Here is a 72,089-nt window from a genome sequence, read left to right as displayed (position 1 = left end):
TACCTATCTTCTCTGTCATTCAAGTGATGAGGTTCCAGCCTGCAGGGTTACTAATCCAACAGAAAGCAGCTAAAGTTCTTGTGCCTTTACTTCCAGTCCTGTCAAACACTCACACTCCAAACAGCAAAATAGTAGAAACTAGGAGCCAGAATACCTAGTCAGGCAATCATTGCTTAGGCAATATTCTCAGGCAATATTCTTAGGCAATGACTTCTGTGGCAGTGTTGCCTGATTCAGATCGATAGGATTTGGTTTCAGCTGTATTTCAAGCTAGGGGCTTGAGGTGGCTCTGCTAGCATGGAGCTTTGCTCTGCAGAAAACGGGTATGTACAGGCATTATGGGAGAAGGGTCTGGCACAAGCTGAGCTGTGTTGAATACATGTATTCAGTATTAGAACAATAACAAGGTCTGGATGCAGATGTGAGGTGTGATCAATGTGAGGGGCTGAGGAAGAACTGCAGCAGCTTGGGTGCTGCAGGTCAGAAGCAGGCACTCCAAAAATCAGTGTGTGAAAACCCTGTGCAACACTTGCCTGGATTAATCTTCTGCCCACAGGCAGTCACTCGCTTTCTGAAGAACTGCAGTAATTAATGCATTTCAAACAGGAAAGAGGTCATTGCTTGTGGTACAGTAACTTCTTTAGTGGAAACACATTCTTTCAGTACTGAAGCATGTTTAAACTCCCTTTGGTAATTACATTGAAAAGGGACTTTGCAACAGTATAGTGAACAGATGGAAGGAATATTCTGGAATTTCATTTATTCCTCTGTGATTGGTGGTGTTTGTCTCGTCCATTAGGCAGTGCTGGTGGGTGCTTCCTTGCTCTCCCCTGCTGTCAGCGTGCCACCTGATATTTAAAAATGACATACAGCATTCAGAGAAAGAAAAAACTTCAACTGAAAATGCTCATTCCTAACACAAAGAGAAAGGCACAATACTTTCTGCCCGACAGTGCTGCTTACAGGATTTTCCTCTGGGGGTGTGTGACAATGGTGGTACTTTCTGTACAGGCTTCTGCATGCACATCTAAGACAGAGAGAGATGTCACTACTTGTAGCTCCACAGTGACTTACCACAAGAAAGGAAGGGCTGGATTTGCATTCATGGGTAACAGATTTTATTATTTTCTTCCTTCTTTACCTTTACATTCCTAAAGATGATTTTAACATGCTAAAATGTTGCAGTAATTCTGATGTAGTAAGATGCTGCAGAACACCAGAACTGGATTTTTTTGATGAATAAAATACATTTATTTTTTTTATTCAAGTGATTAAACTTCTTCTATCAAGTGATTAAACTTGGGTTAAGGAGCTATCTTTAGAATGGATTTTTTCCAATAAATCTATTTATTCAGTTAGATACTTTCTGCTGAGGGGATAGCTAGTGCCTCATTAAAGTCTGGGTTAGATCAACCCACATGTTAGAGCAGATTCCCAACTGTCAATATCTTTGTCACTGTTGCCATCGTGGCTAAAATTCATGATGTCTAGCTGAAATTAGATGTTGTTTATTACCTTCATTTAGCAATATTTATGACTTCAGCGTCTTCCTTATATTTCCATATGTAACCCTGCGAGGATATATGGAGCAGGATGTGATTATCAATTTACATAAGATGATTGAGAAACAAAGGAGGGAGTTATAAGGCACGGAAAAAGTACGGACAAGCACTTGCAATAAAACCATGAGGAGGCTTACCAACTGAAAGTCCAAGAGCTGGCTGGGGTTTATCCATATCCATGCAGTACTTGCAAGCCTGAGACACCATTTTTCACAGGGAGTTCTGGAGTGTAATCCATCATCATTCAAAACAGACCAGCCATTCTCTGGAAGCTATTTAGGTCATGAGGTGTCACCACACCTGACCATAAAATCCATCATGCTGGGGAAACCAATGGCCAATGCCTGGCATTACAAAACACTGTGAGGCAGCAGCTGTATTTATCTTTGTTAGAATTGACAGATTGCCCCTGTAGCTTCAGATTAGCCCACACTGACATACCAGCTCCATATATTACAATCCATCAGGGTGATCTCCTTTGGAACAGACCAGCTGCTACTCTAGCTTGAGGATTTCTGGGTATGTTGACAGATTTGGAACGCTGTCAACATATATAAGAAGAAAGGCCCCTTTTGAAATGCTAAACAGCTCTATTCTTTATCTCTAGCAATTATCTTCGATATTGGATTGTTCCCTCCTCCCATTCTTCATATTTATTTCTTTTCTTGAGTCTGTGAGTGTGTTTTGCGCTGGTGAATGTTTTCAGCCTGACAGCCTTGCTTCTGTTTATGCAGCAATGCAGCAGAGCCTGCAGCAGTGCAATTTACAACATGTCTTCAGAGTGCCCAGAAGACTGAATAGCAAGTTCAGTCTCTGTACCTCATTGATTCGTTAGAGGGTCTTTTGAGCTCACCAAACTTCAAACTAAAACGGTTGCTTCTACACAGAGAACACTTGTCCACCAGCAGCACAGTAACTTTACATCTGCTGCAATGCATGTCAGACCAGAGCTGATTTAATGGAGCAGGCTGATAAAGAGATATTTCTTTGCCACACAATGGAAATAAAGAAATAAATGTTTCTTTTATACTCTGAGATTTGGCTGTCACTGTTGGGTATTTCTGAGTGTCTGACATTTTATCAGGCAAAAGATGGAACTTTCCTTCTCTTTGACCCGGCTTTGTTCTTCTCATTCTATTACATAATTACAAAAGAATGGCCAGTAGTGGTCAATGGTGAATGCCAAAGCATTGTGTGAGCAGCTAAAACCTGTAACGATAATTCCCTAGAGGATACTGCCAAGTATCCCCAGGCCTGAAGGGAAGTCTTTATATTTAATGGCCTTTGATGGATTTTTCTTCCATTAATCTGTCCAATTGCTTTTTGAATCTAGGAAAACTTTTATTAGCTACAGCACCTATGGCATGAGTTGCATTGATAAACTACTTTCCACTAAATAAAATGGAATTCCACTGCTGGAATGACATCTGAGCATATTTAAGCAGAGATCATCTATACTCTAAGTTACATAGCTATTAATAAATATACAGAATATTGTAAAGATATTTATAAATTTTATAAAACATACAAGTAAAAATGTCCAGGCTAGGATGATATTCAGCCAAGACTTCTGAAGGCGTTCAGGGATAAATAGATGAATATTAGTATTAGTAGGAAATGTCTTGCTTAAAACCATCTTATGATCTGGAACATTGTGAAAAGACTGCTGAGGCTTGTCCAGCCCTTGGCCTGTTCCCCTGCTGCTCTTCTAAGTGGGCACCAGGATACTGCCAGAGAAGATCTGGAGCATATCAAGAATGACTGCACGGCTCTGGGGGTCTAGGGCATGATGGCCCAGCGGATTTTCTCTTAAACTCATTCTTAGAAATAGCTAAATTATTATAGGTGAAATTATAAAGAGTCAGCTTGAGGCAGGCACCTGTTATGGAAAACTTTATTTGTAACAGTTTGAAGTTTGACAGATTTATACTGAAAAAAAAAAAAAAAAGCTGTGGAAGACCTTCTGAAAACTGTGTTCAGGAGATTTGGTACGTGTGCTTGAGGAAAAGCCCTCGGAAAATTGAATGAGTTATACTTTTCATCCTGGTGCTGTTTATCATGTCTCCTTATCTAAGACATGAGAGGCATGAAATAAGTACAGCAATAAAAGTAATGCAACTCCAGTGCCTTCCCCAGTGTTGTGCTTGAGAGTGGTCTCATGGTTCAACAGCAGACCAGGCTTCTGCATCTGAAGGTCTGCCACCAGCTTCCTGTGTAAGCGTGGGACAAATTGTTTCAGGTCTTTTGGCTTTAGTTTAGTTTTTCTCACTTGTAAACAATGTCTGACCTAATGGAGAGATGCTCTGAAATACTGCTTATGGATATTTATGATCTTGGAATTTTAAATTAAAGACCTGGCAAAATCAACTCCCCGTTTTTTGGTAAATGGCTTCAGGTATGATTGAACTGAAGTTTTAGTAGGATATGTGAAAGTTTTCATCAGGGCTGAGGTTTTTTAAATTTTGATTAATTTGACCTCTTCGTAAATAACTACAAAGGAATATGATTCTCTTTCTGTTGCACTGAACTGAACACATAGTGAAAGTTTAATGGGAACGGAATCATCAAAAGGATGATGGAGAGAGAACAGAAATGCTCATCAGAAGTTTTGAAAAGATTTCTGAATCAGTGGTAGGCGATGGTAGTTTCTTAACATCTGGCAAGCGGTCTCAATCGCAATCAATTAGGTAATAGCTGCAAATGAAAGGATCCAACATATTTTCAATGGTTTATGTAAAAGGAGTCATTGGATTTTTCTTTTTACAATATTTTGTGACATTAGAAATACTATCTGTATTACTGTAAATGAGCAGTGTAGTTTGTCTGTTACATTTCAATAAGATTGAAAGCTCTAGTACAGTTAGTCATACAAAAAAGGCTTTTGCTCGAGGAGCAAGAATAAGTGATATGAGCAAATACATGACTGTCCCAGTAGCCTTTGATAATTTCCCCATGGTGATTGTACATCTAGTGTTGGTGTAGCCTTAGTGGGACGTGCACCCCTGCAGTAGGAGACGTTGTTCTAATTTGCAGACCAGCTAATGTTCTTAGCAGGGGAAGGGGGACCAAATAGCCTGTGGGAACTAAACTTTTCTTTTCCCACAGAGCTGGATTTTCTGTCAACTGGGAAGAAGAACAGAGAGAATTCTGGCTTCTCATTCTTGGAGATAGCTCTCATTTTGCTGAACTCTGCATACTAAACTATACCCGTACCTAATATTAGCTCGTTTTCATATATTTCATATGTTTGCTGCATAAACACTTTCATTCTTTGTACAGCTTTTACTTGAATTCCTTTATTGGAGAGTCTGTGCATTCCATTCAGGCCTAAGGCAGTCTATAGAAAGTCTCCCACTCAATTTAATGTGATCAAAATGGAAAAAGACATATAATAATTTATGAAGAATATTAGATGTACTAGTAAATCCCTGAAACTAAACACTGCTTTATGATTAATAATGAATGTTGCTGGTATATTTCATTAATGTTGTGACCTACGCATTCTTTTTGGAGCCTCAAGCTTGAAAAGAACAAAGGAAAGAAATTAAAAGGGTGTTGTACCAGTTTGCGATTGGTTTCTATTGCTACTTTCCATGTCATAGTTTTCATAGTACTTATATTAATCTAGATGCTGTTCAAAGACTGGATAAGCTGGTGGATGTAATTACAGGGGTTTTAGCTGCACTTCAGCCAACCGTGGTGAAAATATTGATTTGTTTATGATTCCTTATTCTTTGCAGTAAAGTTATTCTTAAGAATGACTACTGAAATAATTTACCGCAGCCATAACTTGTGTATGCAGTGAGTATGGTGTAGCTAACTGGAAATGTGTTAACTAATTTACTACAGCTAATAGTAATAAATACTGCGGAATCACTAATATCATCTTCAGTTGCATAAAAACCCCTTGTCATTGTGGGACATAAGCAGTTGCAGCTATTCTTCGTTACTTTCACATATACATTCTTACCTGCATCAGATCTCTCTCATGTAGATATTTAAGCATTTTCCAAGTAATTTATTATTTTCTTCCTTCTTTTTCAGTTACAGTTCAGTCAGTACATATTTGTTGCTTGATTACGTGCATATATTTGTTTCTGTAAGATACTTTCCTAATGAGGGTTACTTAAAAAACGTTCCAGTATAAGGTAAGGTATGTCTTAAGATACCTTAAGAATGTGATCCAATAGTTAATGATGGTAAAACTCTGCAATGAGGTGAAGGTCTGTCTCCCTGTGACTGATTAATGCTGTCTGATCATTTTGTCTCAGTTCATTACCATGAGCAATTTAGCCCTTTCAGCTACTACTCCTCATTATGACATTTTAAAAGCTTATTTATTTCAACTCAACTTTGCTTATTTTGCAAGTTGCAGTGAGCAGGTTAATAAATTGGATCACTGTTGTAGAAACCTGATACCTTGAATCTTTATTATTGGTGGTGGTTGTTGATTTATGTACTTAAAACATCACTTAGGAGGGTGGCTTAGAGTCATCTCTGGAATCTTTACCGCTTGCTATAAGCTAGCAGTTTTTATGGCAAGACCTGGAAAAGGTTGACTGCCAGAGCAATCACAGCAGTGCCTTAAAGTATGGTAGTGCCACCTGAACATAATAGTGCATCTGAATCAACTGCTGTGTATAAGACTCCTCAGCTGTTATTTAACAATCTGAAAATAGAGAGGAATGTACTACTGGCAAAGAGATACATTTCAGAAAGAATATTAATAACGAGGCATAAGATAGTTATTCAAAGTGCCAGAAAAGTGACCAACTAAGTATTGGTGTTCACTTTTTTTCCTAAGAAGGGAAATAGAAATCAGTGAAATTTGAAAGGAAATAAGAGTGGAATGCAACACTTTTGCAAATAATCTGTAATGGGGATTCTTGCATCTTCCTTCAAAACACCTGGAAATATTCATGGACATGCTCAGCGTTAAGAGATTCTTGTACCAGGTATGTTTTCAAGTAGCATGTGTAACTTGAAATTCTTCAAAGGAGACAAGAAATGTGCTGAAACCTCTAAGAATCTCACAGAGGATTTTAGATGAGGACTAGTTTGGACAGAGAACTGAAAACTGAGAATGCCTTTCTAGAGTTTTAAACTGCAGCCTATAAAAGAAAAATTAAACTGTATCTGTGAAAATAATTACTTAAAGGAATCTTAATAAATTTCCTTATTGTTTTTTTATTCTACTGTGTGCTTAGTCAATGCCATCATCATTCTTTTCTGTCTGCAGTTAATATCCTGAAGGAGGTGAGAAATTTTTTATCTAAACATTATTATTGTACACTTTAAGTGCTTCAGAATAATACTTCTAGTATTAATGTAATCTATTATACTTGTAACTAATATCCAATACGACCTAATGGGGTGATGTTGAAGGCTTATGAAATATTACTTAGTTTATAGGGTATGTCAGATGTCAACAAAATTGTTCTGCAAGAAGCTTAGTCTTCACTTCTGTAAAGAAACATAAAAGAGCTAACAGAGAATGGAGGTATTGTATAGACAGCACATAAGAACAAACCTACTGGCTCAGATCAAAGGATTACCTGTCTCAACAGTCTATTTTAACAGAATCCATCAGCAGTTGCTCAGAAAAAAACATAAAGACAAAATAATCTTCTCCAAAATATTCTCCCAGGTCTGAACCTTTCAGTGGATTCGTCTTCCATAAATCTGTCATAAATTTGCTTTTCTGAAGCTGCATACATTTATTTTCATATTTTAGTTTTGTTTTTTTTTTTTTGTGGGCTTACAGAGGAGAACTGAAGACTCTGTTAACATTTAGGTATCAGGCAAACAAAATGATGAACAGAAAAGAGGGTGAAGTGGAGATCTTGATCAAGTAAGAAACAGGAAATTGTTCACACTGAATTTTGGAGTTTGAAGTAAGAGGCGACTTAGGAGAAGAGAGCACAGCCGGGATTCAGAGGCAGTGTCCCAGCAGGACTGCTGAGGGGCTGAGGCAGGCTACCCAGTAAGAAGTGAGCAGGGTGGTTTCAAAGCTTGAAATGACAGGGAAAAACCTGAACTATCTCTTTGTACCGTATCTTCAAAGGACTGGCAACAGTAAAAACAAATAACACCCTCCTATATTTTTCTTTTGGATATGCATCTTTTTTATGATCTTTCTTAAATGACCCAAAAGTGTGCTTGTAAAATCTGGTACTTTTGTCTCAGCTGAGCCAGTGCTTTAAAGTTGGCCAGCTCTGGAACCTGTCTTTCCAAACTCATCATTATTTGTTGTTGGCAATCAGTAAATCCTGGATGCCATCCCTTTGGGTCAGAGACTTTGCTTTCTGGATCATGGTGATTTTTGTTGGATTCTTGTTGCCATCGCTTTTGCAGTATATAACAAACTCCATCAGAAAAAGCCACTGTCAAAAATGGGGTACATTGACTTTGGTGGAGTAAAGCACCTTCTAGAAATAAAGATCCTGCTTTTGTACAAATATCCTTAATTTAGAAAAGGGAAGGAAAAAAAAAGAAAATGAAATGTAGAAATGATAGGCTACGGAAAACTCCTTTTTTTTTTTTTTTTTTTTTTTTTTTTTCAGGGAGAAATGTGTGTTATGAGACCCTGAGGCACTTACAGCTCTTCAAATTGTTATTAACCAGCAAGGCCTTTTTATTTTCATGTTTGGAGGAAAAGAGCTGTGCATTATATTTTTATTTTTAAAAAAAGCAACCTAGAGAGGTGAAAATTTGTTGCCTTCGTTTTAGAGACCAATGGTTGTTTTCTGCTCTGACCACACTAGAGATTGACGGTAAAAAGAAAAGCAATTTTTAATAGTGCTGAGTTGACTATTTTAGTTCATTTTACAGTATCTTGCTTTCCTGACATGTTTACTTTACAAATTCTTCAGCTCATGGCCGTGACTTATTTTGAATGGTAAAGTATATAATTAATGTCAAGGTGAAAGGCGATTATGCTTGTGAATGCCGCTCTATGCCCTCCAGAAACCACTTATGAAGCCAATTTGGGTCACACATGGCTCAGTCTCTCAGAAATCTTTCTTAATAAAGCCCTGAGGCACTCTCTTTTACTGAGCAATTAACAGAAAGCTAGTTCCTTGTGTTATTGTGGGGAAATGATAATTTGTGGGGAAATGATAATTTGTGGAGAAGGGGGAGGGACCATATGAGACACACAAACGTTTCTTCACACAGCTCTGCTGAAAGCTGAAAATGCACTTTAAATTGGTAGTTAAGGTGGGGAACAACAAAGGTCCAAAATGCTACAGTGAAAGTGCTTCTATGTTAAGTGCAGTGTTTTAAGTTTGAGACTTTCCATTGCCTTCTAAAAATTTTTTCCCGATTATTTGAATAGATGTTTCCCAAGGACCCTCTTATGAAGCTGTGCAGAAGAGGAATAGTTCTCAGCTTTTGGCATATCTGTTGCACCATGAAACCCCTTAGAGGTCCTTGCTTATGCAGGCATGGCTGGCAATTTGAGCAAGCATTAAACTCTGATTTGCAGTCATCAGTTTCAGAAACCCAGCCCTAAACCCCATGGTTTTATTCACCGTAGTAATTTTGCCCACATAGAAACAAGCACATATGATAACATTGTGCCATAATGATATGTAAAAACCACGTGTTATCATGTACTGGAGCAGTTGTTATCAACTTGATATATTTGGATTTCAGCTTGGATTTCTCAAGCTGGCTAGACTATGGAATTTTATGTAAAACATCTGTAAGGTGCTTCTGCCAAAATATGGCTTTGCGTCATTAGTTGCTGAATTCTCTGAACCAAGAAAACTCCCACTAGTATGATTATTAGTCAGAGAATCAATTATATTAGTCTCATAATCAGACACAATTGAATAAGTACTCCATGTTTTAAACTCTCACAATACAGAGAAGTGCTATTACTGAACCAAGACCTGATGCAGTGATGGTTGTTATTTAATAGTTGCTGTTGTAGTCAGAGCTTATGAGGAGACAAAAAAAGATTTGCTATAGTTATATGATCAATTGTATTTCCACTGTTTATTTTGACATCTGTTCTTATGACAATTTGATTTGTATATATAGATGTAAATTTTGTAGACATTCACACAAGATGACCAAAATTTGCAGCTGAATGGTGGTTTGAAGGTCTACAGTTACTCTTGTGCTATATACAGAGTTTAACCCAATGAACCTGATGGCACTTCCCCTAGTGTTGGGTGTAAGGCAAAGCCATTGCAATCCTGCTGAATGCCAGAAGGGATTGCAATTCACTGTACAGTAGTGATATGGTCATAAGGACTGCAAAATAATTGTAAAGCCATTTTTTCATTATCAAAATGAATTATCATTATCTTTATCATATCAAAAATATATGAACCCATTGCCCAAGTAGAACAAAGGACAGAATTTAACACCTTTCTATGAGAAGGTAGAGGATGAGCTGGTTAGCATGAGTAGTTCCCATTTGGTTTATCATTCACCTGTTCTGTTGTGCCCCAGCTATCCTATGAACACACAACAGCAGTGGATGTCAGACTGGGGTTCACCAGGAGCTGAGCGTTAAACTCTGATGTCCTCTCATCCTGACACCTCTGCTTGACTCTCTGATGCTGTTTTCACCTCTGAAAAGAGAAGGGGGACAACACTGTCTTCCCTCCCATCAGGGGGGGACTGTAAGGGATTACTGCAACTACTAGGTACAGGCAGGCAGGTGTTACAGCTTTAGGCTGTCTTTACTTTCTCCACGTAGAAGCTACTCTGAAATTCAGATAATCAGTCAGTCTCACAGCCTGTAGCATAAGAAAGGCAGGAAAATAAGAACCTATTCATTAGTTGCCAAGTGGGTAGTTTTCAGTGCAGTTTTCAATGAAAAATACTGCCTGTGAGGCTTTCTTCTGCGAGTGGCACAGAGGAGATTTCCAGATGTGATAATTCTGGGTTGGAGGGTGTGTATTAGTATAGTGTCCTTCCACTGTTGAGAATTGGCTTGTTAGGGGCCTTTTTTACACTCAGAGGACACAGGGGACATGAAATTTGTCTTTCCTTGGTTCATAATGTCCCTTTTAACTTAAGCTACTTAAATAGCTACCTAAACTCTTAACACCTTCCAAGCCTTATTGCCCCAGGTATAGTTTACTTTTCTGGTGTTTGATTCCATAGCTCAATACTGACTGGCCCACTGATCTGCTTCCCCTACAATCAGCTCTATGCTGTTTACTATGCTCTCCCTTTTACATATAACATGCTCCCCTTTCCCTCGTGAGCTCTCTCGTTATGCAAAAATTCTCCTAACTATTTTTGTGCTGACAGGAAACGCATGAACAGTAATGAGGCAGTTAGATGGAGCTGACAGTTCAATTACTTATTTTTGAAGAATGCATATATTAAAGAATTAAAATTAGATGGGCCAGATCCTTATCTGCTACTGCACTTTTATGTTGAGAGTAGTTCTGAATTGTGTCAGAGGAATCGTTCTCTTAATGCGTGCCTTTTTTTTTTTTTTATGCTAGTTGATTTTTCTCAGAATCCTTGCTTCCTAAGGTAAAATATGTTATAGGTGCTGTTTCAACACGTATGGATGATAATAAAGAAATCCTCTTGGCATTGAATCCAACTACTGCTACACAGGTGGTTACCGTTGGAGTACCTTGAGCAGTGAGAATGCCTGGCAGCACAGTGCGTGCTGTCTCAGTTGATGCCTCAGGGTTTGTCAGCAGTACGATGCTGCCTGCTATGCTGAGGCACTTTACAGCACAGCAAGTAGATTAAGCACTTCTCTCTGCAGTGGAGATCACATCGCTAATCCATCACTCAAAAGTTTTAAAAGTAAGAGTGCTATTATTGAAGAGACACGATTGTCACTGTTCAAAATAACACACTAACCTATTATTTAGCCAGACCTAGAACAAATTGTCCATAAGAGCACATATTTTATTAAGTATTCTCTTTTGTTTCAGTGGCATCCCAAGCAACCATGAGATAAAATTGCAAAAGCGTCTTTGGCATCTTGTACTGAAATGCTGTGTTCTTTGGATAAAGCTTAGGTTATGCCTCTTCTGACCTTGGATGAACTTTCAAAATCGGAGCTGTTCCTCAGCTCTCCCTTTGACTTTCTTTGTCATTTTGTTTTCAGTCACTTCCTGTGAACTATAGGATGGTAAATGAAGAAATGGTGAAACGTTTTATGAGAACAGTGAGACTGGTCAGCACCTTTCTGAATCGAAATCCCCTCACACATCTGATTTGAAGGCAGCTGAGGAGCCAAAGCAATCTCTCATATAAAGCTGCTTGACAAGAGGAGTTCTAGGTGATTAAATCTGTCTGTGATATGCCTGTGCTTGTTTATTTTCCTTCTTTTTCTTTATAAGGGACAGAGCGTTTGTTAGTGGGAGGACACTGCTATAGGTGGTTAATGCTGTAATTCTGTACTTCTGCCCATGTGGTGTGCTTTAACCTGTGTTTTTGCTTCTATTAAAGTTTCCATTCCTCTGTTTTGTGAGGAAAAATCAGCACAATGTACAACTCAGGTAAACTTTCAAGTTTGTGTATAGGAAAGATTTTTTTTTTTAGCTGTATGTAGGTCAAGGAACTGCTTGGATCTGTGGAGACTCTTTGTACCACATAGGATTCTAGTTCAAATGCAGCCCAGGTCACTAGTGCTCATTGTTCAGTTCTTTTTGGGCTAGTAGAAGGCAGGAGAAGATATCACTGCTGGTCCCCTGGCTGACACTGTCACTTGAGAGACAAGACAGAATAAACCAAAGGGTGTAAACTCCTCTGTCATCTACAGAGTTGGTCCCATCTCACTGGAAAGACAGCATTGCAACTGGCTACATTTTACTTAACCGGTTGGTGAAAGTGTTTAGTCCCCAGCTAGAACTGTCAACCAAGCATGAAAGTGACTTTTAAAATTTAAGCCAGTTTATACCTGGATGAGGTTTTAATTTTATCTGAAGACAATTATCAGTAGAAGGGTCATCTGCCTGCTTGGCTGACACCAGTTCCAGGCTGCATATACAGTATAGCTAAGTATCAGCACCTCTAGGAAATTGGATGTACTCCGTGTCAAGGATTTATTCTTGGGGCACAAAACCCTTCTCAGAGCCAGTTCAAGGCACTAGGCAAAGCAGGTGTAGATCAAAGGACATGAGGCTGTTGGGCACAGCTGATGATCTGTTTTGCCTCTGTTGGATATGGCATCAACTGTACTAGCCTGAGCAATGAACTCTTCCACTTGCTGAGCCCACTTCCTCTACTGCTGCTGCTTCCCATGGCTAGAGTGTGCCCTGGAGAGAGGTGTTATGAGAGGGCATGATAGCCAAAACTAGTAGTTTTTCCAGTCTAGAAAGTTTATGCTTAGTCTGCTCTTGACTGGGTTGCTGCCAGGCTGCATTTACAGCTTGAATCTCTGGGCCATTGGTAAGGACTTATGTGTTGTCAGAGCAGAGAACCAAGACTACAGCTGTGCTGGTGGGACACTATACAGCTGATGATACAACCTTATCCTTACTTGTAAATGTTCCCAGGTGAGGCCATGTGAGAAGCAGGAGAACACTTTTCAGTTAGGCTGAATGCTACTGCCGGAGGTCAGTGAAGTAAAATCTCCATGTGCTGTCATTTGGACAGGCTGTTAGTCACTTCTCTCTGAAGGTATTGCACTGCAGCAGCTGGCTAAAGACAACCTTTTGTTTGGCTCATTGATCAGTTTGTATAGCTTTTAAGACCATTAGCATCTGTAAGTGAAGTAAATAATACAAGGATCATTGAATCTGGTATCCACAGAAGGATTTACAGGCTGCCAACTTGGCTAGTTTTCTGTTCTACCCACACTTTAAGTACAACCATTGACAAACAGCATTGAAAGAGGTTATAAAAAGGCTGACGTGGAAAGAGAAGGCACAAAAGTAGTTTATCTGTGAAAATTACCTAGATATAAAATTTAAAAAGTTGACCTAATAGTAAACCTTAATTTCCCACACTCCTCAGTCTGCATGGGAGATATTACACAGCTCTGCCATGGGAAATTCTGACAGAATTTAAGTCTGCCATCACTCTGCTAATGCAGTCATGCATGATGAGATTCTCAGAGGGCATCAGCATATGAACCTCTTGTGTGAGGTAGCACAGCCTGAAAGATCTGGAGTGTCATATTGTTCCTGCTGACATAGCTGTGTTAGAGCAAGTAGAGAGATATGAGAAGCGTCTTCTTCAGGCCAATAGGGGATGCTGGGATTACTTGGGCTCCCTACATTCAGCTTTCCTCTATTTCCTTGCTATGCATCTTTACAGTAGAAATTCGTAAGAGCACTATGATTCTTCATATATTCACATATGATTTTTCATATATTCAACATAAGCCATGTATTAAAGAGCATGTAGAAGAAAATAATGCTTGCTGTTCTCTGGAACTGAAGGCAAACTGAGATTATCAGAAAATCCTGTTTTAAGGTAGTGCCTTGAATGAGAAAATATCAAAAGGTTTTAAGCAAGTTCATATCAGGATAAACATCTAAAGTCCGAATTGTTTGCTTTTTTGGTTCAACTGTGTTTCCTGTGAAGTCTCTACATGAGAGATTTCTTTTCTTGCAATTGCAGTTGAAATCTGTGAGATGGGATGTAGGTATGATGTTTCAGGGGAAAACCCGCCACATGATGGAAAAAACAGTGCTACAACTCAATAGAAAAGACTTCAAAAATATACTGTTGTATATTTTTCATCCTTTTGTGTAGTTTTTCTCAATTTAAAATAAGGTTGGTTAAGCCTCTGAGGAGTGTCTTGCTCTTTGTGTAGACACCATTAATTTTGTAGACACCAATTTATATGACATTATTATGCATGCAATACTTTACAGACAAGTAGTTGGTATCTCAGGGAGTGTATAGTTCAGACAAAGAAGAGAAGAAATTAGGTTGGAAACTAAGACCTTATAGAAGATGGAGACATCTAAAAGTTATTGTCAGAGCAGGTGGTATGTCAGAAGTATGTAGGCAGCGGCTTTTACAAGTTTGTCTTTTTTTCTTCATTATTTATTTTGTACCAATGGGAAGCTGATATTTCTGTTTTTGCTAGGTTTTTTCAGGACTTCTCATATGCTCTTATGATTTTATTTTTCATATTATCATAAGCTGTGAACTTATGAAAAGAACATGTGCTAATGCTATTTCTGAGAGTCACAAGCGAGAACTATTTAGATACATTTCCAGAAACTATGTCATTTTTCAGGATGTCTTAGAGTAATTTGGTAGGCAAAAGTGACAAAATAAAGTGAAGAAAGATTGGAGCTCAGTTGCCATTGGCTTTACTGTCACCTACCCTTGAGTGCAGAATAGTATTATTATTTGATTTATGATACTAATTTGACTATTATCCTGATTGAAGCAACAGCACTGTGGGATGACAATACAAAATCTATCTGTACATGCAAGCTTACCACCAGGCTGAAATTCTGTGGTTTTGAAACAGTTGGAGAGAAGCAATTAAGACTGTACATAGTTGCTAAATATTTTTTACTTCTATGTATTTCAGGTACAGTCCCATGAAGAATAAAAGGCCTTTAGACAATTCATTATATGTTAAGTAACTACAAATCCCTTGTGTTAGATGAGCTTTAATGGAGCTTTCAGTGGTGGACATGTGGAGTGGTGTTCAGGCTTGATGATAGGTAGCACCTTCCTCTATTTTTTTGCCCTTCTGCAGAAGGATGTGCTGCAGTTCCTGCCCACCTCTGCCTCTACATAGTGTTGGCTTTTTTCTTATGTGAGATCTGAGTCATGGCAGGAAGCAGCAAATTGTCATTTATTACTGAAAGAGGGTAGATTTAGACTAGATTTAGGAAGAAGTTCTTCACTGTGAGGGTGGTGAGACACTGGAACAGGCTGCCCAGAGAAGCTGTGGCTGCCCCCTCCCTGGAAGTGTTCAAGGCCAGGTTGGATGGAGCTTTGAGCAACCTGGTCTAGTGGAAGGTGTCCCTGCCTATGGCAGGGGCACAGGAACTAGATGGTCTTTAAGGTCCCTTCCAACCCAAACCATTCTATGATTCTGTGGTTTTAAAAATGTAAACATTTCATGTTTCATTGCTGTGTTGTAAAGGTTGTTTGAGAGTTCCACTGTCCAAAATAAGCCTCTGAGACTCTTTTTTTGCCATCACAATCAGAGTTGTTCCCCAAACCTAGGCTTTGAGAAGCTGACAGAGCTGGGGATGTATCTGGGTCAAGAAAGGTCTCAAAAGTGACTTTTGTCAGCTCAGTGCTCCTGAGCTCCTGAGCTACATGAATGATACTTGATCGCTCCTCCTTGATCTCCTCACTTCTTGTGAGTCTTTGGTCTCAGTGCCATTTATGGGTATATCAGGAGCACAGAACAGGTCAGAACTGAAGTGGGAAAAAACTCCCCAAAACGAGTTGACTTTCAGGTCACCAGTTTTACTATATCAGAACCAAAAATAGAACAGGAAACACTGTTTTCAATTTTAACGTGGAAAATTCAAAATCCACTTGGCTGAGTCTGTGGCATGGGGCTTTTCTTTGTATGTTGTTTGTCATGAAACATTTACTGCTCAGGATGACCCAAATTCATGTTTTCAACCTGAAAAAAGATTCCACCTGTGTGACAGAGTGTGCTGGCTCCCTACTGGGCATGGAAAATTAACACTGTATCCCCTCAAGAGTTAAGAGGAGGATTGGACAAGGTAATTTTTCAGCTAATCTCCATTACTACTTTTTTTCCCTTCCTTGTCTATTTGAAATATGCTTGGAAAATCTAGAAAAGCAAAGAATAGGAGCCCTCAGTAGGCACAAGCAAGCCTGCAGAGCATCAGCCCTATTCAGTGCTGATCTGTGGCTAGAGTTCCCTTGAGATTTGCTCAGCCTAATGATTTGCTTCAAGCTTTCAGTCTTACATGGCAGTGTGACAGTACAGGTCATTTCCTGGAGTTTTTCCAGCTTTGGGATAAATGGTAATAAATAAATAAATGGGGACCATGTGTGTACATCCGAGGAAAAAATTACGATACCATTATGCTTGCTTTTTGCCAAAAGTTTCCAAAAAATGTTTTACCCTCCCTCCACAATTATCTAGTAATTCAGCTCACTCATAAAGTTTAATGCACTTGGTAAGTCACCTTAGCCTGCCCTAGACAATTTAGCAACACTAAAAAACATCTTTGTGCAAATCAGGGTTCATAAAGAAATAAAATGAGAAAATAGCACATCATCTTGCAGTTAGAAGTGCTTCTACAGCAGCAGGTTATTTTCTGTGCAGTTGAGGACTCCTGAGTAACTAGGTGTTAACAAGAGAGCGTATGGCATCCAGTATACGGGAGTAAACACATAGTACAAACCAGCCTTCTCAGACTAGGGGTCAGTGGCATCTGTACTAACAGTGCAAGTGTTAAAACAGCTAAGGATAACAGCATCTCCATTTCAGGTATCACAAAAATAATCAAACCAAGGAATAAAAAGTTAGGGAAAAAAAAAAAGGAAATTACTGCAAGGACTATATAAAGCAAAGGCAACCATTTTTTTTTTAATCATTATTACTGAAAGTACTTCTCACCTAATCAAAATGTCTTTCGTATCAAGTGACGAAATTAGCCCAGTAACTGTTAAGCTCATGAGGTCTACCACGTTTTGGAGACACCACATGGTGTCCCCAGGCACAATAGGCTGAAACTTTATAGCCATGGGAAGGTAAATCAGTAAAACTGGATGCAGGTAATACAACTCATTCATTTTCATTATTGATGCTAGGGATTTGTATTTTTGCGTGACTCTTTGCCTCTGAGGCAGTAAAACGAGAATTGTCAACTTAATGGCCAGTACTGATTTGCTTCAGATTTCTTGGTCTTAGAAACCCACATGATACTGTGTTTCTAATGCTGAAGAGAAATGTTTGATGCAGATAAATTGATGCCCTTCAGGGAAAGTTTTAGTGGTCTTTGAGCTATTACTAGTGCTTGCTAATTACAGGTGCACTTTAAGGTTTACAGAACCTCAATTTGATTTTGTAAAGCTTATTCTTTTTGCTAGCATCCCTTTTTATTTTGGATTTAAAGAAACTAAGTAAGCACTTACTACTATACTATCTATCCTCTCTTGTGCTATAGAAAGTTTAGGAGTATAAATGCCTTTTTCCCTCTGCCTCTAAGCCTGGCTGGATGAATCTGCTGTGCCTCAAGTTTATCTGAAACCTTCCCCATGGGCTTAGAGAAAAGAGGGACTTGGTGTCTTTGGTATGCAAATCATGGGGAGAAACAATTGTTTTGTGTTGCCAAAACCCAGGGTACTACAGGGATTTCCATTTTGTCATTCAAGTGGGTTTTTATGACTCCAGTCCACAGTCCCTCTCCTCAAAAATATGAATTCAACATAAATGCTACCGAGATAAGGAAAACCCCTTGATGCTGGAGACCTAGAAGGCCAGGCTCTCCACATGGATGATCAGTGCTACCAGTCAGTAGCTGTATAGACTTTCGTTGATTATGGTTCAATTCATGCCAGTCTTTTCTTTGCAAAAGCCCTTCATCTTACAAAAGTCCTGAGACTTGTATCTCTACCCCAGAAAAAAACTCCACCTGTGGCCTGACAGCATTCTCTCAGGTTGGGCTCCAGGCTCTTGGCTCCAGTCCCTTCATAGACCTCATTTTCTGGACACAGCTATGCCTATGGAAGAAGTTACTGACCTCAGGTATGTTCCATTGTTCCTGGTATTTCTAAGGTCAAGTAACACTGTAAGGAACACACTCTAGGGCTTTCTCAACCTTAGTGGAAAAAGAGCTCACTGTAGGATGGGGACAGCGTGCAACACTTGTACACACAACTGATTCCCCACAGCCACATCAGGTGGAACTCGAGGTTCCTCCTCTTCAAAAGCTCTCAGCCTAAGAAGACAGGATCCATTTTGAAGCTTAACTTCACTCTATCAGCTTCCTCTAGAGTAGGTGCTGAAAGTGCTCTCTACTTTGCAAATTCAGGTAAAATTGTGCAGGTCAACTCAAGCCATGGCTCAAGATAACATGAGTGATTTTATCTGAACAAATTACAAAGTGTTGAAGGGCTCAACTGGCAGATCTGTCAATGCTTTTGCCTCCAGCAAAGGCTGGAGCAGAACACAGTAACCATTCTCTTCTACAGTGGCATAGCTGGATCTAGCAGAAAACGGCTATGACCTTCAGTTCATTCTTTTCCAGTGAAGAAATTTGTTTTCTTCTTAATTGTGTGGCTTGGAAGCAAACAGCGTTGTCCTAGACTTAAGTCAAATGCTTAATTTACAGCATCAGGTAATAACTTTAAGTTCCTGAACAATGCTGGGCAAAGACACTCTTCGTGGTGTTCATTTTAGCTGGAGTGGGGCAAACACTGGAATGTTTGTGAGGGCACTTTCATTCAGACCTCTTCTCAGCAATCCTGAGGCTTAACAGAGAGATCCTGCTTATTAATTCTGCTTTGAAGCACAAACAGGGAGGCTGCAATGTCAGATCTCATTTTACTCTCCAGAGTTTGTCACTGAACAACTCAGCATCTCTGAATTATTCACAATACAGAGTACCAGCAAGTGTCAACATTAGTAATCATCAGCCAAGCAAGAAAGAAATCTGGGCTGCTGGTAGTGCACTGAAAGGAGAGCCTGAGTCTGAGAAATTACACATTCTTGCTCTTTAACGTTTAGAACAATTCAACAAAACCATGAAACACAGGGCTGGCCATCTAGGTGTTCTCAGATTCCCCCATTTATCCCATTAAATTTTTTTTTTTTTAGCTTTGCTTTTAATTTCAGTTGTACCATTGTAAATGCAAAATAATTTCACTGATGGTATTAGAGTCCTTCCAGGTTTATGTAGATTCAACAAAAGTTAAGTTCTGGTCCCAGTATCCTCATGTACTATGGATAATTCTTGAGAAAACTAAAGCTAGTGCTAAGGCCGACAGCCTTTGGTCGTCTTCAAGATTCAGTGCACTGCTGTTATAGCAGGCCCCTATAAGACAGTCTAAATTAGTTCAGCTGTAGATTTTATTTATGTGATAGAGTCTGTCGTGGCTTGTCAGGAAACTATAAAATGATGGATAGATGAGTGACATTCTTGAAAAAGCATTTGCCTTCTGATTAAAGAAAAATGGCTTGTTATAAATAGTTTGAAATCAGGATATATTAATTAAACTGGGAAAGTGGAAAAGAGAAATCCTACCAAATCTGATTACGCCCAGCAACTAGCCTTTCTTTGTCCATGAACAACATTTCCACTAAGCAGAGAAAGTGAATTAATATTTGTAAATGCTCTGTCCCTTAGATGAGCTCTAAGAAGGCTGAATAGCTTCTTCCATGGGACCAGGAGTTCTCAGCAATAATTAGAGAGTATGTAAGAGCTGTATTTAGGTGGTCAGGTTGGTAGTACAGGGTGATCTCATTTGTTTGTTGTGATACAGAGGTTTGGGTTTATTTCATTCCCAAATGATCCCTATTTCCTTAGGCTGATAATGTGATTCCTGCTGTCCAAACAAATTGTGTCTGATGTGGCTGTGGGGATTCAGTTGTGTGCACTGTCTCTGCAAAGAGCATGTGAACTTTGTGTGTGCCCTTTTTCCAGCAGAGTAAAGAAACCACAGAGGGTGTTCTTTACTGTGGTGTTTGACCTTAGAAAGACCAGGGCTGTCAGTGTCTCTTCTTTCTTGGTTTCAGTGCTGGTCTCTCTGGAATACAGAGAGGAACGAATGGGAGGGAAGAATGAGAAGTCTTCTTTCAAAAACAACAAAGCCCAAACCAACCAGAGAAACCCTTCGTAAGTCATATTTCTCCTACAAGGACAAGAAAAAGAGAGAAAAATCAATAGCTGTAATTTTAAAAAATGGGAGTGATTCTTTGACTTTGGCAGGGTTATAAAAGTAGACAGATAGCAATGGAGTAAAATAGATTGGGAGCTTTCATATCCCTTCGACACACTGGTGAGGGGAACTTAATATTAAACTCAAGAGGGCTCTCCTACTGCTTGTTAGTCTGCTGTTATTTCCCCCCTGCCTCCTTACTACTTCTTTTTATCTTAATGTTTATACAAGAATTTAAATGGATTCAACAATAAGGAAAATTTCCTTTCTTAACTAATGAAGCTTTGTTGTTTGTAACCTGTGGTGTTATATTCCTTCTGACATTTTCCAGTCATTCATGCACAACTTCTGGAAGAACAGTCCACCTAATAGAGAACTGAATTGCTCTCCCCTCAACCCTGAGTCTGTGCCCCTCTTTTTCCTTCCTCTACTCTGTACTTCTTTACAGTCCTTCAAGGCTTTTTTGTCTATCAGGGAGGACTGAAATATTAGAAACCCATATTTTCCCATTTCAGGTCATGCTTAGCTAGAAAAGGAAAGCTTAAACAAATGCAAAGTATTTTTGATGACACCAGCACACATCACGTTTTCAGCCCCTGTCATCAGAGCATACTGGCACAGTGAGTATGTTGTCTAGAAAAGTAGGAGATAGTTTAGAAAAAAGAGTGCTATCAGGAATTGATGGGAAAGGAATAAAGCAGATAGGAACTGAGGTGAAAAAATGTCAGAAGCAGGTAATGAGGAAGCTGCGTTGAATGAAGAGAGCAGAATTCAAGTTACATAGTGTGGCAGTGATGAGGAGCTCTATAGTTTATGACTTACTGTGCCTGAACTCAAAGGAGTTGGTCTGTTTTACGAGTTAATGAGTAAGAAGTCTGTAACTTACTGAGCAGCTGAAAATATAGTAGTTATTGCTACTGATAATGAAATAAACTTTTATTAGGACTTTAAATTTCAGTTTTCTCTTTTATTGAAACTTTTTCATGCTATGTGCACAAACGCTGCAGAGCATGTGGAAATGGCATGCAGAAGGTTCCTCAGGTGATAAGGTAGTATGGATGGTGATACAAGGGTAGAGGAGGGGCATTTGGTGCAATGGGCAAAAAGTTTGGGAAAAGAGAGGCTTTATTGCATTGAGTCTAACACGTTACAGTCACAACCGTGACAGTCCCAGTAAAAGTATGTGTGTATCTGTGTGTGAGAGGGGTGATCCAAACCTTTTACCCAATCCATAGGCACGTAATGGAGTGGGAGAGGGGAAGTGATACTCTTTGGAGCTTCTGGGTTAGTAAAAGTGCCTGAGAACAACTGCAGTCAGGATGCAGGTCTGTCATCTAGATCATTCTAGCTTGCACTGGATATTTATGCTCTTTTGATTCTGTGCTTCTCAGAGGTTAAAAAAAAAAAAAAAAAAGAAAAGAAAAATGAAAAAAAAGGAGACAAAGGTGTCCAAATCACTGTTTTTCTCCATAGCGGTCTTGGCATGATACAGACTGGGTTTTGTCACCTGTAATCAGGCTAATGATCACTTTGCAAATAATTTCTCTGACTTCGATTGGAAGTAATCACAAAGTAAAATGCTTCACAGTGCAAGTAAAGGCTACAGGAATCAACTCTTCAGGATGCTGTCAGAAAGAAGAGTTAGAACAAGATTAGAAAACTAAACAACTGGTGCACGGGCATTTTAAGCATAATGTTCTATACGGGGGAAAATGAATTTTCATGCTTCTTACCTGCCAATTCTTTTCTTCTTGCCAATAAGTCCAGTAAAATATTTTAAAGTCCAAATTTGTTCAATTTTCATTTTCATTTTTCTTTCAGTTCTTAGCTTTTCTCAAACTGTCTCCGGTGTTAGAATAGCTACCCAGTGGCACAAGAAAACATGAATTTGTGTTTGATCATCTGGTTTTGAATGTAGCTTGGCATAAAGGAAGTAAAACCCTTCAAAAGTTTGATTTTTCATTTCCTGAAGAAGTACTAATATCTTTTCTTGAAATTTTTCTATTTGGTACAGAAGGACATCTTTAATTCAAAAACTAAAAACTTCAATTGATGTCTTAGGTAGTAAGGAGAAGGGGAGTCAAAATATTCTTATCCCCTAGAAAATTAATGACTGTTCTGCCATGACAGCTTAAAACAGTGAAAGTGTCTAATGCATCATCCTTGCCATAAACAGAAGGGAGGACTAAATCCAATGCAAGTGTCTACAAGAAAAACATAAGGTGCTGAATGCTTTCTAAGTGGCTCTTAAGTTAAGTGATGGGATACAACTCTGTTCAGAGTAATGGGAAGTTAAAGGCTTTTTGTCTTGAGGCTGTTAATGAAGGATGTCATCCTCTATCTATAATGGATATAATACTCCACACAAAGTGTTAAAGGAATGAGCTATGATGCTAAGAAAGTTTCTGCTGTTAGCAATCATTGCCACTAGAATCCAGGCACTCATGGCTTGTGCCAGTTTTGCCGGTACTTAATGTCAGTAGTCAGAGCTGCATGCGTTATGGGTTCAATATTTAGTGCATTACCTGTTGGTTTCTGGTGTATGGATGAAGGTATCACACCTACTAATACAGGAGCATTTTGGAGAAGACAGAAGAGGTTTGGACTGAGTTCAGATAAAAATTAAAACTAAAAAAAATACATCGGTTTGAATTTAAGGAAATATAGTGGACTTGGCTAAGTCTAAAAATAAAAGAAATGGAAAATGTGGGGCTGATTGCATTGATTCCTTGGAGCTAGTAGTTTCTCCGTATCTGTTCTGGACTATACAGAGAGGTCAGGGTGATTGCTCAGAAAAGATATAGATGGTACTGTGTATCTTAAACAGAGCTGGGAGATGAAAAATATTAAAGACAACAGTATGTCTGACATACTATAATATGGGTGAACTCACTTGTTATGCTGCTCAGAAACTCTTTGTTCCAGAATCAAAATAACAGATCAAAGATGTTAGTTGTTTACTAACAGTATTAGAAGGGCTTTATTCTTTAACAGAATAGCAACTGTTGGCTGTGGGTGAGCTGGAGAATATATTCACATGTATTCCTGGGGTGCTGTATTTTTTCTTTAAGGAGTGATCATAAACGCCTTTTTTCATATGTCATTTCTAAAAATCTGCTCTTACCAGTAAGAATCTAGTGTGTGGTTTGGCAATTTCAGCCATATTCTGTTGGTTTTAAAAACACAGCTTCTTCTCTGTCTTTAGTGAGAAAATTGTGGTGGTGGTGGTAGTGATGCCTGTCAGCAACAGCAATCTGCACTAAGTTATCTTCTTTATGGACTGTAATGCTGTTCAGAGTCCCTCTGATAATAAATGCTGTAGCCCTCTGGGGTATATACAGCTCTGATTTGACTGGGTAAGAGGTTTGGACAGTTACAGCTGTACCATGCAATGAAGGAGATGTTTACTGCACTAGCTCTCCTTATCCGCTACATTTGTGGATCTCCCAATATAATTCAGTTTTCCGCTCTGCTCCATGCATCGGAGCCCCCAAAGGCTTTCAGAGGGATAGTATTGTTAAAACATATCTAAAATGCATTGCATGAATTAAAAAGAAGAGCAAGTTTTCTCCACTGCTTATAGAGAGAGTTGAAAAAATTAGCTTGGATATAGATGTTTGCAGTGTAAAGTCTGTAAGGACTGGATAAATGAATATTGTTCTAACTGTAGGGGATCATCAGACCAAGTTGGATGAAACCTTGAGCAACCTGGTCTAGTGGGAGGTGTGCCTGCCATGGTGATCTTTGCTGATGATGATGATCTGCCATGATGATCTTTGAGGTCCCTTCCAATGCAAACCATTCTATGATTCTATGATCCATCTATTCATGACTTAATTTGACTTTTACACCACACTCAGCACCAAAGCCAGTATCTTAAGACCTGCAAGGTTTATGCAAGCAGATAGCATCTGCTTGACTACACAGCACTAGGCATATGGGTTGCATTTCATCAGCCTGGTTTAAAATTAAAATTAAATTTTTGGTCATTCATAGAATTCCTAGCACATCAGAGCTAGAAGAAAGCTCCAGATGACATGTGGTCAATCTGCCTGCCCCTGTGGAGAGCTGACACTATCGTGGTTACAGCTGGCAGGTTTTTATCGCTGTTAGCATGTAAGCTAGACGTCAGTGCTGCTGGAAGTTCCCTGGATACACTGTCACCTGAAAAGGCAGACTTCACAGTCTCTAAATTACAAAGCAGTTGCACATAAATGAAATAATAAATACTAAATTCATATGAAGTATGAATATTTAACCAGTAATGAAGAAAATACTTTCAGCTCTGTGCTATTCATGTAGATTAAAAATTTTTTAAGTGGGAGGGTAGAGGAGCAACTTTAGGAGCAGGAGTACTTACAAAATAGTTTTTCAAAGGAAAAGGGTCCCTGTGATCTTACAGCAAGGCACTGTGCTCATTAATATTGCTGTCTATCCTGTGTGAAAAGGTGATGTGGTGAGGGGGGTGATCATAGGATCTTCTGTCTTTTTCCTTCACTTGCACCTGCATGGAAAATTGACTTTTGAACCTGTGAATCTCTCTCAAGAATTGTGGAAGGTAGAAGGCATCCCAAACCCACAACAGGCAGAAAAAACATGACTGAAAAAAAACTTTGTTTTTCTCCACTTATGAATTCTGGTTTAGACCTTCTGGAGTTGGCAGCACAACTAGAAGGTGAATTAATTATATGTAGCTTTATAACAATAAATCAATGAGTTTGAATAGAAGAATTGTGTGTATGGGAGCATTTTGATTTGTGGTGCCTGATACCTGAAATTAATTTTGTCAGATGCAGGTTTCCACTCTGCCTAATATACGATTTTCCCATTTCCCGTGTTCTTGAGACATAGCTGAAATAAGATTAAATTCTTCCTGTTCTTATACTGGCACTAGTTTTCTGCTCCTGTGTTACATATAGCAGTGCAGGAGGGTAGAGTGAATAAACAAGGAAGATTCCAGTCTTTCCAGCAGGATCCTGCTTTGTGATGAGTTGCATTGCTTTTCAGTGCTTCAGTTTCTCCAGCCACGAAATTGCTCTAGCTGTGCTTAGCAACCTGATGCGATGGTATAAGCTTGGCTCATGAAAGTAGTACGTGAAGGTTAAATGTAGCTTATTAGCAGAACTTGTGCTGTTCTGTAACAGGGAAATTGTGAAGAGTGTGCTGGGTAGAATGGGAGGGTCATGTTAATCTGACAGCTTCTCAAGATTGTTTACAGCTGTTTGCACTGCTGTATTATGTCTAAAAGAAGTCTATCTCATTGGAACTTGAGTTAATTTTTTTAAAAAGAAAAAAGCAGGAAAGCCCCAACCAGCTGCTGAGTTCAGCATGGCGCACACAGTTGTCTGGCCATACCCTGTGGGTGGATGGTGTGAGCAGCCCTGGGCAGGCAGGCTCAGGGCAGAGCCAGCAGAAATGTGGCTCAGGGCAGCCCCAGTGCTTGCCTGAGTGGAGACCTGGCATTTATTTCTATCCATGGTTTCCTGTTGCAGTTTAATAGAAGCACTTTTCAGGGACTTTGAACTTGGGTAATTTTCCAAGTGCCATCTCAAAGAATGATGACAGTAAGAATTAATGAAGAGAAGCAAGTAACGTAATCTGACAGATAGGCCCTCCATGGAAATGCATCTTTTTTTTTTGGAAGAGCTGAACACATTAAGAGTATTGAGAGTAAAATATTGCAGGAGCGAGAGTGCACAACAGAAGGAGTACACAGGAACATTTATTTTAAGCACAATTGTCCAGGTAAAAAATGCTTAGAGTATAGGACACTGGACTCAAATGACTATTTGTGGCATTACTTTTAATTGCTTCGTAAGAAGCATTTTTTAACTTACTGGCAAACATTTAAAAAGCTCAGTCAGTCTAGGGGGAAAAGAGATTTCTGTGTGTGGCTATTTTTATTTATATTGTGTGATGTACAAACCATTTGTTCCCTGAATAGAAATATGTAATTAAAACAAATTAGAAAGTGGCTGGGAGATTTTTATGAGGAAAGAAGTATACATGGATGGGTTGGTTTTCTAAACATGAGGGGGTTTGTAGTTTCTTTATAATAGCTGAATTTCCCTTTAGGGTTTACAGTGCACTGTATACAATTATTTATGAGACTCTAAGGCATGATAAATAGAGCATTCCAACATCGAAAAAATACCCCCAAACCCACCCAAAGAAACCTCAGGATTTACATGCCTGCTTTGTATTAACCCTGATCTTGATTATGAAACTCTGAATAATAAGAAATACAAAAGAATTTATGCTGGTGATATATAGGTAAATGAGCAGAAGGATGTTTCGTCTGATGGCCAAACATGACAAATCTTGTTCAACCTTTTCCAAAATTATTCCCTATGCAATCATTGTAAAAGTTCAATTTGTTCTTCACAACTCTGCACAAGGAAACAGATGTATAGAATAGGAATGTATCACCAGGCTCAGTGAATCCAGTCCTACACAACTCTGTACTAGACCTTTAGTCTATAAAGCTCTAGGGAGCAACGCTGCCTCAAGCCCACACACTCCACAGCAGTCTACATAAGCTGTACATCCAGAGGGGACCAAAAGCTGTAACCCTAATGTGCTCCCCATACCTAAGTGTTCTGCAGTGTCAGAGAAATACAAACGATACCACCCATGGTTACAGTTCCTTCGTCATAATTTAAAAGAAGGCTGACCACTTGATTTTTTTACAAGAACTATTAAAAATTTTCAAATTTATTCCTAAATGCCCTTTAAAACATTTAAAAATGTTTTTAATGAGTTCTTTTTGCTCCCATGACAACGTTCTTGGGATGAGTTGTCTGCAACACTCTCCCCACATCCTTCCTATGTCTTTAGGTGTTAGAATACCTTTCAGCTGTCTGTTTTCCACACTTTTTAGGTCTAGATTAGCCAGTCTCATACACTCAGTGTGAGCTTTACGTTTCATTCACTCTGCATGTGCCCAGCTGTTGCATCTGTACCTCAAAGATTTGCTGCATAGCTCCCATGGCCTCTCTTCTTCCTCGTCTTTGACACTGTATAACAGATGATTGATTAGTCCTGTGCTTTGCTGTCCAGTTACATCTGGCACCTGCGGTCATGGTAAAGGAAGAGAGCTGTCATGCTGCATACCAGCAGCTATGGGTGAATATTCAGTCCTTGACATCCCTTGGGAAAGTGCACTCTTTCTGCTACATGCACTCTTTTCTGCTACGTAGTGCTTTGCCCTCCCCACCACAGCATGACTCCATAGACAGATTTATTCCAGATGCATCACCCTGAGTGTGAAGGGACATGCCAGGAGCAAAGTAGGTCTACATATCTACAGAGCCCCATGAACCAGTGCATTTGGGGGGGCGGTGACTTTGGATCCTTACCCTGCAACTGCTGAGTGAGGCATCTTGTGCAAAGGTGTGCAGACCAGAAAGCTGTGTCACAGGACTGCCTTTTGTAAACAGATGTTGCTCTGATAGCTGCTTTTTTTCTTTTACTGTCATCTTGCATTGATTCTTGTTTCTTGAAGGACTCCCTGGTGTTTGGACACAAAGGTGACTTTTTTTTTTAAGTTGACTGTTTTTCAGTGAGCTTGTGAGCGTGGTGAAGGTGGTGCATGTACGTATTCATTCCGTACTGTACAGAAGACGTGGCATTAGAAAGGACCAGAAACACTTTTCTTCTTTTAGAAGACAAAATGTGATAGAAAGGTCAGCACTGGAATAATACGTGCCCTTCATTAGACTTATTTCATGGTGTCTACATGGTCACTTCTGGAGCCAGTATTAATTAGCAGATATTGTTCTGTGCATTTTAATATCAGAGTGAATGTTTTGCTATGTGGAACTTGTAGAAATCATAAAACCTAATGATGCTAAATAAAAAAAGCCCCAACTGCCAACAACCTCATTACATACCAAGCCAATTGAGTGAACAAACATGTGCATAGAATAAACAGGCAGGATTATTGCCTAGAAATTCACTGGCATTCAGAACAAAGCAAAATAAAATTCAAACACAGAAAATTGCTGAAGCCTTTGGAACTTACTTTAAAAACACAAAGCCAAGAAAATATATAGCTCAAATCTAAAAAGCAGGCTAAAATCACCAGATATCTCTGAAGAAGAGCATGCCACTCCTACGCTGACATTAAACAGTAAGTATGTTAACCTGAGAATCTGTATTTTCTTTTTATGCACAGAGCAGTGACATGTTGAACAGTGAGCAGGGTCTCTTCTCTTTTCTTTGCTGCAGTTAGCTTTCATTTTCATGTGTTCATACACTGTCACCATTATTTTTGGCTTTTTGTGTACCAAGAATGGCTGACAGTCAGAGATACAAACTCCAGGATTCTGTGCCTTTTACAGACTGGTGGTACAGCAGATACTCTGACCTTGGAAAAGTATTCCAGTGTTAGGAGCAGGCATTGCGGTCCTGGTGTTCACTGGGAACTGGAAACTATTGCCTCTCATGTTAGCGAGATGCATTGTCAGTGGCACCTTCCTCTGTGCAACGATGCTGGCTTCCATCAGGCTCCCAATGTCTGCCTGGCGTGACACTGGGAGGACTGCAGAGGAGCTGCCTTTTGCAAAGGCAGGAGACAGCAAATCCGGTTATCACCAGCATTTTGCCTCTTCAAGAAGCAGGGACATACAGTCATGAAGCCCACAGGATCTTTGCAAGAATACAAAAACATTGGCTTGCAGCATGTGTCTGAGACAATGTTTCCTGCTAAACTCTGCACCTACTCCGAGTGTGTTATTGCATTAATTTCTTGGAATGTATGCTTTTCTATTGTGACCTGATCCGCAATATGCAAAGAGGCCTCTGCACTTTCACTCTCTGATTAGAAGAGAGCTGAGTAGCATCAGAATTTTTGAGATGAGTAACAACATGAGAAGAGCTTAAAGCCAAAATCACGACTGGCGTTAAATGACTGAAGTACATGAGATAGAGTTAGTAATGAGGCAGCGCAGATCTAGGCTGTTTGGTCTTCAGGATCGTCTGCTGACTCCCCTTTGGGAACTAGTTAGCTGCAGACACGGAGCAGGGACAATGCATCCTGCTGTTTCAAAGAACGGAAACAAAGCTTGGGGTGTCCCTGTCCTTGTTCTCAGCTTTGATGTCCAGATCACAGGTATTAATGGGTTGCTGCAGCCTGTAGGCAGATGCTGGGCAGAAGTCCTGGCCATATTTGTGTCTCTTAAAAAACGTTTCAGTGGAGTATTAAGAAATAATATTGCTTTTATGCACAAGTAATTTGGAAGCACTTCTATGCATGCAACTAAAATCTATTATCTTGGCCAGTGTTCTGTGCTGTACTTCATTGGGTCTTGGCGAAGGATGTTGCTCTGCACATTCTGAAATAGGCCTGGACCTTAGCAATGCTGTTGACGTCCCTGGCCTCTGTGTTGTTGCAATGTTGAGTTATCATGGGAAATCAACATGAAGGGCATATAGTAGCATGAATCTGACTTAAAGTCCAGTTTCTTTTCTAATTTTCTCCTCTACTCTCTTTAACTCCTGAGGTTTTTTTTTCCTCTCTTTTCCCCAAGTCCAGCTCTGCGACCCCCAATTCTCATCAGGAGAACTGGGGCAGAGACAGACTTCAGAGTGACCTGAAGGAGGACTGGAACTAGTTTCGTTATTGATTAGATATGTTTCATATAAGAAATGATTCTTGAGTATGGATTATTTGTGTCTGGGAGGAGGTTAGCAATGATTACAAAGCAATGCATTAAGAAGACTGGATGTCATCCCTGTTCAGAAGAGCTTGGAGGGCTGACTACACAGTCTGGTTTTGGTTACATAAACAAATGGAAAACTTTTCCATGGTTGTCAGCTCACATGCAGACTTTTCAGCACTCTTCTGCCACAAAGAAAAAGAAAATAACATTCTGAATTTGTGTGGGTTTTTTTGTTTGTTTGTCATTTTGTTGTCTTTGTGGCCTCATTTCAGGGCAGAATATTTTAGCAACTCCTGTTACCTGAATATACAGCATCATTTCTCATTGGGATGCCTAGTGATAGTGTGTCTGGCTAGATATTCAGATTCAGTACTTTGGTCTCACTGGCACACCCTAATGCAGAAGCTGAAGTGTTCCTGAGAGAGAGGTATTTCTCAAACAACTAAAGAGCTGGTCTTATTATAGTGGGATTTATTTACTGCTACCTCTCCAACTTTTCATGTGAGCTTGGAAGATTTCTTCAACCATTTTTCCCTTCACTTTCCGTTTGTAAAATTAGCACAGCAAAATTGTCAGCTAGGAGGTGGATGAGCAAATACCAGTGGGAATCTTCCAGCATTAACTGAGCTCCAGAATATGATGCTAAACAGGTTTTCCTTGCTTTTTTCCTACCTTGTATATTTAAATAAGATCTTCCAGAATGCTGTCTTACCATACAAATACTCAATATAGTGGATCTCCAGCTTGACTGAGATCTCTAGAGATTATTCTAATACAGATAACAAGACATATTAATGTATTGCAAGGGAAGCAGAGGAAAATTCAGAAGTCATTCCCTCCATGTTTGTTTATGATGTGATCCATCTATTGAACTTTCCCACGCACACACCTAAAACGTGACATGCATGCACCCAAGATCCTGCTCTTGCCAAGTCTGCCGCTTTCCCATTGCAGTGAGATGGAGTTTTGTGACTGACTCCTGGCACAGCGGGAGCGAGGTCTGTCAGCACGGGGAGAGGAGCATGTGGCACCAGAGCCTCTGTCCTATAACAGGAATGAGCCCGTTCCTGTAGCCCATGGAGGCAGCTCTTCTGTCTAGTGATGCTTTCTCATCCCTCTCTATCTTTTATTTCATCTCAGCCCCAGGGGAAAGGTTCTTTCACAAGCCCTTTGCTCAAAGAAGGCACCTCAGCTGCCAACACTTAACACTTAGACGAAGAGATTTGTTGGTGTGAAATACATGCAAAATGCAGCAGGCATTATAAAATATTGAACAAATCTACATGAGAGAAACAGGCATACAGAAATTCCCTCTAGTTCTCAATTCCTTAGTTCTCTTTCTGTGTTCTTGGCTCATCTTGCTTCAGAGCAACACAATGGTATTTACTTATTTTTATACATTATTTACATTTTCAGATCTTACTTTGGAGGAATTGCTATTGATGCCTGGATTTAATTAGCACAAGACTTGGTAACAGCTTAATAAAAATTAAATTATAAGCCATGCATTATTCCTTGGAAAATATTAAGATTTATTAGCAACGTCTTCAAAATTAATTAGTTTAAAACTGGTACTTTTCAGAATTAAACTGGAAAACATCGGTTTGTTTATTTTTAGGGTGTAATTATGTTGAGTAGCTTTTTTACTTGAATTAAAGTGTCTTAATTCAGAGGCATATTTCTATTATATACCATTGCACATTTATTGATAAGCATACTTTAAAAGAAATCCTGTATTCTTTCCTGGAATCTAATGAATGCCTGTGATAAATTATGTTTCCAGAGTAGTTGAAAACAAGAAGGTAAATAGGAGCTCAAATTGATTATTATAATCAAATATCAGTAAAAATATGGAATGACAATAATTTATTCTATGGCATAGAGAAATTTATTCCTGCTGTAATGATGGGAATTACAACAATCTTGTTTTGTCAGGAATATCTGAAATTATGAGTTTCTTCTTATATAAATATTGTAAAACAGGCAAGTTGAGGGTCCTTACTGTGAGTGCTACCAGGTTACACCTTTTCAGAGCCCTACCTTGTTTTTGACTGCATCCAGAGCCACTACTCTTTGTAATTTAAAAAGCTGACACGTCTTTAAAGTATATTTGCAAAACTTTCCTCGAACATTTATCTTCCTTCTCCAATCCATGCCTTCCATTTACTTTTTAAAACTAGAGATGCTGAATTAGTGACATACAATTTGTTTATCTTACTTCCTACTGTGCCTTTTCCCTACTTTTTACCAGTGGAAGTAAACAAGTGAATGGTTTCCCTTTTGTTTGTACATTTTTCTTTCTCAGTGACATATCAAGACTTCAACCTCTGAAAAGCTGTACTGTCGAAATGGACTATAGAAAAGTGATAAGAAAGCAATGGTATGAAGTCTGAATGTTATTTAATCTGTTGCATTCAATTGCAAATAGGAGTGCAAGAAAAACATGGCAAGGGGAGGAAGGATAAAAATCATGTAATTCTGTTGAAGCACATTTTGTTAGTTTTGGGGGCAAGCTGGGCAGGAAATGTTATCTTCTGGGAATATGAGAATGATTGGGGAATTTTTAACATAAATACTTGTCTCTTCCTCCCTCCCCTTATAATTTGTGACTCCATACTATGTTTTAGCCTTTTCAGAGGTTCAACAAAAGAGAGGACAGAGCCCCAAAGGCCTTGTTTCAACTCTTGTTTAATATGTAGGAATTGCTGGACTGTTTGGAAAAGCTACCTCTTCTGTTAAACTAGCAAATCTCATGGGCAGGGAAGATCATATATGAAGTTTTAACCCATGGGGAGCAACAGGTAATTTTAGAGAGAACTTCTCTGTTCAGTTGGAGCTCCTGCTTTTATTTAGCTTATCACAAGAGTCCAGGTCTGTTGTTGCACGGGGTAATGGGCTCTAACAGCAATTTGCCATTAGAAACAAACACTTACCCATATCCACTACCACAGATAGCAAAAATATGAATAGCAATGCCAGCAGGTTTCTGAATGTTCTGAATGTTCTTCCTGACGTTATTCATTAAATATAGCATATTTTTTCACAATTGGTCAATTTATTAGCACATTAACCTGCATTAATAAAGAGTCTTGTCTGTTAACTGCTGGAGATAACCAATTTCTCAAGCTTTATAGATTTCAGTAATCGCTTTGTGTAATGACATGTACAATTTTCTGCATTGAAAAAATAGGGAGGATTTTCAGTGACCTGATTGTGTGAAGTATCTGGCTGTACTTGTGGTAGGCCCATACATATGACATTATTCTTTATTCAAAGTTGTCTGTTGCTCAAGGCCTTCTGGAGTGTTGTAACCACCTGAAAATGCTGGAGAAATATCTGTTGTTGTTGGGCAGATGGAAAAGGTTGATCCAAGACCTCTAGGAATGGATGTCTGTTTTCTGAAGATTACAGATACACAGATCTTCTCAAGATATATGATGAGAAGCCTTATCTCAGTATAGATGGGATTTGGAGAGTAGGAGGCTATATTTGAAAGCTTGTATCTTCTAATAGTACAGCATTTGAAAATGATTCAGGATCTCTGAGCAACTGCCAAGGTACAGTGCTTGCTGAAGAGAGGTACTAAAGGAGACAGACGAAGAACCACTTGGCCAAATACCACCTGGTACCCCAGAACATATTAGTAATATGTCTAAACAAACTGTTTTTTCATAATTTTCCCTGTTAATTACCCTGTTAATTCTGGATGACAAGAAGGACAGTGTCTGTGAGGGCCTGGTGTATACCTCATGGTGAAAAGAACAATGATACTGAGCAAAGACAATTCAAAGCTCTGCTGAATAGTGAAGAAAAGGACAAGGTGTGGCAAGAAGAATCCCTGACCAAAACCCATACTTGCTTTAAACACTGCTTTCACTGTGTGCACTTGCATACTTTGGGAGAGCCTCATGCCAGATGCATCCTGCTCTGCATGGATATGGGCTTATGCCCATATGGAAGAATAGAGAGAAGGTCTTACAGAAGAGGAGGAATGAAGAACGAAGTCTGCTTTCCATTGCCCTATCCCACTACCCAACCACAAATATGCTTAGTAGGAAAAGTCAAGCCCAACACTTCATGATGTTGTAAGAATAGGGACTCTTGAGTTTGGCACATGGTGTTACAATTAAGACTCAAAGCCAGCTAGAGCCACACAGTTGTTTTTGCAGAGGTGGTGAGCAAGGTGCATGTAACCTCCTTCTCAACACTCCATTCCTACCTAGTTGGGTAAGTGAGCAACAGTAATATAGTAAGTAGGAGGAGATGGTCTGTAGGGTTCATTTAATAATATTTCATAGGATCATAGAATAGTTTCAGTTGGAAGAGACCTTCAAGATCATCAAGTCCAACCTTTGTACTAGCTCTATCAACACCACAAAACAATGTCCCTAAGTACAATATCTACCTGTCTCTTAAACACTTCCAGGCATGGTGACTTCACCACCACCCTGGGCAGGCTGTTCCAATGCCTGACAACCCTTTCAGTAAAGAAATTCTTCCTAATATCCAGCCTGAACCTCCCCTGGTGCAGCTTAAGGCCATTTCCCCTTGTTCTGTCACTTGAAACCAGCGAGAAGAGACTGACTCTTGCCTTGCTACAACTTCCTTTCAGGTTGTTGTAGAGCACAGTAAGGTCTCCCCTCAGCCTTCTCTTCTCCAGGCTAAACAGCCCCAAATCCCTCAGCCATTCCTCATATGAGACATGGTCCAAATCCTTTACTAGCTTGATGGCCCACCTCTGTACCCTCTCAAGCACCTCACCGTCCTTCTTGGAGAGAGGGGCCCAAATCTGGACACAGAACTTGAGGTGCATCCTCACCAAAGCCAAGTACGGGGGAATGATCACCTCCCTGCTCCTGCTGACAACCCTATTCCTGATACAGGCCAGGATGCCATTGGCCTGCTTGGCCACCTGAGCACTCTGCTGGCTCATGTTCAGCCGGCTGTCAATCAACACTCCCAGGTCCCTCTCTGCCTGGCAACTCTCCAGACACTCCTCCCCAAGCCTGCAGCGCTGCTGGGGGTTGTTGTGGCTGAAGTGCAGGACCCGGCACTTGACCTTATTGAAACTCATGGAATTGGCCTTGGCCCAGTGGTCCAACCTGTCTAGATCCCTCTGTAGAGCTTCCCTACCCTCAAGCAGATCGACACTTCCATCCAGCTTGGGGTCATCTGCAAACTTACTAAGGGTGCACTCCACCCCCTCGTCCAAATCATTGATAAAGATGTTAAACAGGAGTGGCCCCAGTACTGAGCCCTGGGGGACACCACTCGTCACCACCTGCCAACTGTATTTAACTCCATTGACCACAACTCTCTGGACTCAGTCATCCAACCAGTTTTTCACCCAGATATTTTGGACTCTGATCAAGAGTCAAGCTATTATGGAGATAGTTTAGAAAGCAGCATTCCCATGAATATAAAATCATTGCGTAGATGAGGATGCTGAACACCCATTATGAGGCCAAGGTCATTAGTGTGTGATGTCCTCCATCAGACTTCACTGTGCAGTATGAATTGTCCGAATGCTATGGCAAGGCTTTGTTCTGCTGGTTGCACTGATGAAGGGAAAGGCTTTTCAGATTTTACCTCTACAGTGTGCATTTCTGTGCTCCTGGCAGAGAATAGATTTTAGGCTTGGAGATTTAAGAGTGTCCAAGTGACTTCAGATAATGAGCTCAAAGATTTGGCCTCCTGAATCAGTCATATGCCTTTAAAAAACCCCAGAGATATCCCCATGCCACAGGTTTCCACAGGTAGCTGTCTTTTCATTAGTATTTCCTGAGTGGAGTATTTTGCATCTGCCTCTTCATGTTGCTCTGGATGGTACTTAGCAACTGTTCCTCCCTAGCCTAAACCAATTGCCTTGTTAAACTTAATCCCAATGAAATAAAAATGCTATCATCTCATTAATACTAAGCCTGACCTTCCTGCTAATTACCATCCTTAGCAAAGGGTTAAGTGTCATGCTATCTTACTTTTATCGCTGGCTATCATTTTTCTTGTTGGACTCATTAGCACCAACTGCCTTTGAAAATGCCTTTCAATTAATATAATTTTCACATATTTCTTCACTCTCCAATTATGTTGGAAATGATCTTGATCAGGAAAAATTGGTGTGTGATGGGAATTGTGGAATTGGGAACCACCAAATAACTCAGCACAGCTTATTTCCCAGTAAAGAGTATTTGTAATAACTTTCAGTCTAATTAAATTAATTGTTCAACTAGCTTAAGAATTTTACAGAGTTTTATGACGTTATTAAGCACTGTTTCTGCTGTACGTAGTAGGTGTGGAATATGAAATACATGGGTGCTCTTTCAAGTCTTAACTGACAGCTGCAAGAGGTGCTGGATGAAATTGCTTAGAAGGTGAGATTGCAATGGAAAATAATTGATCTTTCAAAATAATTTTCAGGGACTTCAGGACTTTGATTTTGCACATTTCTGCACTTGGAATATTCTGCTGCCTACACGCAGTTCTTAGCACCCTCAATACAGGGAAGTTGTGAGTGGTATTCTGTCAGAAGGAATTCCATCTGATATAGCTGTTGTAGCTGTTGACCCTGTGGTCTTTTTCTTAAGCTGAATGCCATATCACCTGATGATCTAATTATTCAGCTAGCTTCTTTGTGATCAACACTCAGAAATGGAGAATTCTCCTGTCTTGCTTCCTCTTCTCTGATCAGATCCTGCTAAGGGTCCTTAGGCATGAATGGTAGAGCTGTTTAATTTTCATCTACTCCTAATACATAGGATCTGTTAAAACTGTCAGCTGTGCTACTCTTTTTGTGCATCAGCACAGATGCCATCTTGTAAAGAGTTCAGAGATGACCCCATAGGGATACAATTTAGATTTAAACTAAATAGATACCTCTTTATAGGATGATTCCCAAATGGGATGAGAAATAACATCCTTTAAGTAGCTCTTGAGCCCCAAGTCACATGGACTTATCAGCGGGGTTTAATTAAGAATCATCAAATTGAATGCAGCAGAAAGAAACATGGATATTTGTGCACCATAATGGCCTGAAACCCTCTCTGAATATGGTTCTTCCAAAAAATTTCTGCAGTCCTCTCCATACTTACCTTGTAGGCTTATACATCCCTTGCTAACAGAGAGGGCTGACTTACACTGAAAACACATTCCATGAGAGATGACAATAGACAGAGGGTGAACACCCTTTTTAACAGCATCATGAAGCAGTCGGAGGCATCTCACAGCCTTTCTGTGCAGCAGCTTGACTGTGATAGGATGGAGGAAATGGGGAAACAGCATTACGTCAGTAGGTGAAAGGCGATACACTTCTAGGAAAAGATAATGAAAGAGGTGCCTAGACCATGAAATTTTGGGCGGATATGCCGACACCAAAATGTGAATCTTGATTTACTACAGCAAATGAAGATTCCTAGAATCAGGAGTCCTCATGGAAATTCATCACATAAAAAAATACATTCTCTTTTTTATTCTCTAGAAAGCTTTAGGGATTTGAGGCCTCTAGGAAATGAAGCTTTAAGGAAAGCATTAAATATCAATATATGCATCATACAATAATAAGACAGTAAAAGTGCAAAGTACAGAACAACTTTTCTTCCAAGTTCATTACCAGCCAGTCTTATCTGAACACAGATGATTTTAAATATATTTTAAATCTTTTGAGGGGAATACTTCCTTTTTTGGGGTCTCTGTCACAATCATGCCTTTCAGAATTTGGGTTTCTAGCAAGACAATGACATTCTTGAAATCATTACAGGGAATCTCTTACCTTGTTGAAAAAAAAGTGAAGACAAAGTGTGTATTTATATTATGGTTAGAAAAAATGAAAGTTTTTCTTTTTCTGCTTTGTGGAACTTTTGACTCTAAACCAGAGAAAATGTTTGCACATAGTGCTCTTTGATCATTTCTGAATAAGACCCAATATAACTTAATGCATGTATCCTCTAAGTTTGATTGGTTATTGTGGATAAGATCACTACATTGAATGGGGAGGAAATGAAGAGGTGAAGCTGCCAATTTATCCGTCCAGAGCATCAGGGAGCAAAGACTGGGACACAGCTTCTAGAAAAATTATGTTGATATCATCTCACCACTTTGAGTCTGCACACAATCCAGTGGAAAAACAGCATACAAACATGTCAGTGTCATACGAGATCTACAGATGGCAGCTACTGAGAGACACTAAGCCTGACTATGGAAACTCTTGGAGGCACTTGTGATACTGGCTGGGCTTTCATGCTTTCTCCATTTAATCAATTTGTTTTCCTCTTGAGTTTTGCAGTCTCCATTTCTTCCCTGCAGATGATATCATCTCCTGAACACATTGGGTTCCTGTAGACTTCACTGCTAAGGTGAATATGCTTAATACCACTTACTGAAAAGAGAAAGAACTCCCACACTGTTGGCTGAGGTTACTTAGCCCATGCCCACTTGGTGGGAAGGACATGTGGGACAGAGCTTTGCAGGTCACATTCTCCCAGGGCTAAGGAGCCTTATTTCCAAGGAGGTTTTTTATAGAGCTGCTTAGAGAGCTACAGCATTTCCCTTGCCACAGACAATGACTCACGCAGAGCTGCTTTAACAGAAAAGGATTTGTAGTAATCCAGATGTAGTGGTTTTCTTTCACAAGAAATAATGAGCAAGAATTCAGTGCAACTGTTTATAATGGTCATGAGAGGGACTTCTCTGACCTCTATGGCAGTTTGGGGTGTAAGTCAGTCCAGTTAATGTGCCAGAAAACAGATAATAAAAATTTCAAGTGCGCGGTCACCAAATCATTGGAGTTAGCAGATGATCCTCAGTCTCAATTTCACTGCACTCTGAGCAGTGCATGGTGTGAAGTCTTTTAGTGGGATGGACTCAGACTGCTCAGCTGCACACCATAGACTCTCAGCTGCAGAAATACCCTTTCAGTTGTAAGTCAGAGCCTGCTCTTTGAGAATGACTGAATTTGTGTGCTGCCATACAATCAAATTTCATGTTTCTGTGGTTTTTGATAGAGACACCTGTCCCACCTTGGGTTCTGGTGGCTCTGATGAACAACACAGCAAATGTAGCATTGATTCCAGTTTAGTCCTTTCCCTACTTACACTCAAGAATATCTTTTAGTAAGAGAAACACTAAATGTCTAGCATATGTGCAATTATCTTTTCCTTTATAAACTGGTTTCTATACGACAGCTACTTATTAACTCTTTATATTTTAATATATATTTATATATATTTTAATTATATTTGAGGGGCCATTGACAAAAGATGTTTTGCATGATGAGAAGATCCTGATCATAGGACTGAGATGAGCAGTCACTGCATCAGGCCCAGGCTAGATGTGAGAGAGCACCTACCTAGAAGCTGTGGAGGGATTAGTGTGGAGCAATGAGGGAGAGGTGTGGCACATCTGCACAAGGGCAAAGAGCAGGTGCTTGGTCTTTGAAATCCTATCACAAAATGTTTGTCATATATTAGCTCCATCGTAAACCTAGGCAATGTTTCCGGTACTTCCACCAATTTCTGATTGTTTCAGTACCTCTCTGCTTTACAGGTTAGAGTGCCTGTACTTGCTGCTGGTTTGTGCATATTTTTGTTAGGTTTCTTTTTTTTTTTTAATCTTAAATAATTAATTTTCCTCCTCTCTATATTTACAGAGAGCAGTCATACCCTCCATCAGCTCACGCTTTCTTGGACAAACAGTTGCCATTTCTTAAAATAACATCTCCTTTCCCTTCAGGAACACTTTTTGTTCCAATTTAAACTATTTTTTCTTGAACAAGAATGCATAGAATCACATTATTCTGGTATTGTCTTGCACAATGTGATTGTACAATATCCTTCTGTTTCACTGGAAATACTTTACCTTGTACATATCCTGGAACTGAATTTATCATGCTTAGAGTCTCTTTTCTTGATATTTACAGTGATGAGCTAATACCCCCACATTGTTGTGCTCTTTTTTATTTGTTTCCAAGTGATGATTCCCCATTTAATAACAGAATTGTAGTTCTGCTACAAAGCCTATAAGCACAGCTCTGTGCTACGAAACACTGTTTTTTCAGTGCTTTTGGAACTTAGCAGCAGCAAGGTCTTCCTGTTAAAAAAAAAAAAAAAAAAAAAAAGCTTTCATCTAGTTGACAATGCTTCTCCATTTTTTGTCACTGGAAAATACCATTGACATCACCTCGTTATGTCCTGTTAATTAAAATATTACATTAGACTCCTGTAGAACTGTAATCACCAGCAATTCTCTCCTCATGCCAGCTAGCTCTTTACTCATCTTGCAGTTCTGAACTACATCGTATCTTCTTCATGCTAAATAATAATTTCTCATCTGAGACCATGCTGACTTCTCTCCTTAGGTCTGATGGAACACATTTTACTTAATTTCCCTAGGAAATCAGTTACCTTAACAAATAAGATCACCTTATCCTTCGTTGTGTTTTGTATTTACCAGTATTCATTCCTTCATATTTTTCCTGATTGAGATCAGGCCTTGTAGTTGCCAATATCACTTTTTTAAATAAGGTCACCATGTTTCTGATTCCTGACTTGCATGTTTTTGCCTCTGACTTGACATAGACTGAATTTGTTTAAACATTCTGTTGCTTTAGTGCCATCTCCATCTTTTCTGAACAGCCCATCCTATTCAGTGCAATGGTCAGTCATGCTTACTGTGCTTTTATGTTTTCCTTAATGTTTACAATCACCTGGTTTCATGTCCTACACCAGGACTTGCAGTTCTTCCTTCCAGTTGTTGCTTTTGTTCTTTGCCATAAATACAACAGCTGTTTGTCTCTGACTTGGTCCTGTGTTTTGTTTTGCCATGCACTAATTTTATCACCTGCCTGGCTACTGCTCCCATCTGGCCTCCTTCTGGCCCTTGCTCATCTCTGTGCAAAAATCCATTGAGCTAATTGAGGACCTAGACCTTTAACTGATCCTCTGCAAAGCCTTTCTTCTCTGCATGGACAGTTAAAATGAATGCGCTATTCAGACAATCTCTTACCCTTCATGCTTAAAAGTTTCTGAAGTAGATCAGTTTTTCTGGTTCCTTTGTGACTCATTTCTGAAAGTAATTCTTGTTCTGAAGATTTTTCACAGTCACAGGAATTAATGTAAAAATCCAAATAATATGTCTGGATTATTGTTCTTCTGGATTTTTTTTCCCCCTACTTCTAATTAATGAAGATATGAGATCAGTGCTGAGAACCAAATAAAATCTGCTCTTTGTTTATGCTCTAGACCTTCAAAAACTTCTGGCAAGTAACCTATGGGGGAAAAAAAAGAAAAAAAAAGGAAAACTACTATCTTTGAAGTAATATGGCAATCTTTGGCCAAACAAATCTATGCAAATACTACCAATCCCCATCTACTCCAGAAATGCAGGATTGATGACAAAACACACTGTCTTTGGCTCAGAAAACATAGGATGCTGCTCAGGAAGGCAAAGTTGATAATAATGGAAAGGGTTTCTGTAGAGAGCAAAGAGAGTATGCATACACAGCAAGAATGTTGCAAGTACACAGAAGAGACAAACAGTACAGGCCCTTTCATTTTTTATGCTTGACATAACCCTGCATTTCTTTGCAGAAAGCCCTCGGGGTTTGCAAGTAACGAAGCAAATTCTGCCCTTAATTGTTTCTCTCCACTCATTTCAATCAAAGAGCAGCGATGGAATTAAATCTTAAAACCACTTCATCTGGATCTGGGATTGTAAGGACCATAATTGCAATGATTTGAACTGTGTTACCACCTTTTTTAAAATAAGAAGACTTACAATACAGCATAGTGACTAAGATTTAAAAGAAAATGTAACAGGATAAAGGAGTCTTCTCTCTCAATGACTAAGTAACCATATTTGTCTCCATGGGAACTGCGGATCAGCCCCGTGGTCTAGGGATCCTGTTGTGTGTTTCTCTGCTGTTGTGTGTTATTTGCTACTGTTATTCAGACAGAAAAGAAAAAAGGTGATGGAGAAATCTCCCTCAGTCTTAGCAATCCCTATTCATTGGACAAACTTGTGCTAGAGTGTTAGTAACCCTATAAAACCTAAGTTACATGTCCATTTTCATTCAAACTCATTCCATCTCACTCAGCATTAGTCCCCAAAATCACCATCCATAATCATTTGAGTTTCCCACAGTTCTTTTCAGCTGGAGCTTTTGGGTCAAAATTAGGGCAGACTTTTGAGCTGTGTATGAGACTCACGTCTCCATGAGGGCCTTTGGTTAACAGGTTGCACTCACGTTGTAGCTTATTCGTCTAAGAGGGTGAAAATGGGTTCAGGCACTGTATTGCTAGACTAGTTCATTCACAAATGTTTACAGTCTTGGACAGAGATTTAAACGACTGAAGTGGCAACATACTGAAGCAACAGCAAAATGTACAATTCCCTAGTGCCCAGAAAGCAGCTGTGCTTAAATGCTGTCAGCCAGCAAATCCTTGTTCTTTCTGCAAATCTGTGTATTTCCATCAATTTACTCTGCCCCCGACCACTCAAATTAAGACTTCTCTGTCATTCTGTTGCCATCACAATTTTGCATGCTCAAATGACAGCCAGTGTTGATGTGGATGTGTCCAGACAAAGAAAGATCGCACCTTCATTTATAACATGTGAAATATGTATCTTTGGCTTTTGTGGAAATGACTTGCTATAGCATTTGAGATATGATACCAAGCACCCTGAAAAAGTTACTGGGCTTCAATTAATTATCTTGTGTTTCTCCTGATTCAGTTTCAACCTTTTAATTCTGATAAAGCTATTACTTTCATTGCTTTACCACTTCTAGCACAACACGAAGTTTTGGGTCATGACTTGGACCCATGAGCATAAGAGGATTGCCCAGCAATTCATTTCTGATGAGATAAACCCTGAAGGGTTCAAATGTGTATCCAAGTGCATCCAAAAATCTTTGGAGGAGAAATCTCATTAGAACAGACTTTCTTTTGAGCTTTTTGTCATCCCTGGCTGGCTTTGAAACAGAACAGAAATAGCCTCATTCATGGCTCATTCAAGTATGTTTTTTTCCCAATATTTCCATTTGTAGCTCTGAGTGAAACTGGGTAACTGAATAATACAAGATTTCATGAGAAAAAACCCTAATTTTCTGTAGACAATCAAACAATAGAGCTAGTCCAAGCACTGGTCAAAATGTAATGCTGGTGCTTAATCATCACCTGACTCAACCCATCCTCTTTCTTGTCCTGCTGTCATGGTGTTTGTAAGGGATGATTAGCCAGTAGAGAACTTGTTTTAATGATGAACATAGCAATGTTCAGGCACTAAATTAATTCACCAAATGTAATCAAAAAGATTTAATATTGTTCTGCTTTTGTTATTTAGCTATTTTAGATTATTTGATCAGCTGTAAATTAAGTCAGACGATGCTTTTCAATTCCTTCAGCACTTTGAATAGTCTGAATGTTCACATGAGTAAATGTAAAGTTCCCTCCCTGAATACCAGCAGCAAGTGATGACATTCACTTTGCACAGTAAATCTAGTTACATGAATATTTGTGGAAGTAAAACACAAAATTCAATGAGAAAACCATCGCAATAGCATTACAGGATTAGTTCTGTATTTCTCACAAGTTAACAAGTTGTTCTTGCTTACACAGCCATCCTATTTTTATCTCACAGTAAAGGTAAAGACTTCAAACAAATGTGTTGCTAAAACGTAAATGAGAGAGACCACAGCTATTCCTTTTCATGCCATTTTCAACTTGCTCTGTTGAGCCCTTTGTTTATTCATCAGAATAATTACACATATCCACATTTTTCCTGAACTTCTATTGGAAACTTGCTGTCTAAAGCTTTTCAACAAATCTCAAAAGCTTATTTAAATGTCTGTCAATTGGCGTACTCATTTCCTTTTTATTTTTAACCTCACCAGAAAAATTACATTTGTCATTACATTTATGTATGAATATAACTTGCTTACTTGTTATAATTTTAAGACAAAATTCTTTGGTATCAGAAGAAATTCTTGAACCAGTTAACAATCTTAATAGATAAATCAACACCTTTAGATGCAGTTCAGAAGTCATGACACTTAGGCAATTTCTTTCAACTTCACAATGTTCTCTGAAGCTCTAGGAAAATGTAGACAAAAATGGGCTTAGCACAGTGTTTTATGGAAGGAAGGAAAATGAAGCTTTCTGGAAACAGTCTGAGGAGGAAGCTTGGTCGTCCATGGGTCCAAGCCAGATATTAGCTCCTGAAAAATCTCATGTCCAACACCGCTCATTCTGTTTGGCAAAGAGAGTGACAAAGCTGAGGCCCAAAGTGCTTCTACACAGATGATTCCCAATGAAAGCTCCAGCAAAATGAACCCATTTCTGCCATCAGCCTTCTCATTTAGGAGCTGACCTAATTCATCCTCCTTCTCATCTGCTGTCCCTCATTATCCAGGTGGCCTGATGTGCCACATTACACCCTCAGTAGATGTATTCCTTTTCAAAAGCACACTCCCCAGATTAGAGCTGTTTCTTTTGATTTGCTTTCTGACTCGCTGACATTTGCAGAGACGCGCCAGTGCATCTGAGCCCAAAAACAAGACGGTAGAAAACACATGAAGTTCCTTTTGCCTTTCATCTCTTCAGCCTTTGTAGTCAACAAGATTTCTATTACATTGGCCTTTCTTTTCTCCTGCCTTTTTTTTTTTATTATTTTGCTTTCATTTACCCTGATCTTATTAAAGTTGCTCAGCTCTTTCTTGAGTCCTGCCAGCAGAGTTCTTAGCAAGTCTTCTCATGCTGTGACTCTCTCATGTAAAACATTCTTTAGCACTTTGTCGCTTGAGTTCCTCTGAACTGTATTCCTGTTACATCAAGATGCACTCGATTGAAGCTGGAGATGCAATTTTAAAACACCACTGAAAAGAATTATTTTACTCAAACCCAGGTGTGTCTTTGGAGGGTGTTGTAGTCTCCTTACTTCATCTCAAAGTTATCCTTTGTCAGCCTATGATGCAGAGATTGCTTTCTATCCCCTGTGTTGTAGTAATGAACTAGCAGACAGATAATGGATTCCTGCCTTTTTCTGCGTTGGACTAAAAGTTGGCTAAGTAAGTCTGAGGTTAACCTGTACTTGTGGCTTGAGCCTAAAATAAAGCCTTATACTGTTACATGAAACGAATAGAGATTATCAGCAGACAATTACTCTGTCAGTCTATCTATGCATTAAATATCTGTGTTTATAGAAGGTCCTGACTTCTGATGCTTCATCTATCCATTTTAATCAATGATAAGCATCTGCATAGGTGTAACCACACCTACATGCACTTAATGCTTGCAGCATTTTTTGCTGGAAGGACAAGAGACTCTAAATAAAATAATTTCATTGAGGCAGTCATGATAACAGTCCTGATAGACATGTTTATGCTTCTACAATGAGTCAGGACACAGAGGGCAGGCAGCTTATGAGCTGTGACAGTACTACCTCTCTGAGGTTTCTGAGTAGAACAAGCAGTTAACTGAGATCCAGAGAACAGAACAGCATCTCCTCCTACCCTGTCAGACACTGTTCTTTGCAGCACTTCTTATTCTGTGTAAAACACCCAGGACGGCTGCAGCATCCCAAAATCTCCTTTTGTCCACTATAATCAAAGTCAGGAAATTCTGTTATGCAAGTTTTAATCTGGCTTTTCTTTCTTCTGCAATTACTGAATCCACAAGTGTCATACACCAGCATTTTAAAGCTCTAAGTAAATTTTATTTGTTGATAGACTGTCAGTTGCATTTGTTGGGGGCTGTGAAATGAGCAGCTTATATGCTGCTTACAGAGCGGTCCCAAACATTGGTTACAGTTAAATGAATTTTATATCCCACAGCAACTAATTTTTTCAACTGTCAGTGCTTTGTCTGTATCTTGACTCTGTAAAACCTCCATTGGGAGGTGAAGGAAGTTTTCAGCATATGCTTGAGTAAAAGTGAAGTCACGAGAACCAGTGTTTGCTGAGCAATTCTGAAAGTCATACATTTTATTTAAAGGTTGTTATTAGTCTGTTAGATTTCAGCTGGACAACCAAACTCTTCTGTCACCATCTGGGCTCCAGCTTAGACAGCAAAGAGCCTGAGAAGCCAAACCAGCTGAGAACTGGTCTGTAAAACTGATGGGTGATCTACTGCATCCAAATGGGTATAAGATTTAACCCATCAGTTGCTTGGGCTGCTTAATGTTCACATATGTGAGCTGGGCAGTTATCTCTGATTCCTGGTGCTGACCCTTGCTCCTTTGTTCAAGCAGCCATCTGGATTTTGTGTTCTCTGCTCTTGCTCTGACTTTCTCTTTTGGAGCCAGACTCCTGACCAAAAATTCTGTACTTCAAAACAGCCTTTGTGGCCATATTTGATTCCTTATTTTTCTGACTTTTAACAATGTTATTACTTTGCCTTTCAACTTCCTATACACCTTAGCTTCTCAGTTCCTGACCCTGCCTTTATACAGTGTTGGTATCGGCCTGTCTCCCAATCTGGTGGCAGCAACCATCCCAGCACTGGCAGCACTGGAGCTCACTCTCTGATGGATCCCCTCAGTAGTTACTATAATTTAAACAGTAGTTCCCATAATTTAAACTTACAGTTATAAGCTGCAGAGTTCACAACAAAAAAATTGACTATTTAAAGTTGTGCAGTGATTTTTGCTACAACTCCTGTAAGTATAATTCTCTGATTCTGCCTTTCCTACAACAGCCAAAAAGTCTTATTTTCCAAGCATGAATGACTCAGGAGGCTCAGTTAAGGGCTTAGGTTTTTAAATCTGTTTAAGAAAGAGTTCTCCTTGCTTTTATGCCTCAACTAAAAGAATTAAATAAGATAGTTATCTAGCAAAAGGATGCTCAGAAGCTCTGACAACAGAAGCTATCCAGTTCACCAGGGTGGGGGGATGGGGTGGTGAGAGGAGGAATCAAAAATTCTGAATACAAGCAAAGCTGGTAAGTGGAAAAGGACATGAATTTGAAGATGAAATCTTATTCCACAAGAACATACAGCTTTCACAACACATTATAGCTGTCCAGCTAACTTTTATTTTCTGAGACATCACCTTGATGATATGTTATGGTAGATGAGATGGTATTGTAAGTTGTTTTTCTGACATAAATAAATGTTTGCCTTTGCCAAGCCAACAATAAAACCCTCTTGACTACTCTCACACAAATAGTTCTCTGAAAGTTACTAGTAGCAGGTAGCTAAGTCATCATGATGCTTTATTCTTTATATTTGCCAGTAATTATTGGAGGCACGGATTTACTGGGAGAGTCTAGAGAATGTTTCTCCTGGTTTTGTGTCTGCCTGTTCACCACCCGTATTCCTTAACATGACACAAGACTTGTGAAGAGTAGGAGGCACCAGACCTTGAGGTTGGGGTTGTCCATAAAAATAATGTGAAGAAATTCTTGGCACTTAGTCCTCAGAAGAGGAGACCTGATGCTAATGTTACTTGTCGAGAGAACTGAGAGTTTAACCTGGGAACTGTTTGAACTTAAGGAAGTCTTCCAAAGTGTTGTGGAACAACTAAAAGTTGTTCCTCGTAACCACTTCAGTCTTGCAGGCATTGAGGTGGCCAGATGAGGGATGTCTCAGATTTGAACTGTTTTACCCTGGTGGAAAGACAACAAGGCATTTAATGAAAAATGATTTTACTGTGTGTGATACTGCATTATCCTTTGCCTCGGAAACTCACTGAAGATAAAAGGGATATAGCATATGAGTACATCTGTTCCCATTGACACAATGAAGGATCATAACTTGAAAGGTATATTGTGTGAAGAAAGTAAAGAAACATAGTAGTTGCACGAACTGCAAGGATGACACTCTGAAAACAATGTGAATACAACTGAGTGGCTGGTATTGACAGTACTTCCATGTAATTATGGAAGGCAGAATAAATTGACTAAAGGCCACGTGCACTAACTTTGTTCATTTGGCAGTTTCTTCCAGTATTGAAGAATGAATCACTTGCCCAAATCTGACATAGCGAGACAACCCAGAATGTAAGAGTTACAGCATCAGCCACCAAACTCTTGTACCAGTACAGCTCTGTATTTCATATTAGAGGCTTATATCTTAAAGAAAGGAGAACAGAAGGGTGAAAAATCATTGAAAAAGGACCAAATATTTTAAGCATTCTCTTATTAGAAAAAGGATAGGACTATGTCCAAAATAAGTCTTAATTTTGTATAGATTTTTAAGAAGTCCATGATAGTACCTCTTGCAAGATATCCCCATGCAGTCATGAAGAAAACTTAGAATCTGCATAATGTTGTTAAGATGGTACAGCTTTATTCATGGTTTGAGGTATACAGAATAAAATTTCAATATTTGTGGCATTAAGAGAGATACAAACCAGGTCTAATGTCTGAGGTTTAGACTAGGATCTTAGAAAACTACTGCCAGTGTTGTATTTCATCTCCAGTCTGCCGGAAACAGCCTTCTGTAAAAGAAATATATACTACAGAATTATTTGAATAAACATCTGTATTCCTGAAACGTAGAAGGTGTAACTGAAAGGCAGGAAATCTGTAGTTTTATTAAAGATGTGAAAATGGATTAATTGATCCCCCCTGCCCACCTGCACCCCCCCCCCCCCCCCCCCCCCGAGTAATCCAGGTAGTTTTCCTTCTGTCTTTTGAATTTAACCTTAAAAATTAACATTGCCTCTGTTAGTACAGTTGTCTGTTCGGCATGTAGCCTGTTAGATGTAAACAATGTGCAAAAAAATGCTAAGCTGGATGAACAGAAATGCAGAGAAGGATCAAATTTTAGGTGATATTTCGACAACTGTTTCTGGTCATCCTTCTACTGAGCTTTGCCTGTCTCTTCTGTGTACAGCACCATTATGTTAAGTAATGGAAATGCTCCCTCTCATAGGATTACTACACTGTCTCAGATGTGGGATTTATGCGATTTAACACAGCTACAGTGACAAGGTCCAAATACCCAACAACAGCCAGAACACAAGACACATCGTTTCCCACTCCTGTGTAAACCAGAAGCAGCCCAGTTCTATACTCTAATGGCAGCAAGGTGTTCAGGTTTGTACTGAACACAGACCCAACGTGATCCCCAGTCAAGTCAATGAAAAGTGGGTTAATAACTCAGCTGGTTTTTTTAGAGCTTGTAGAATAAAGAATGACTTTTCACTTCCAGTCTCAGTTTTTTTAAACACCCTGCTTGTAATTCACAAATGTTGCCATCAGCATCCCTCTTCTGTTTTGTTTCTTACAGATGTTTTTCTAGTTGTTTACACAGTGTTTACTGGGAGGTGAGAGCCTAGCTTCCCATAGCAGAATTTAGCTATATTTTCTAATAATATTTTTTGCTAACTCTTATAGATGTCTATCACAATTATAATTTTAGAACCATGAATAAAAAAATGTAGGTGAAAGATCTAACTTACATAAATATCACTTTGGCATTTTTCCGTGCTTTTAGAATAGTAGCTTCAGGTATTTTACAAGAAATACACAACCTCTTCAAAATACCACCTCTAAAACATGAAATGAAAGTTTTTAGCTCTGCTAGAAACCAGGGCAGGTAGTTGAAACTGCTTCTCTAAAGGAACACAGTGGAAAAACATGAAACGATGATAGTTTTGAACTTTTGTGACTGCTCTTGTATTGAGACTCCAAGGCCATGCCTCTCTGGCAGTCCAGGTGCTTTTGACAATAATTTGGACTGGGAAAAATAATGAGACTGTACTCTGCAGCAAAATGCTCAGAATGTCTCAGTATCAATACACAAATGATCAGTGAACTGCTACTCTTACTGAAAGTATTGCATTCTGTGAGACTAGAATATTCACTCTCCCAGCATTTAAGTGATCCCTTTTAGAAGTTTAAGGATCAATTGGATCTTTGATGAATTGAAATATCCAGAACAGAAATGATAATCCATTGTGATACAAGCCTCCTGCACTCAAGATTTTTCCAGACTGATTTTGGATATGTTACTCAAGCTTTGAGGTACCAGTTTGAGGTACTGAAAGTGGTCTGAATTCCAGAAAAAGATCACTCAGCATTTTGTGATGATAAGGTCCTATTCCAGTGTCTGAAGCTGGGATGGAAAATAGTTGCATGTATTTTATAGAGAAATCTTCCTGGTATCTCTTAGACCCCAACAGGGACTTAATAGTCATAAAAGCATTTTCCTACCATCTGTTTTATGCAATATGAAAATGTTGATTATTAAAAGAACATATAATTAACTTCAAATGCATCTTTAAATTACATTCAACTGCAATTAACCTTAAGAGAGTTAATCAGCTATGGTTACTTAACATTTATATAATTGTAGGTGCTTCTGCATTAAAATAAACAGTGTATCATTGTTGTAGCTTTCTTCTATCCTCTTCTTGAAGATACAGTAGAGATCTAAGTGATACTAGGTTATATATTATTGTGATGACAGATGAGTTAGCAACATGACATCTTCATCTTTGGTACAGAATATATTTATGTAGACCCAATGTAATATTGGAGCAACATCAAAATTTCTCTCTCCACCTGGAAATCATGTCTGCTCGCACCCTAGTGCACACACACAGTGTCTGCTAAACCCCTCCCCACCACAGGCAAGGTCTTGGGTAAGCAGCTGCTGATCACCAAGCTGAAGTGCATTGAAGATTATAGGAAGTGGTCTTCATGAGAAATAACCTCTTAATAGCACTGTGGGCATGAAAGAGCAGTGTTAGAAACAACCTCCAAACTGGAAAATCTTGGTTTCTTATCCTTTCTCTGTGTTTCCTATTCAGTCGCCTCTGAAGCTAAAAAGTGGACCTACCCTCTTAGAAAATGATTTGAATAAAGCCTTTTAAGGTCTATGTGTTGACATGGTTATTGCATAGTGCCACTTTTAAAGCTTTTAGTGTAGTCCAATGCAGTGCTGTCTAAATTCAGGAAAACTGTTTTGGTATATGGGCTTCTAGTAGAAGATTTTACCTTCGCTGCTTAGACCTTCATAGAGCATTGAGGACACCTTAGAAAGTAAAAGGCCAGTTTTCATGGATGTGGTATTCACTGTCATGCTTAGATTTATAAAGAGGCCTCAGTTCTCATTTAGATGACAAATAAGGAATAAAAACTCAGGTAAAACCACACTTCTACTTACACTGAACCCCTCAGAGTAAGGATGCAAGTGGGAAACTGCAGTGCTTGGGTACAGAGAATGAAGTTCTTAGGCAGGAATAGCTACAGGTTACCTTTATTCAAGGTAGATTGCAGTGTTATGGTCTAGTGTTCAATATTTATGGAACATTTTGAAAATGAATAGCATAATACACAGCATTGTACTGCTACAGTGATTGGGACTACCGCTGTGAAATAGTCTAGTATTTTTTAATAAGGGTAATTACTGGAAAATTATCCATCAGGGATGTAACCAAGCCTGAAAATGAGCAATGTGAATGGTGCTCTTTAAAAAAAGAAAAAAGTCCTCCAAGACAAATAAACACTCACTGCCAAACCCTTATTTTATTAAATTAGTTCCCTTTGCTCTGTATTTGGTGTTTGTCTTTTTAAATGTCAGTAGTGTGTATCTTTAAAAGTTCTCATTTATGTCTTCCCTAAAGCTCAGCTGACTTTCAGTTACTGTCTGATACAACGCAACTGTGGCAAGCATCTCTTTAAAGTTAGAATGCATCATTCCCTTTTTCTCAATCTGCTGCTGTCGATACAGTTTATAAAAACATAAATACTGGTAAGATTTGCATTTTGGATTTTGTGCCTGTAGTCCTTGTCACAGGGACAGTTGCTTTACACTGGTTACTGGTGAGGCTGTAGTCCCTCACAAAGAAGGAAAAGTAGTTTTATATTCTTTTCTTGTAGATGGTTATCGGGCCGGGGGGCAGGGGGGGATGTGTTATAGTGTGAAAAGTGTGAAGATTATTGATACAGTGGGAAAAAAAATATACCCTGGAAAGAAAACACTGAACCAGATTTCCTCCTTGCCATCCTTTGCTCAAAGATAAGCTGAAAGCTGTTTGGTCTAATTTTGACCTAGGTTTCATATAGTGTTGGAGGTGAAATAATATGCAGTGTCTGGATACAAGGGCACTTCATGTAACTCCTGAATGACTGAAAGCTTATGAGAGACTCCGGTCACAAGCAGTGTCCCCCAGGACCGGTCTTGTTTAACATTTTCATTGATGATCTGGATGAGAGGATTGAGTGCTCCCTAAGTAAGTTTGCAGATAACATTGTGTTGGGTGGGAGTGTTGATCTGCTCGAGGGTAGGCAGGGTCTGCAGAGGGACCTGGACAGGCTGGATCAATGGGCCGAGGCCAAATGTATGGGGTTTGGCAAGGCCAAGCGCCAGGTCCTGCACTTGGGTGATAACAACGCCATGAAGCGCTACAGGCTTGGGGAGGAGTGGCTGGAAAGCTGCCTGGCAGAAAAGGACCTGGGGATGCTGTTTGACAGCTGGCTGAACACGAGCTGGCAGTGTGTCCAGATGGCCAAGAAGGCCAACAGCATCCTGGCCTGTATCAGCAATAGTGTGGCCAGCAGAAGCAGGGGAGTGATCGTGCCCCTGTACTCGGCACTGGTGAGGCTGCACCTTGAATGCTGTGTGCAGTTTTGAGCCCCTCACTACAAGAAGGACATTGAGGTGCTGGAGCGTGTCCAGTTGAGGGCAACAAAGTTGGTGAAGGGCCTGGAGAACAGGTCTTATCAGGAGCGGCCGAGGCAACTGGGGTTGTTTAGCCTGGAGAAGAGGAGGCTGAGGGGAGACCTTAGCGCTCTCTACAACTGCCTGAAAGGAGGTTGTAGTGAGGTGGGTGTTGGTCTCTTCTCCCAAGTAACAAGTGCTAGGACAAGAGGAAATGGCCTCAAGTTGCGCCAGGGGAGGTTTAGATCGGACATCAGGAAAAATTTATTTACTGAAAGAATAGTCAAGCATTGGAACAGGCTGCCCAGGGAAGCAGTGGAGTCACCGTCCCTGGAGGTGTTGAAAAAACATGTAGATGTGGCACTTCGGGACATGGTTTAGTGGGCATGGTGGTATTAGGTCAACAGTTGGACTTGATGATTTCAGAGGTCTATTCCAACATAATGATTCTATGAGTCTATGATCTGTCTGCAGAAACATCTTTCCTTACGGTTTTCTGCTGTTATACACCCAGGATAGTAATCCCTCTTCTGGCTTTGACACCAGGGGAAACCACTGCTCTGGCAGGAGGTTTGTACTAGATGATTTTTCGAGGTCCCTTCCAACCCCTAACATTCTGTGATTCTGTGAAAATTATTTGGTTCTGATTTGGCTCTTATATCATGTAAAGATTTTTATCTGTGTTCTGGCAGCTTTCTGTGGTTGTGAATGCTTTGTCAGTCCTGCCACTGTCTACCAACCAGGTCACACTGAGTGTGGATGACATATCATCTATAATTATTCTGTAAAGTACAGGTTATTTAATTCCGAGGAGTAGAATGTTTCCCAATATCTTAGCTTCTTTGATACTTTTGGTTGATTCTTTTCCATATGAATTCAGAGAAACTTTCCCAGGCAAAGATGTTGCCCAGAAATGCACCACCTCATCCCTGTTGGCAAAAGCTTGTCTTGCTCTGATGAAACCTGCAAAGTGATAGTAGCACCATTTAAGACAATTACAGCAAAATACCTTTTAGAGGTCATGAGTTAAGTCATGAATCAGGAGATGGTGTGATAAATGCAACTGAAGGACTTAATTCAATCCAGGTCAAGTACTGTTATCCATAGTGCCATGCTGATGACACATACAACAGAGGTACTAGTAGAGTGACTTTTATCACATTTCCTTGACACCATTTTGGAAAAGCCTGCCCTAAAGCTAAGAGATCTAAAGACAGCCTAGGCTAAGAGCAGCTGAACTAGGCAAAAAAAGGCCCATTTAAAGTCAGAGACTTCACTGGAAATTTTTTCATATGATGAAGTTGTGTAGCGTGTTCTTGACAAATACATAAGCAGATCCATAAACAAATTAGCAGATCTCTTCAGCTAGTTCTGAATTGCCTTCTTTTGATACATAAAGCTATATGAGTTAGTCATTAATTTTCTAGTATGGATCAAAGTTCACATAGAAAATGATGAGGCTTCACAGGAAGCTGTTGACACATGAAAAGCTGACACCCCAGGGTTTATAAGAAAGAGTAAGTCGTTAGTAAAGTTTTTACAAAGCAATATCCTCAGCTAATTAGATCTTTCCTAGTTATATTTGCCTGACAAGATGAGGAAGGAGGAGTAGAATAAAATAAATAAATAAACACCAGTGAAAAGAGGAAATTAGAAGAGCAATTGTTAAAAGTTGTTAATCGAACCATTAAGTAGTTCATTATCAAGCAGCACAGTGCTAATAGGCTACCCCGTGCTAATTGTGTATGATGAAGCAGCACTAAACAGCTTGGATCCAGCCATGAACTTTGGGTTTGGGAGCATGTTCATGGAGGTGTGAAAGCGAGTGTGCATGGAGTAGCAATTAAAATTCCTGGGTCCTGGCTTCACTTTAGCCTGACTCAGTGGCTCAGTTTCCTTTCTCTATTTATCTGTGCAAGTATTAAGGTCAAATGCTTGTCTGTCCATCTGGCTGTCTTTGTGGCCAGTGCCAGAAGTGCTACACAGTATGCAGGTCTATGCCTCTACCAGAATTAGCCCATGCAGGGTATGGTCTCTGTGGCATCCACAGGGAGGCATGCAAGCTATTGTCTCACTTTCCTCCTGAAAGCCCTTCTCAGTCAGTGCATTGCCAGCATACTGTAACGGTCAGACTCTTCAGGTTTATCAAGTGCTGTCAGGTCTTTGGCTGAAAAATGACAGTACCCTTTCTAGATTATGTGCTTTCTCATTGCAGGCCTTTGATGAAGAGCATTGGCAAAGCAAGGCTAGGAGGTGATGCCACCTCTAGCTGAACTCTGAAATTTGCTATTTATCTGTGTCTCTGCCGCAGGTCACAAGCATACCTTCTCTCAAGCACTTGACATGTGTTGCTAATGTTGCACAGGGGCCTCGTCCTGGAGCAGGTACAGAAATCACCTCAGCTCAAACCAGATTATTTCTGTCTTCTGAAAAACACTCATTAAGAGCTAATTGTTAGTACCAGTTTGAAAACAGATTAATGACTCTCCTTGCTAAGCATCTCTTCTAGAGCCCAGATATAAAATCCAGTTGTTCAGCTAAAATGGCTGGTATTTTTTTCTACTGAATGAAGTGTAAAGGGAAAATATGTTTCATGTTCAAAAAGATACAGATGTAGTTTGTACTTCTGTGGAGACTCCCTTGATACAGTTCACAGATATTATGTTTCTGTGTCTCCTCCCTATATTTTTGTCATAAATTCAGTATTTGTGAGAAAAGCAAGATAAGCTGCATGTGCAGTTCTAGACTCTCTGTGTATGACTCTGCGCCTTAGTAAGGAACGAATGCAGGACCAAACCTCACGGTGGCACTGGTACACCCAGTCCTGCACACTTTTCCCCAATACAGGGGATTTCTGCTAGACTAAGCCAAGAATGGTTTTAAGTTGCTCTTTGACATTGATAATAGTGCCTTCTACTCCTCACCAGCCTACTCTGCTGACCTGCTAAGCTCTATCTGTTTATCTTTAAAAGAATCTGTGACTGGAAGCAGACCTGAACCTGGCATGTACTGCCCTGAGGGGTTATGGCATGGGCTCTTCTATTAGAGAGGGCAAAACAGGACTGAAAGTTTCAAAAAGAAAAGTGGAGGCCTCATAGGGAAAAGGTGGAACCTTGTTCTTTAAGCACTCTGTGATTCAGTTTTCCATCTGAAAAAGTAGGACCTGTCACAGGGTTGCTTAAAGAGTAAATGAATTTATTGTAATGACCTTGCTTTCTCTAGCCACAGAATTTACTTTTTGTCACACATCCATACTTTTTAGTATCAGATTTTCTTAATGCAGTTGTATTTCTACTACTTACTAATTTTATATCTGCAAGTGAGCAAAGTGCAGATCAATTTAATCTGCAGAAAGCCTGAAACAGCAGGTTGGAGAAAAGAAAACTGACCCGTTTCTCTCAGTAGGGAAGACTGTGAACTCTATAATTGATTTGCCACCATAATATGGCATTTTGTCGAGATATTTCAGAGCTCCATGCTTCTGCAGTGCACTTTACCGTCTTCTGCCTTCTGGCATCCATTGTTTTCATTTCTGTCTTAGTGCCTTGCCTGTGGCTGAACTCTGACCTCATGCTTTTTCCAACAGAAGCAAAGTGCAGTACAGTGCTCTGTCAATCTATAGCCTGAGGAGAGGGGGGTTGAAATATGCATAAAGCCCAAGAGTAGGGGAGAACCAGAAGTTCAGTTAGTAACTAGTGGTGGTATAATACACCAAAACCTGGACTCAGTACTGAAGTTAAAGACCTACAAATTATATACCAATAAATACGTTAATCTGTAAGTGACAGTGGATGTCTTTGCTAGATAAGATGGGGATGTGGCTGAAGCATAGAATAAGATTAATTTGGCAATGGAATTTAAAGGCTGCAGTAAACACAGTTTTGTCTCCCTTTTTCTTAGTGAGTAAAAATGCCCCAGACAGGGTTAGGAACTGAGAGTGTCATTCAGTGGTAGTCTGCAGTGTCATATCTGATGAGAGCAAAAGGATATAAAATGCTTAGTATTGGGTGAACAGATTGTTATATATGGATATTTTCTCCTTTTTATAAAAAAAAATGCAAAACGCAAATCAGCTACTGCTGCTTCCTCTCTCTTGCCTCTAGGCTCGCTCAATATTGTGATATTCTAGCAGATTTACACTGGCTATTAAAATGTGATTTTCTTTCAGTAATTTAGAATCAACTAGGGGAGAATTACAGCAAAATATTAGCCTAAGTGGTTTGGTGGCCTCTTGCTATGTTCACCCTGACCTCTTCTCCTTTTACATGCAGTCACAGCGTTATTTATTCTCCTTCCAGTAAATCACTCTGGCTTTGCAAATTATCTTCCCTTTCATGGTTATCTTTCTTTGTGCATGTGTCTGCATGTTGTCCTTTCCTAATGCAAAGAGCACTGAAGCAAGCAGAGACCATGCATTCAAGGCTAGAGAGTGGCTGCATACATCTAAAATTAAAAATTAAATCTGTTTGAAGCTCTCAGTCCCAATGTCCTCACTCCAAAATGGCCTGCATTCCCCTTTGGAAGGAGTAAGGGTTCAGAGGAGCATGCATGCAATTAAATATTCTGTTCACAGGAAGGACATTAGTAATGTCTTAAGGTCTTGTTGTTCATTTGTGTATTTTATTCCCACCAGCTAAACAGGGAGACAAGAATTAAATCCCATTTCTCTATCTATGTCTTTTTTTATATTAGCCTGTTTATTATCATCTTGTTCTAGCAAGATGTATAAGTCTGATTTCTTCATTCCTCTAAATCCAGACACTTCCTGCGAGGTAAGAGGTCGATACGATGACTCTGTGGTTGGCATTGTGTGAGCCTTTGCACATCACTGCCAAGAGAGATGCACTCCTGTGGCATTAGTACACACACATATTAGATCTCATGATTCAGTATGAGATCCTTTAGGTTGACCCTTTATGTTTTCCACCCACGGTCCCTTGACACAGTGCCTGTCTTTTCAGCATCTGCAGCAGAGGACTGTCATTTTCGCGCACACTCTGAGAACCCACTGACAAGGCATGGCTGGCCAGACCTGCCTGGGAGCTATTGGTAAATGAGACTCAGGCATATGGGTATAGATGTTGGGAAAGATGATTAAGTCGCAGCTGGGGATAGCACTGCTTAGGGTATTGCGGCAAGGTGTCCTCCCTCGCCTGTGGTCCCCGAGGGGATGCAGGCTCACAGTGCGGGTGTTACTGACCTGTATCCATGCTTCTGGTAGGGATTGGCTTAATGACCCCTGAGAAAGCATTCAGGATGACATTCTGGAAAGCTTCTGGAGGCTTGGCTGGGAATGTGGATGTCTCAAACCAAAACGTGAGTTTAAATGCAGAGCCTCGGAGAGACTTTGCAGAACCACCCTTTGTTATTTGGATTTATGGAATGGTAATATCACCTCTTGTATTCTCTGTTTTGCAGAGGTTTTAAAGATCAATAAGTGGTTACTAAATACTGAGGGAAGGAAAATGTCTACCTGTTTCTCATTGCTTCACTTGCTTGGTTGGTTTTATTCCCTTATAACTGCTTACAGCATATTTTGGTAAACTGTCCAGCCATAATATTTTTCACCTAGGGTTAGAAGATGCCCGAAGGAGAACATACACAAATGCACCACACTGTTTTAAAAGTTTGTAATGCATCATCTTCTTGAAGCCTTGACACAACAATTAACTGTGTATGAAAACTCATTTGCCTATTGAACTAACCCTATGCCTGCCTTTTTAATTTGGACAGAGTTGTTTCTCCACCCTTGGAAAATGGGAACAGTAAAAATTCTCAAACAGGTGTAAGTTCTTTAAGCAACTTGATTGCTGTTGTCTTCAGTAATAACTTTATCTTGTCATTGGACTACCCAGATGAAAGATAAGTGATTCTGAGTGCAAGAAAACCACAAGTCTGTTCAGTCTTCTCGTGGACAAAGAAATATTACACTTGGAAAATCCTTTCTTCCATTGCCAGTAACAAAATTTCTGGTTCCCCTCTGTAGAACAGTGAAATAGTTAGTACATACTTGAGTGACATTTTAAAATTAATATTCTAAGAGATACCAATTAATTTGATGCTCTTGAATATTAAGAGACTCTCAAGATTTGAGAGAATTTGGCTTATTATGAAACCATACGTACATAATCCCAAAAGGCATGGGTTCTCAGCACAAAACTTTGGTAGTTTGCCTTACTCCTATTCAACAGTAATTTCTGTGATTTTTTTTTTTCATCCTGTTTACCCAAGTTTTTATACAGTGTCTATCCCTTTGGCACTTGGATAAGAACATAAAACACCTGTACTGGCCAGCTGTAGGTGCCCAGAGATAACTGTAAGAACTGGGTTAAGTCTGCAGCAAAAACTCCCCAATGCACTGTTCTAGCATCCAATGATATGTGGCTCAAAGACTTCATCAACCAGAGGTAGTATCTTTGTACTTACTAAATCATGATGGACTTTTATTCTGGGATTTAGTCCAATTGCCTTCTGAGTCCTTGTAAACATGTAGCAGGTGCCATGTCCTGTGACAGTGAGCTCAACAGCTTAACTATGTGAGGAGAAATCTCCTACTCTTTCTCTTGTACCTACAGCCCACTATTTTCCTTTGATTCTTCCTTGTTCTTGTATTAGAAGAGCGAGTGAACAATGCTTCCATGTGCATCCTCTCCAGACCCATCAGCCTAAACTTGTCAGTATATCTTCTTTACAACCTGTAACTCCTCTGTTACATGAGGTCTGGATGATGACAGGTCTGTACTACCTGTGTCAGGTTGTCCTCTTCAGTGGGTGCAACTTCAACAAAGCTGTGCCTATGTGTGCCTACATGTGAAAGAAGAGTTGATGCCAACACAGAGCATCTTCATTGTAAGGACGCTTAGGCCTAGTCTGAAATGTATCCCTATTATATGAGCACCAGACTCCTTTCAAGTAGAGAGTGCAAATCATGCCAAGTTGTGCAATGATATTTTAATCTGTGCTTGGAAGAGATATGTAAGACTATTTTCCTTGTAACTTACAGCTAAATCACTTAAATGGTAAGTTTAATCTTGAGGTACTTTTATTGCATGATGTTGTTTAAATAATGAAACTGGCTTAATGGGAGATGTGTTTAATAAACTGAATTTCAAATGAGGGTTGAAATCCTGTAAGTTGTGTTTTATCTCAGTTAATAGCAATACTAGTTCAGTTTCTGAGCTGCATCATAATACAGAGATGAGATTTCTATTTGATATTGCAGTGGATATTGAAAGATGATTGATGGCAACAATTTTTCTGTGCTTCCACTACATGCCAACTGTATTAATTGCTAATTGTTTTAAGATACACCTCTACCTATTTGAAATTGTCAGGGGAGGGGATGGGATATGGTTGTCCTAAAGTGATGGGTGGTGAGTGCTGTGAAGGCGAGTGTGAGTCTTTAATTTACTACATCCAATAAGGGCTTAGATGGGGCTTTCTAAACTGCAGCGTTTTACACAAGGTGCCTAGCTGTTCCCATGGCCTCACTCAGAAAGCTTGTTAATCCTGATGACTTCCAATTTACTAGACAATAAGTAACAGGCTTAAGAAGCAAAGTCTGATGGAACAGGACTTGTTTATTCAACTCTCAGCTTCCACTGACTGCACTTCATTGCCTTTAGACTGGCTCTGCTCTCCATAGCTCAGGGCTGGCAGGGGCTTACGGTTTTCTTCTTGCCATTTCAGACGTGGCACCCGGGTTCCTTAATGGGCTATTGCTCAGGCTCCTTAAAGAGACATTTGAGCATATCCTCTGCATTTGTATGGCTGACAGCCAAAGACATATTGCCCTCTAGATGACAGGGCTTTGATTGGCTGCTGCTTTTCCTGTAGTTTCTCAAATTTAGGTGAACTGGCCATAAAATGCCACCAAAATGAAAATCAGAGCACGATTCTCTGTTATACTGCTGCCAGCAACAATGCTCCAAATGTTGTACATCAGTTCCCGTCTGGTGTAGTTTTATGTTTTCATTTTATGTGATTTTTGCACTGGAGCGAAGGACAAGGGTAGAATATGTTATAGACTTGGGTCATGGATAATTCTGACTAGCTTTAACTCCATGTCCATTTCCAAAATACGGTTTGTTAGCAGAGTGGTTTATTAGCAGTGTGCGTCCCATTACTGAGGGAGGTGGAGGGTGTTGGATTCTATGCTTTCAGATGTTGCTGTCTGTATTTATGTTAAAATATTAAATTTGCCCTTGCAAAAATCACTACTGATCATTCCAAGTATAAAAACAAAAATTTTGCATTTTGCCAGTTCTCCTAATTTGAATGATAAAGGGTATCGAAAGATTAAAGCAAAAAATTGTTTACTAATCTTGTCAACCACAGTGCCAAAGTCTTACATTTCTGTTTAAACAGATATTCTTGTTTTTCTATTTGTGACTGGATAATGAGAAAAATTACCAGGATTTCAACCCTGTGCCCCACTCAGTGTAGTCCCTGAATGCTGTGTGTCTATTAAAAAACCCTAGAGCACAGGTGGTTCAGTGTCGAGGTGATCATGAGTGTGGCTTCTTCCAGAAGTGCAAGGGAAAGCATAAGAGCCCCAACATGTAATCTGTGGAAAAGTTGAAGATGCAGTCTTCAGATTCTGTGTCCACAGCATTGTCCATATTTCCACTGGGGAAAGCAGCGTGTGTGTAGAAGCTCTTGTCTGTGTCCTCAGTCTCATGTGCTCCAGACATCCTGGACTAACCATGCACTGGCAGACAGGCCATATATTGCCTGGATAGACTGACTCTTCATTACAAGAGCAATGAGTCCAGAGTCTAGTGTAGGCACCATGGCCATTTGTCAGGAAAGCCAGCAGATTGCTGCGATAGTTAAAGAACCTATTGCCACTAAAAGCAGTAGTCTAATGTTCAAAGCAGTAACACTGGCAGAAGCGTTTGCTTACTGCTTCTGTCAGGTAAGTGAATGAAAGTGAAATGAAACGCCACATTATTCTGTTTTCCTTTCTGTATAATTTATTATTCTCTGCACATCAAAATTAAAGGAAAATGTTTTGTCTATTACCAAAGAAATTTAAACTCTGGGTGCAGAAACTAGAAGTAAATGTGTAATCTCAGAACTGTCCCCTGCTCTCTTTGTTTCATGGAGAGACAGATCACAAAGTTCTTGTATCTTCTTAGGACCTTAAGGGTTGCTCTTGTACTTTTGCATCCAAAGTACAGCCACTGAGGCAAGCAGACTGGACTGCAGTGCCATCATTATCCTGATCACATCTTGCCTTTGTATTTCTTCAGTGGCTCCAGGTGGGGGGGTCTCTTTGCATCCCTCCCTGCCTGAGAAAGAATCCCAGGGACTGGGATGAGAATAGCTGTCTAAGACTCCATGGGCAGTGAGGGATATACAGGATGCAATGCTCACAAATGTTGTCGCAAGTGCGATCTGCTTTCTCTTGTCTTAGTTATTTGGCTGTTTGTTACTGTTTAGAATTTGGGAGGTGGGGTGGGGAGGAGGATGGGGGAAGCATGTCAGGTGCAAGGGCAAATTTGTGGAGGTGGCACCAAGAAGTCAATCTGAGCACACAGGATTGGAAATTTAACTGCAGTTTTAGCTTCTCTAAACGCAGCTCTTTGAATACGGAACCATTTGATTTTTGTAATCACTGGGTTTTTTCAGGTTCTTTCCTACTCAGCAGTATTCAGAGCAGTCTTTGCTTTCAGTGATGAGATTTCATTCCAAAAAAGTAGGCTGTAAAAATCTTTTGGGTCCTCCTCTTCAAAGGACAGCTACATGGCTTGCATGTAGGATCATGAAGTATTCACCAGGAAATGAGACATTGCCTCTGCTTGTTGAACAGCCAGATTCCTTCCATCAGATTCTCAAACATACTGCACTCATCAGTTACTATCATCCAAATCTTTGCACTTTGGTAGAAATAATACGTGACACAAGATGTGATAGTATCACTTTATGTGCAATAAGCCTAGTATTATTTTGCCTGGCCTGTGTTTTTTATGACAGAACATAAAGACTTGTGTGTAACCTCCCACCAATCCAGTGCTGCGGTTGTGTAAAAGATGGTGTATAGGTTCCTTCAAATGGAAAATAAACACATTGCCTGAAAAGGAGCTGAATCACAGGATTATCACCTCACAGTCATGGCTCAGTAAGGAAGCAGGCTCATTTAATTGCTAAGTAACATCCTGGCTGGAACATACAGAGCAATTTCCTTGGGACACAGTATGCAACTATGCAGCATGGTTGTTGGTTTGTCAGTAGTACGTGTTCATCTGCTTTATTTCCTGCCCTACCCAGAGGCTTGAGGAAAGTAGCTCACTCGATCACTCTCCATTTTATTGACTCCACAAATCTATCACTTGGCAGTATGTGAAGCCTTTTACACTGTCCTGCTGGCAGGAACTGAGAAAATGTACTGACATGAAAATGAGGTCTAAAATCTCCAGGAAAAAAAAAAGACTACTGGTCTTGTAAAAGATGATGTTTTCACCAAATATGGCAACGCACTTGAGTCGTATGCCTCAGGCTGGAGTCTGTTTTCTCGATGGGTCATTGGCTTACGGCAGGGAGAGAAGATGGCTCCTCAGCTGCCTTAGGACTGAGGATCAGCCTGGCTTCTTTGGAGCCAAACATAAGAGACTTCATATTCTGACGAGGAACCATGTTTGTAGCAACTTATGCTCGTTTAAATAAGTAGTCATATATGTTATCCCTTCAGCAGGAGGTGCAACAGCTGTGGTAGAACATTTTAGGTAACCCTAAGTCTTACTAGTAATACTAAATGAAGTACCAAAGAGGTACCTGTAGCTGATCTCTCAGGTCACTAGTTTGGTAACGTAGGACTGGACAGTCCATATGGGACACAAGCTCCATTACCTGAACAGACCAGATTCAGCTCATCCTCTCTTTTCTTCACACATAAAACATTCCTTTCAGCACCAAATTTCATTCAGTTCTTTGCAGGCTTGGGAGTACAGTTGAATTGGCAGGTTTGCTCTCTGGCCTGCAGAAGGAACCTGCTATTGCTCTCCAGTGACCAGCTGTGAGAGTTACAACTGTCAGCAACGCCAGGCTGCTTCCCCAGAGTGTGAGATTTTAAACATGCTGTCAGTTGGGAATGACTGTAGGTCACTATTACCCTAGCCTGGATGTGAATCAGCGACCTAGAGAAGACAAGCTTGATGTTTCTTTAACATGGCCACAAGCCATCCAGGGCTTCTTTTCAAGCTATATAAGGAAATTATCTACACTGTTATTATATTTTTATATTAGTGGAGATAATGAGACGCAGCGAGTCTTGTTTTTTGCTCCCTGTTTTCAATAGTGCAGTTCTGTTGCCCTTGATATACTGTTATGGGAGACGAATGATTAATGGACAGACAGAAATGGGATGGCTAAAGCTTGCCTCCCTGGGAAGGCCAGGAGGTCTAGCCAGCCAACCATCAGAATCTCATTACTACAGCAATAAAAGGATTGATCCCTTAGTATAGTTCCCTCAGAACTTTAACAATTAACCCACGTGCAATTATATGCTGGCAGTATAAAGAGGCTGCTGATAAATCACATTTTTTATTTCTAAAGGCAAGAAGGAAGAGAGATAATACACTGCAGCATATGGAATTAATATAAATTGGGAACTAATAAAACAAGCTGCTAGGAGCAGTGCTGCCATTGCAAAATTTTGAATAACTTGACAGTAGCAGCCAATTCATTGCACCTGGGCAGGGACCAGATTCCTCCCGTATCAGATGATTTGGCTCAGAGCAAACATGTATCTTAAGCAGACTACAGAGGGCAACAGAACTGGCTGGCAATAAAGAAGTTAGAGCAGTTGAAGAAGTGGTCTGAGAAACAAATAGACTGTTGTAAAATCTAGAGTACTAATTACTTCAAACTGTGCAAACACAGAACCAAAATGTAATTCATGCTCTTCAGTGCTAAGAGCTTATAGTTTTCTAGACAGTAATATAAGACATGGTCTCTAACAGATCTGGTTGTGAGGGAGAAACATACATGACAGGGAGGTGTTGATTCTCTGGCTTCTCCTTCTGTGCTTCCATGTACCGAGGGGCACATCTGCACTGAGATAAGGAGAGCAGGGCTGTCCAGCTGAGTTCATTAGTTGCCTGACTCGGCTTCTCTGGCCTTAGTCTTAACAAACCTAGTTAAAATACAGGTCTGTGGCCAGAGTTGTTTGCTCCTCCCCAGGGTAGTATTGCAAGATAAATGCTACTTATGCAAAGGAAATAAACTGCAATAGTAAATCAATACACATAGACTATCTCCAAGAAAGGGCTTTAGGGGCCCCACTCTACCTCGAACAAGGTAGATACCCAAAGCTTTTGCATATTATTCCTCTGTGTCCTCTTTCAAACAGAGCGATTGCCTTTTCTGAAGCTCTCCTCAGTGCATTTCATAGGACCCCACAGGGGTCACCGTAAGGCTGTTTAGAAATCAGCCCAGGGAAATTCTGTCTGTTAATGTAGTTCTTCAGCTTCCAAAAATCTCAAATATTCTACCTCAAATACAGCAACATGAGGACATGCACACTAATTTAGCTTTCTACTAGGTCTGCAGGCCGACCTGTAGGGTGCCGGGTGGATCAGCATGGGAGTTTATCAGGGTATGGGGCCTTCTCTCTTCGTGTCAGTGTCGCACCAACGCTTCGGCACAATGCTACAGGGGCCGTGGATTTCTGTATGCCCTCTCAAGTGATTTGAGAAGCACTATCAGCTTTAACAGAATAAATTAGTAATAATATCACTCTGTTTACTGCTAGAAAAGCAGAGTCAGAGTAGGTAAAATTTATACAAACCACTTGTTCTGGCATCTAGAAACATCACTAACTGAAGTCCTAATTCTCTGATAATCCAGCTGCCACTTGATAAACCACGCTGCAGTCCAGATATTCCAGTCCATTTAGGATAAATGAAAAAGAAATTTGAGTGATGTGACATTGGAAAGTGTCAGCTTTTTATCCCTAGAACTTTTTTCTAGAACCGTTTTTAAGCAACTGTACAAGCTGATTGAATAAATTCTCTGGTTTCTTCTTTCCCATTGACCTGTATTTATTTTCCCTTTCGGATCTTACACAGTGCTGCTAAATTAAATGGGCATTGATCTGTGTGCTTATTTAATTGCATAACTGTGTGTATTCCTCTGCTTTCCATATAATAAGCTTCATGGAAACCCTGTTACTGTAACTGAATGCTTGAAATTTATGAATATCAACAGAACTGACAGCAAAGACTCTCAAATCATAATTTTGTTTTGCCATTCTCCAAATACATATTTTTTCACTAAAATATTAGAGACAATGACTATGCGATTTGCAACATAAGTGCAAAACTATTGTAATACAGTTTTCTGATTTTTTTACCAACTTCAGTCACAGTAGGGATTTTAAGAAGTCAGAACAATCTTTGTTTTCCATGCAACAAAGATAATTACACTTAAGACATGAATGCATTTTATTCAAAATAAAATGCTATAGGTGAATATAGGGCAATTTGAGAAGAAAACTGTTCTTTGCCTCACTATAATGTTTGCTCTCTAAAAGAAAGTTTATGAATCTATGTGAGTTCATAGGTCTAAAGGAAGTAAAGAGCTGCTGTTGGCCTGTCTAAGCATGAGGGTCTCTACAAGGTTAGCATGAGAGCACATCCTCTGTTTCTGCCTCAAAACAACAACTCCCCTGTGCATAGATTCAAGAGGTGAACTGATGTTGCTGTGGCAATACGTGCATCCACTCTTAGCAACTGCTTTCTTTTCATTCTCCTTTCATGACCTTAGTTCCTCTTGAGGGAAGGATTGCATATTTTAAAGGCACAGTTTTAAAGCTACAAATATCTGGAGCATGAGAAAGTATTTAGGAAAGTATTGCTATGTGCTTGCCCTAGTTTCATACTTTTCCCTATGCATTTACAATATCCTCTGAGACATAAAATTGAGTTAGACTAACTTTTGTCTGATCAGGATGATTACTTTGTTTCAGTGTATCTTCATCAGAATATATATTCAATTTTAGAAGTTAGCAACACTCCAGGGATTTTCACAAATAATTGTTTTTCTTCACAGGGACTCTTCCTGAACATTCACTGCTATGTGAATGGCCTCTTGTGTTACATTTGCTGTCTGCAGCATAGCAGGCAACACTACTGTCTTTTTTTTTTTTTTTTTTCATCTTACACTCAAAGATACAAGGCATGAGGTCTTTGGGTAATTTGGAGGAAAGGATGTGACAGAAGAACTCCTGTACTCATTTCTCTTATGTGCATGAAGGACAGCTCACATACATAAGATTCTTTCAGACTCTATTTAAGTTGTTGGCATCACTTGACATTTTTAGGTGATGTTTTCAAATAAAGTCTTGATGTGCACTAGCTTTAGGTAGTCTCTCTATACTGTTGAGTATGCATCTACAAGCCTGGGGATTCATAAGCATTGCTCTCCAGAAAACAGGTTTGTTTCAGCCCCCATGAAGTGTGGTATTTAGTAGTTGTATAGGCTTAGCAAAGTATTTCACAAAGACACAATGTTGTTTCTAGGCACAGCCATACCCTATTCTAGGATATGGGAAGAACATACCTTAAAAGAAGGAGCAAGTAAGAAGTATTGACTTAGCTGTGGTGTTGGTAGTTCCTCAGGGGAGGAACTAAAGCAGGTTCAAAGAAGGTTCAAAAACCTTCACTGAAGATTTGGATTAATGAGGCAGAGAAATATCAAGGACTGCTGTTCCTATGACCGTGCTGCACCAAAACAGCAGTACCGGCTGCACAGTGTGAGCTCAGGCTACTCAGAGATGAGTGACTTACTATGTCTTCTTTCCTGAGCATGCGTCCTCTTTTCCACAGCTATTCTGTAGCACAGTTCCATACCGGGCTGTGCATGTGGGAAGCATTAAGCCTCTCTTCTATCCTTGCACCATCAAAATCTTCTTTTCCGTAAGAGTCTGGTCAAGGACCTATGACAGATGTCATGATGGAGAACAGAATGGGGCCAGGAGACTAACAGAGTTAGCAGCAGATGTAAGACTGTCCCCTAATATCTAACAGACTACAACAAGCTGACTGGTCAAAACCACCATAATGTACTGTACATACAGTGTAGTCAAGGCACAAGTTTAGCAGCAAATTCAATATTACAATGTACTGCATGTGCTGGGCAGAGCTGGGTTATGGGTGCCGTGGGAGCTATAACCCTGACTTTCTTGGCTTTGTTGGCATTTTCATGCTTTTTCTTCATGCATCCTTTTTGGGAGAAGAGCCATTTCCAGACCTGCAAAAAATCTTTTTGCAAGAAAACCATACAGATGAGAATGAGCTAAGAATTCCAGCTAACTGAATAGCTAACTTCTAGCTAACCTGAGAAGCTACAGAGACCAGGGAGTCCTTGAACTGAAATACAAGGAAGATTCCCTCTGCATTTGGACATTGTTTCTGCAGCGGGGTGCCATCATGAACCTAAAGAGCGCATAGTTATCCAGGACAAAGAAAATGACAAGGTGGGACTTCAGTTCTATTGATTTTATTAGCAATGGAGCAAGATACTAAGAAAGCCATAAAACCCAATTATTTTCCTCTCACCTCTATCATTAGAGATCTTGGCACAGTTGTGTGATTGCTTAAAATTTATCCAATAGAGTAATCCTTGATGATGTGCAAACCCTCCAATATCTCCTGTGAAATGATCTGCCTGAAGCAAAAGTGATATTCTTTACATAAAAATATCCCATTTCCACCAAAATGACTCACTTTCATCTTCTTCTCATGTAATAGCCATCAGTGTGCAAGTTTCCCTAAGTTTCACCAGCTTAACAATTCTGTGCTCTTCTCACAAGCCATCAGAACTGTCCCTGCCAGTGCCTTCCCTTAGCTCACTGAGACTGAACTTCATACAGCATCTCCTGAGCACCTTATTTAAGCAACTTCCTTAATAGCTGCTCCAAAGGTGCCTTACAAGTTCCCCCTTTGCTTTTGGCTGAAGGATGCTGTGATAGATGGGGAAGGGACAGGCAGAAAGGCAGGCTGGGCAGGTGTGGTGGGAAATTCCCACTGCACCTGTTGATGGGGTCCACAGTGCTGACAAAGACTTGCAGGGTTCAGTAAGTGCTTGAGTGATCTGGTAACTTACTTCCAGGATGAAAGTGGGGTTAGGCATTACATGAGCATCAGCTTAATGTTTAAGAGCTGTGAGAAGAAAATTAAAGTAATAGCCAACTAAACACACCTTTTTTTTTTTGGGTTCCAGTTTGAAACAGCTGAGACCAGTTGTCCTAAATTTTCAAGAGGACAGAAGTTGACACAGATTTCAAAGGCTATTTTAATACAGCTTTCCTGGTTTGTGCCAGAACCTTGCCATATGCTGAAACTGAGGCCATAGCTCCATAACAGATCAAGGCCATAGATTAAGGTCCTGCCACATCCAAGCCAGAAACCTCCTGGGTTTTGTTTCGTTTTAGCATTTCTCTTTTTCATGTTTCTCACAACACCTTTTCCCCTAGTATCACTAACAGTAAACACTTTGCCCAGCACGTTTCTGTATTGTAACATTTTTTTGTTGTTGCTGGTCAGGCCTGGCTGTGTAGGCAATTCTTTCCTCAGATTGAGTCAGGAGTGCTCAGAAAGCACTGTGCTGGCCTGGCAAAATGTGCGCTGGGCCTCTGCCCTTCGTTCCAGCTAGAGCTGTGGTGCCATCAATATGCTAATTCAAGACAGCTGAGAGCAGAACTCCCTACCTGCAGTTTTTAAATTCAAACTTTTTTTAATCAGTTTCCTAATTGGGACCCAGGGGACCCCATTATGCTTTAATAATACATTGGACAAAATCTATCTCTTTTTCTTTTAAAATCCTTAATTATGGGATGCATTTTAAATTAATTTGATCATGGTGAATATCCATATGTTCCAGGCTTTTTTTTTTTTATTCCTTTTACAACATTGGCACACAGAAATGCTCTGGAATCAGACACAAAATACTCCATATGGAGTATGGTGGTGCCATTGCATGGATCCAGTCGCTACACAATGATAGCTTTTTTTTTTTTATTCCGTTGGTTTCTTCGTCTTTGCTTTATCGGTGACCACAGTGACTGGAAGGTGTCACTGTGGTCAGACTGATCTGTGCCCCAGACATTTTAAAGGACTATAGAAGATCCTCTGTTGGAAGTTCAGAACTGACAATATAGACCAATAATTTGTGTGGTATATATTCCATAGATACAACATGAGAATAAATCAGTTCCTCACAATGCTTCTGTAAGCAATTGGCACTATACTGTCCCTGAGCTTGAGGACTAAGACTTACTGCTATTTAAGATTCTTATCACATAAAGATAAAAAGCCTTTTTTGGTACATGGCAGACACAATCAGAAGTATCTCACCTTGTAGGAGGAAGTTCACATGGACACAAAACCAAAGATCTCTCTTATTTGCTCTATGTATGCTGATATACTGACTGTCCAGTCTGTAAATCACCTTTTTGTTGTTTCTCGGCTTACAAGGTGAAGACAAGAGTTTCATAACACATACACTATGAATTTAATGGTTAGTCAATTTGCATGCAATTTCTACGATACTCATCAAACTCCAAGCCAACACAATTTTTATGTGAAGGTGGCTTAGATTTTCCTAGAGACTTTCTTGTGCTGCCTTTTCTTGAGTCCTGATGAGGAACTCAGCAATGTTGTCCCCCGGACTTCAGTGACTGTCTTCATAATTTCATTTTTGGGTGGTCCCCATACCAACTCTTTAGACTGGAAATCACTGTAGTTTAAAGAGCATGTGCTTTGCTTAGTGACTACACATGAGAGGCACGGTAAGTCCTAAGAGGTATCAAGACAGTGAATCTTGTCTTGGTATGTTTGTAGCCTGTGTATGTCCTGCATTTTGCTGTTTGTTAAACAACTGCATTCTTTGAAAGACAGCAAAAGAGGGATGGTATCGATCAAGAAACAGAGTACTTATACAGGGATTTGCTCCCGCTAAGTGTTTGATCTCTGAATTTGTATTTGTTGGCAGCTTCTTGAGATTTTGGAGTTAATACTCACCTCTAAATGTCTGATTTATAAGGTGAGTAATAAATACACTGAGGGATGTTAGGGAACCTGAGGTTGTTCTTGTAGAAACTAGCTGCCAAGATGATATGTAGGAAGTGTTTGCTGTGGAACTTTACGTGGGGCCTGGATTTTGGTCCTGGGGAAAGGATTCGCTGATGGAGAGAGCCAGCATCACTGAATATCTGCCTTTAATATCTGTATTGAGAGACATGGTGGGAGTCTGTTTATTTCTGCTCGAGGCTGCCTTTTCTCCTAGTTTTATGTATTGACTAGTATGCTCAAGTAAGATTGCTTTTGGCATCCATATTGTTAGAAGAAAAATGCAGATACCTACAGTAAATAATGGCTTAGAGGAATTTCCCCACCTCTTGTCTTTGAGCACAGGGGGAGCTGAGGGCAACTTGTCTATTTGGTTGAATGTCTAGGATTAGGTGGGGCAAGCTTGGACTCAGGTGTATAAGCAAGGTAGTGTGCTTGGTTTGAAGAAAGAAGGAGGGGTGCTGGTAATAATTCTCTGTGGAATAACCTCTATATTTGAGCAAAGGAAATTCAGTAGGATTCCAGTAACTACTGGCTAGAGGCTGCTTTGCTGCCAACTGGGACACAAGAGGGTACAGGGACATCTAGTAAATCCGCTCTAGAAAGCTACCTGAGATTGTAGGAATGGTGACAGTCAAAATCAATATGTGCATGGTGTTAAATAAATGAGGGCCAAAGAAGAAACCAAACCTTCCCCAGCATGTAAGTGTGTGTTTGCTTTTTGGCTATTAACTGGAAGGAAAGCACAATTGTAATTATGTTGTGGGAACATAGAGAAATTATATACAGCTGAAACGAGACCCTGAGGGAAGTGCTATGGAGCATGAATATGGCCAGTATGTTTTGAGGGAAAGCAGTTCTAGGCTGAGGGTACACAAGTCAGCCTGAACTACCTGCCTTGGTGCCAGAAAGGACTCCTTGGTCCTATTCTACTGAGTTTTATACGTGCACTAGGAGGAAGATGTGCTACTGGCTGCCAAATTGAACAGAAATATTGTCAAAGGAAGAAACGGGGAGAGGTGAGATCTAAAAAGACCAGGAAACAGGTAAGTGCAGGACAAATGCATCACGCTTCATCTTGATCTTTCTTCATCCAGGCAGGAGGAATCCCGTCTTCTTCATTGTCCTAGGATGTGCAACGTATCTTGGTATGGCTGTCTTGCAAACTTTATTTTCCTACTGTAAACACAGGAAAATCAAATACATATGTCCCTGACACTGCTTGTTCTTACATCCCCTGAACAGGGGAAGCAGCTTCTGCAAAAGAAGCAGCGGACGTCAAACTGGATGACACATCCTCTTAAAAGAGAAAGCAAGTCCCTGTGTGTGAATAATTGCATAATAAATAAAAGCTCTTCTTTCTCAAAACTGTTGACATTCTGGGTCAAACCTCTCCCTGGTGTTAATTCCCCTGTCTTC

Source organism: Leptosomus discolor, chromosome 3, assembly GCF_034619465.1.
Source record: "Leptosomus discolor isolate bLepDis1 chromosome 3, bLepDis1.hap2, whole genome shotgun sequence".
In the NCBI taxonomy this organism is placed as follows: Eukaryota; Metazoa; Chordata; class Aves; order Leptosomiformes; family Leptosomidae; genus Leptosomus; species Leptosomus discolor.
This window is presented reverse-complemented; position numbering follows the sequence as displayed.